General features: G+C 33.5%; 10 protein-coding genes and 1 long non-coding RNA gene across 16 annotated transcripts; 5 read left to right on the plus strand and 6 right to left on the minus strand.

The window, feature by feature from the left end:
• Nucleotides 1–6065: 6065 nt before the first annotated feature.
• LOC106399720 (protein indeterminate-domain 12-like) lies at nucleotides 6066–9616 on the minus strand. Its single transcript, XM_013840172.3, has 3 exons — nucleotides 8441–9616; nucleotides 7679–8078; nucleotides 6066–6826 (listed from the first exon to the last, which is right to left on the minus strand). Exons 1-3 carry the CDS (start codon nucleotides 8631–8633, stop codon nucleotides 6205–6207), a joined length of 1215 nt encoding a protein of 404 aa, XP_013695626.2. The 5' UTR covers nucleotides 8634–9616; the 3' UTR covers nucleotides 6066–6204.
• Nucleotides 9617–12888: 3272 nt separating this feature from the next.
• On the plus strand, nucleotides 12889–14456 carry LOC106397093 (protein LIFEGUARD 3-like). The gene is made up of 4 exons (XM_013837649.3): nucleotides 12889–13422; nucleotides 13508–13621; nucleotides 13695–13852; nucleotides 14071–14456. The coding sequence occupies exons 1-4, from the start codon at nucleotides 13155–13157 to the stop codon at nucleotides 14275–14277; spliced, it is 747 nt and encodes a 248-aa protein (XP_013693103.1). The 5' UTR covers nucleotides 12889–13154; the 3' UTR covers nucleotides 14278–14456.
• An 80-nt stretch (nucleotides 14457–14536) lies between these two features.
• LOC106397094 lies at nucleotides 14537–16548 on the minus strand. Of its 2 annotated transcripts, XM_048756547.1 has the most exons (4): nucleotides 16332–16537; nucleotides 16226–16250; nucleotides 14878–16174; nucleotides 14537–14793 (listed from the first exon to the last, which is right to left on the minus strand). In XM_048756547.1, the coding sequence occupies exon 3, from the start codon at nucleotides 16166–16168 to the stop codon at nucleotides 15698–15700; it is 471 nt and encodes a 156-aa protein (XP_048612504.1). In that variant the 5' UTR covers nucleotides 16169–16174; nucleotides 16226–16250; nucleotides 16332–16537; the 3' UTR covers nucleotides 14537–14793; nucleotides 14878–15697. The 2 variants fall into 2 exon arrangements, with proteins under 2 accessions (XP_048612504.1, XP_022555132.2); XM_022699411.2 differs by having other exon boundaries at nucleotides 14878–16250; nucleotides 16332–16548.
• A 2043-nt stretch (nucleotides 16549–18591) lies between these two features.
• LOC111215611 (dormancy-associated protein homolog 3-like) lies at nucleotides 18592–22224 on the minus strand. Of its 4 annotated transcripts, none has more exons than XM_022719372.2 (3): nucleotides 22013–22224; nucleotides 21727–21863; nucleotides 20881–21290 (listed from the first exon to the last, which is right to left on the minus strand). In XM_022719372.2, exons 1-3 carry the CDS (start codon nucleotides 22125–22127, stop codon nucleotides 21174–21176), a joined length of 369 nt encoding a protein of 122 aa, XP_022575093.1. In that variant the 5' UTR covers nucleotides 22128–22224; the 3' UTR covers nucleotides 20881–21173. The 4 variants fall into 4 exon arrangements, with proteins under 4 accessions (XP_048612505.1, XP_022575093.1, XP_022575092.1 ...); XM_022719371.2 differs by having other exon boundaries at nucleotides 21705–21863; XM_022719373.2 differs by having other exon boundaries at nucleotides 21638–21863.
• A 2815-nt stretch (nucleotides 22225–25039) lies between these two features.
• On the plus strand, nucleotides 25040–26266 carry LOC106397300. The gene is made up of 3 exons (XM_013837884.3): nucleotides 25040–25405; nucleotides 25767–25908; nucleotides 26075–26266. Exons 1-3 carry the CDS (start codon nucleotides 25134–25136, stop codon nucleotides 26159–26161), a joined length of 501 nt encoding a protein of 166 aa, XP_013693338.1. The 5' UTR covers nucleotides 25040–25133; the 3' UTR covers nucleotides 26162–26266.
• On the minus strand, nucleotides 26050–29245 carry LOC106397299 (B3 domain-containing protein At4g34400-like). The gene is made up of 8 exons (XM_022719370.2): nucleotides 28493–29245; nucleotides 27840–28227; nucleotides 27626–27769; nucleotides 27431–27553; nucleotides 27174–27341; nucleotides 26993–27085; nucleotides 26822–26913; nucleotides 26050–26718 (listed from the first exon to the last, which is right to left on the minus strand). The coding sequence occupies exons 1-8, from the start codon at nucleotides 28559–28561 to the stop codon at nucleotides 26458–26460; spliced, it is 1338 nt and encodes a 445-aa protein (XP_022575091.2). The 5' UTR covers nucleotides 28562–29245; the 3' UTR covers nucleotides 26050–26457.
• Nucleotides 29246–31405: 2160 nt separating this feature from the next.
• Nucleotides 31406–32758, plus strand: LOC106402126 (COMPASS-like H3K4 histone methylase component WDR5B). Its single transcript, XM_013842799.3, has 2 exons — nucleotides 31406–32177; nucleotides 32266–32758. Exons 1-2 carry the CDS (start codon nucleotides 31491–31493, stop codon nucleotides 32557–32559), a joined length of 981 nt encoding a protein of 326 aa, XP_013698253.2. The 5' UTR covers nucleotides 31406–31490; the 3' UTR covers nucleotides 32560–32758.
• Nucleotides 32759–35770: 3012 nt separating this feature from the next.
• LOC125586832 lies at nucleotides 35771–39447 on the minus strand. Its single transcript, XR_007323357.1, has 4 exons — nucleotides 37115–39447; nucleotides 36927–37040; nucleotides 36304–36440; nucleotides 35771–36220 (listed from the first exon to the last, which is right to left on the minus strand). It is a non-coding gene; the product is annotated as an uncharacterized LOC125586832 (long non-coding RNA).
• A 37-nt stretch (nucleotides 39448–39484) lies between these two features.
• Nucleotides 39485–41507, plus strand: LOC106397190 (pentatricopeptide repeat-containing protein At4g02820, mitochondrial-like). Its single transcript, XM_013837763.3, has 2 exons — nucleotides 39485–39813; nucleotides 39882–41507. The coding sequence occupies exons 1-2, from the start codon at nucleotides 39535–39537 to the stop codon at nucleotides 41145–41147; spliced, it is 1545 nt and encodes a 514-aa protein (XP_013693217.2). The 5' UTR covers nucleotides 39485–39534; the 3' UTR covers nucleotides 41148–41507.
• Nucleotides 41508–46761: 5254 nt separating this feature from the next.
• On the plus strand, nucleotides 46762–50754 carry LOC106400316. Its single transcript, XM_013840690.3, has 5 exons — nucleotides 46762–47381; nucleotides 47489–47584; nucleotides 47777–47924; nucleotides 48323–48412; nucleotides 48535–50754. Exons 1-5 carry the CDS (start codon nucleotides 47289–47291, stop codon nucleotides 48651–48653), a joined length of 546 nt encoding a protein of 181 aa, XP_013696144.2. The 5' UTR covers nucleotides 46762–47288; the 3' UTR covers nucleotides 48654–50754.
• A 5551-nt stretch (nucleotides 50755–56305) lies between these two features.
• On the minus strand, nucleotides 56306–58242 carry LOC106402185 (uncharacterized isomerase BH0283-like). Of its 2 annotated transcripts, none has more exons than XM_048756550.1 (6): nucleotides 57831–58242; nucleotides 57568–57759; nucleotides 57202–57486; nucleotides 56927–57088; nucleotides 56685–56768; nucleotides 56306–56594 (listed from the first exon to the last, which is right to left on the minus strand). In XM_048756550.1, the coding sequence occupies exons 1-6, from the start codon at nucleotides 57864–57866 to the stop codon at nucleotides 56487–56489; spliced, it is 867 nt and encodes a 288-aa protein (XP_048612507.1). In that variant the 5' UTR covers nucleotides 57867–58242; the 3' UTR covers nucleotides 56306–56486. The 2 variants fall into 2 exon arrangements, with proteins under 2 accessions (XP_048612507.1, XP_048612508.1); XM_048756551.1 differs by having other exon boundaries at nucleotides 57834–58053.
• Nucleotides 58243–60948: the final 2706 nt, after the last annotated feature.

The raw sequence follows: 60948 nt of genomic DNA on the forward strand, positions 1-60948 counted from the left end.
TTCACCCTAACAAAAATCTATAAATATCATTCCAAAATCATCAAATCTACTTAAAAACCATACAAATCTAACCTAAGAGAATGTGATAGGGTTCATACATGAGGATTAGGGTGTAATCGCCCGAAATCGCGAGGGAGAAGAGAGAGAGCACCGGAAATCGCAAGGGAGAAGAGAGATCCCGACGGAAATCGCAAGGGAGAGAGAGTGCGGCGGAGAGAAATGGGGAAGAAGATCTGGCTCGACCTAATAAAATGAGGCGTCCGACGGAAAATATCCGTCGGAATTTCCTCGGAATGATTAAATATTTCCGTCGGAATTTCCTCGGAAATCATTTATTCAATTTTCGCGAAATATTTGGCGGCTTGGTTTACCGGGTTAAATGAAAATATTCCGAGGAAACAGGGTTTGGGGTTTCAAAACATCGATTTTTTTTTGTCGTATTTCGTTTCTTATACAATTGTAATGCATACCATTGAGGATTCTTTGTATAGATGATCGTAAACCATGAAATAACGAAATTTCAAAAATAATTGTAAGTATTCCCTTTAACGTTTATTAAAGTGTATAAGTGTTTCTCTTATGTTGTGTGGTTTTCGTTCATGCAATCGTAAAAGTGTTTGTTATTGGGTAAAACACCAAAGTTTGACTTCATAATCTGGTTAAGACACTTAATGAAGGATATATATGTGTAATTCAATCCGCAAAACGTTGTTTTCAGTTAAAAACCCCTAGTTCCTCGGAATTTCCTCGGAATATTCCGAGGAAATAATGAAATTTCCGAGGAAACCTTTATCTTCCTCGGAATTCCGTCGGAATATTCTGAGGAAATTCCGAGGAAAAATACTCTATAATCAAATCCCTTAATCGACAAGGTCTATTCCGAGGAAATTCCGAGGAAAACCTTTCTTCCCTCGGATTTTCCTCGGTATTTCTATTAAAAAAAAAAAAAGTCGACGCTAGTCTGTTTCCGAGTCATCATCACCAGATAAAGCTGAATCTGGATCTTGGTGAAACTCTCCAATCACTGGTTCATCATCTACGTGACCGGCCGCTTCCTCTCCGAAGTCGGTTAAATCGACTAAAAGGCCAACTCCAGCTAAATCTTCTGCTGCACTTAAGTTGCCGGATGTGCTTGGTTGTAGTGGGTCTTCCAGCTCAGAACTTCCCTGAACTCGGCCTCTCGGGTTGAGTCTTGTAACAGTAATCCATGGATCATCTCTGTTCCTTATCCGGGGGTACTTGATATAACAAACTTGTAACATTTAAAAAATTATTAGTAAAATTATAAATTAATACACATGATGATGAATCCTTCTGAATAATTAACATTTAATTATCTGATCGGCCTAAGAAGCAAGAATGAAAAGATCATAATATTGCAGCTTTCGCCTCGAATTTACTGATGTAACACCAAATGCATCTGTTCTCACACCTCGATCTAGAGTGTTGTCGTGCCAATCACAATAGAAAACAGTACAATGCAATCCAACCATGCCCAAATACTTGATTTCCAAAATCTCAAGCCAGTAAATTTTTCTTCCTTTCTGTCGATACAGTTACGCAAATTAGATGCGTAACCGTCTGGAAATTCCACATCGTTTGAAATCCAATCAAAGAACGTATCTTTTTCCGCTGCATCAAGTCGGTATATGGGAAAAGGAGCCCTACCATTCTCATCAACATGAAGTTCTGAACGAGCACATATAACGACTAAATCTAGTCTTGACTTCAAATTATCCTTTGTTTTACCTTGAACATTAAGGATCGTGTTCATGAGATTGTCAAAAAAGTTGTTCTCAATATGCATGACATCTAAATTATGCCTTAGTAGATGATCCTCCCAGTATGGCAGATCCCAGAAAATACTTTTTTGTGCCAGTTATGTAGGTCTCCAACACCATCTACCGGAAAACGCTCATGTCCACCGACGTCTGGCGTCCTTTCTGCAGCAAAATCTCTAAGTTGTGTCTTCAAATCTTTCCCACAAATTTCCGGAGGTGGACTGTCAAACACCCTCTTGTTCTTCGTAAACAAATTCCTACTTCTACGATATGGATGATCTGGTGGTAGGAATCTCCTGTGACAGTCAAACCAACACGTTTTCCTTCCGTGTTTTAGTTGGAAAGCATCAGTGTTATCTTGACAATATGGACATGATAGCCTTCCATGCGTTGTCCATCCAGATAACATACCATATGCTGGAAAATCACTTATTGTCCACATTAGTACTGCCCGCATTTGAAAGTTTTCTTTACACGAAACATCGTATGTTTCAGCACCTTGAGCCCATAGTTGTTGCAACTCATATATTAGTGGCTGAAGAAACACATCAAGTGATCTCTTAGGATGCTCTGGTCCGGGAACGAGAATCGAGAGAAACAAAAACTCTCGTCGCAAGCACAAGTTTGGGGGTAGGTTGTATGGTGTAAGTATGACTGGCCATAGAGAATATTGTCTTCCACTCTTGCCAAACGGGCTGAAACCATCAGTACATAATCCAAGGTAGACATTTCTTCTCTCATACGCAAAGTCGGGATACTTTGATTGGAAATGCTTCCAAGCTTTTGCATCTGAAGGATGTCTGATCTCACCATCTGTTGAGTGCTCCGCATGCCATCTCATTGGTTGCTCTGTGCGTTCAGACATATACAACCTCTGCAACCTTTCCGTCAAAGGCAAATACCACATCCTTTTATATGGCACTGGAACTCTTCCACTCGTATCTTTATGATGAGGCTTCCCACAAAATTTGCATGTAACCCGCTGTTCATCCGCCCTCCAATAAATCATGCAGTTGTCGCTGCATACATCTATTACCTGATACGATAAACCAAGACCAGCTACGAGTTTCTAAACCTCGTAGTATGAACCAGGAGCTACATTATCCTCGGGTAGAATACCTTTTACAAAATCAGCAATCGCATCCACACAGTATTCAGCCAAATTATAATCTGTTTTAATGCCCATCAATCTTGTAGCAGATGATAAAGTTGAATGGCCATCTCTGCAACCTATGTACAATGGTTGCTTTCCAGCATCCAACATATCATAAAATCTCCTAACTTCTGCATTGGGTAAATCTTCCCCTCTAAAATGATCATTTACCATCTGCTCAGTACCTATACCATAATCTACATCCGTTCTAATTGGTTCTCCTAATCTAACCGCTGGCTGAGGTTCGCTAGTACTACCATGTTCATAATCAGTTTCTCCATGATGATATCAAATTTTGTAACTTCGTGTAAACCCACTCAAATATAGATGAGTCCAAACATCCCACTCTTTAATAACCTTTTTATTTTTACAATTAGAGCAATGACATCTTAACATACCTGTTTTTGCTTCCGGTTGTCGGTGAACTAACCCCATGAATTCGGTTATACCTCGTTGGTATTCTTCCGTAAGCAATCTCGTGTTCGGATCCAAATGAGGTCGATCGATCCAAGAACGAAAATAATTTGAAGAAGACATGTTTTTAATGAATCAAATTCGTGTGTAAAGAGAGTAAGAGGGAGGATGAAGATATGGAGTGAATGAAGAGGAAGAGGGGTGCTTGTATTTATAGTTGAAATCCTGCCGACAGACCGAGAAAATTCCGACGGAATTCCGACGCCAACGGCTAGTTCGTCAGAATTTCCTCGGAATTTTTAAAATCCCCCAACGGCTCTCTAACGACTATAATATATCCTCGGAATTCATCGGTTTTTTCCGAGGAATACAATTTTCCTCGGTATTCCATAAGAATATTCCGACGGATTGATATTTTCTCGGAATTCCGTCGGTATAATCCGAGGAAATTCCGAGGAAACCAAATTTTGTGTTTCCTCGGAAATTCCTCGGGATATTCCGAGGATTTTATTTTCCGTTGGAATGTCCCTCAGAATACCGCTGTTTTCTTGTAGTGTGTATTGGAAATGTATTGAAACCTTAATATTTTAATTTTAAAAATTGTATTAAAAAATCGTACATTAGAAATTTTGTGTTTATCACAAGAATATGAATTCTCAATAATAAATATATATATTAAAATACACTATATATCTATGTCCATGTCATTGAAATTTAGTTATTTACCATATAAAATAAATAAAATGATTTTTTTGATTTATTTTTTTTAAATATCTTAAATAAATAAGATGTATTGTTTGATTTATGTGTCTACTCTAACTTAATTATATACATAATAATACGTAAATGAATACAAATAAATAATAAAAAAATATATATATATAACATTCATACTATAATATTCGAGCTAAATAGCCCTTTTTACTGTATATATATAGTTCATATAGTAATTTAAGACTAAAATATATTACATGAATATCTGATCATTACATGCTACAATTATCTGACTCCAGAAATGGACAGTCAATAACCTTTGGTTGGATAAAGAATCCGAGGTCGTGGACAAGGATAAATTTTCAGAATGGGATATATATTTGAGTTATTTGAGTTCAGTTTCAAAAAAAAAGATATATATTTGAGTAGTGCAAATGGTTTGTATTATGAGGATAAGGAGTGCATGCATGTCACTATGTAAAAGAGCATGAACAGCCAACCCAAAGAACAGTCTAGAGCTATGGTCCTATGGATTTATACGTGTGTCGAGATATATATAAGCCCAAAGCTCCAAAGCAAAGGAAAGGGAATCGTGTATAATCATATATCATATGTTATATGAATTATTTGTACCTAGTATTAATTTTACATCACCTACAAATTTCAATCACAAGCAATGGAAAAGAAGTTGGTATATAATGGGGACTATAAGAGCTCGTAAAAACATAAGGAAATTATATTTTTTTTTTGGTGTAAATGTTAAGATAAAGGAAATTATATTGATCCTATTAACAATGTTCTTTAATGTTTCTTTTGACTTTTAGTGGTCGCATTTTCTCTTTATTTTTTTGCTTAAAGTGTTCGCAACTTCGCATGTTCATGCATGCGTGTCCTCGTCTACAAACACTTTGACCTTCATTTTTAATCTCTTTAAATCTTTTCCACGTTATATTATTCCTCGTAGTTTTCTGCATCTTTTTAAATTGATTCCTTATCACCCTCCTCTTTATGTGTTTCTGGTTCCTTTTGATTTTATATTCCTTTTTTACTAGTTTTTTTAAATAAATTTTGTTTTCATACCAGTTTTCTTTTTTGAATTTACATGTTAATATTACATGTTAATATATTACAAGATTTTGTATATTTTTTTCATAGGAATAACCTTTTCAGTGATGTGTGATTATCCGTCGTTATTAAATAGAGAATATAGTTTCGTCGATTTGGTTCACTATCTGATTAGTAAACTAGCGACCATCATCGCAGTATGCTATACATACAATACTCTTGTGTTGCTTATGTTTTTTTTTCTTTCTGAACTATTGCTTTGAGTTTCATTTGCTAAAGTTATCTTTGTAAGACAAATGACCATCAATAAATATACGACTTATTAATTAGTGTGATTACGATAGAAATCCGTTAACAGTGATCAGAAAAACATATGGGCTCCCAAAATCTAATTTCTCTTTTTTTTTTGGTTATTGAGCAAAAAAGCCCTTTGTGTACTACCACTAACCATAAAAAAGGGGAAATTGGTTTTCTAGAGAGAAGGAAGAGAGAATTGGAGAGAAATTGTGTTTTTGGTTATTTAACAAATTTGGGTTTTTTTTTGTAGTTATAGGGGCAAATTTCCCAAAACATATTTTGTGGTATATTGCAAAACATATAATATGCTGTCTATCACTATGTTACATATATCTTCAATAATTGCATATAATATGATGTCTATCGCAATCAAAGAAACTAGCTTTGAGAGGACACATTCGTCAATCCCTAGAGGTGCAGTTTGTGGGTCCGCCACTGATCCTATTATTTTTGATGTCGTGATCTCGCTATACATATTTCTTTTTTTAACTCAAAGATGTAATTTGTATGTAAAACTTAATTAAAAGGACACTAATTCTTTTAACCGACGTTTTTATTTTTAGAAAGGGAATTCTTTATTTTGACAAGAAAATCTAACGTTAAAATTGAGGAATTTGTAAGCTGTAACAATTAGAAAATTAAAAGAAATAAACAAACCCTAGAAAAGTAACCAGAAAGAAATGCTCATATGCTCTTTGTCTTTGTGTTTATGTTCCCGATGGTAATTAATTTCATTAAAGAGCAACAAAACAATGGAAGTAGGTTCCAGTGTAACCCTTTTTACATATTATGGGGCCCAGTGAATCCCAGATCGTAAGCCTTCTGAAACGACGAGGACGACTCGTGATCATGAGATTCGGTAAGGTACGTTGACATAGGAAGCGACACTCCACCTGCGTACTCTAGCAGATCTCCGGGTGTGACGCTAACGTGCACTCCATGACCCGTGAGTCCAAGAAAGTCTCTGGTCAAATGGTCAGCTTTCTGCCACGTTGAAGTCAAACCGTCAACAACAAGCTGGTCGTACTCAGACGAAGACGAGGACGTCATCATAACTCGGTCAGCACCAAGAAACTCGTTAACCGTCGTCAAAGGTCGGTGATGACCAACTGACCGAGTTTGTCCTCCGCCGCCGAAAGGACCGGAGCTGAGAGCGGTCGCTTTTTGGAGGAGAGCTGTCGCGGAAAGAGCTGCCGCGGTGGAGGGATGTGGTGCAGGGTTCACGTAAGGAGGTGGTGACGTGAAGAGCAAGGAAGAAGAGGAAGACTTGTTGAGCATAAAGTGACGATCTTGGAAACTAGGGCTTAGGTTTGTGAGATTGGTGGAAGGAGTTGAGATGATTCTTGCACTTTCTTCTGCTAATGCATCACAGAACGCTCTATGCGTTATGAAACTGTCTTTCCTGTTTATAGAAAAATATCCACCCAAAACAAATTAGATATGGAATATGTATGAACGAGACTTGCATATATATAATCGATGATGATGACGATGAAAGTGCAACAAGTGAAATAATTTAAGGTGGAACAGAGTTGGAGAAGTTTCAAGATAAAAGCTTTCGAAGCCTCAGTGTAATAATGGACCTATGCAAGGTAGATATAACAAGTCAAATTATAGATTGATAAAAACAATTCAGGATTCTTTTTCAGTATCATGATGAATAAGAAGATTCACATGCAGGCTTTTTATTATCTCCTTTAATAATGCAACACATAATACATATACAAAAAGAAACTAAAAAGTCATTTTCAATTGAACTATACTTATATACACACTCAGTAACTCTAATTTAAGAACCGTGAAATTGATTTATGTCTATCTCAGTACATGAAGTTTGGTTACAAATAACATTTCTCTAAACTATATATTTTTCAATGTGTATATTTCATGTTTTCTTCGGTGTATAAGCGATAATGAATTATGCCACTGCATTTAATTTGCACTCAAACTATATTCCATGGACAGAACGCTAGCAGTTTTGTCAAATATATAACCAAAAGGAGGCAGCTGAAATTAGTCACAGGAAAGCATTAAATTGACATATGCAAATACAACTACAATAGATTTCAAGAATATTTATATAGATTCACATATAACATGTGGACTGCCATATCTCTCTAAGTAAAGAAAATAATCTAAATTTCTCACAGAAAACATCAGTAAGAATATCAAGAAATCAATATTAACAAGGAAGAAAGAAAGATCTTCATATAAGAACAGCATACATAAATAAGAATTAAAATAAAAAGCGTACCTCGAAAAAAGAGTGCCACAGTCACATCTATACTCTCTTGTACCACAGACCTTAGTGTGAGCTTTCCAGTCAGATTGAACAGCATAGAACTTTGAACACTTCTCACATTTCCATTTCTTCTCTCCATGTTTCCTGCAAAAGTGTTTCTTGATCCCCGTGAGATCACCAAGCGCCCTAGATGGGTGATGATGAACACACTTTGTATCTGGGCACACATAGACTTTCTTCTTTTGTTGTTCTTTGGTGTTTTTCTGCTTCAGTTTCCATGGAAGATTGTGACCTCTCCTATGAAGCTGTAGATTCTGATCTCTTTGAAACCCTTTGTTGCATATCTCACAGACGAATCTGTTTGTTGCAAGAAGTGTCTTTGGTGATAATGCAACTACCTCTGCATCTGGATCTGCCACATAAACCAGTTTCACATGAGAAAAAGAAAACACAAAGTAAGTCTCCGTAAAGAGATTACTTTCAGAGAAACCCTAATTGTAAAAAAAAACTTTTCACAAAACCCATATGAAAAAAATAAAGTTCCCAGATTCTACTTGTAATAAAATAACAAATATGAATAAAGTCATCATATTCTATTAGCTAACCTAGTAATTGAACACCCATATGAAAAAAAATCAAATGAAATACAAAACATATGAAAAAGTTTCCAAGATTCTACCAAGAATCAATGCCCAGATGAAAAAAACTACCAGATTCAACATTTATTCAAAGCCCAATTGAAATGGTTAAAGCCATATATCATATTTGTATTACCAGGATTTCCAGGAACGCCTCTTCTTTTCTTAGTCTTCTGAGTCTCTGTGTGTGTACATAGACGACTAGAGATGACATTGTTCAAGCCATTAAAATCTTGGATGGCACTGACAGTATTACCAGAAGAAGCACTTGCTTCAGCAGACAAAGAGCTTGGTCTATAGGACCAGTTGCGAGATGAAAACATATCCATAGCTATATGAAGAAGAAAACTCCAACTAGAGAAAAAACAAAGGTGAAAGGAAACTATCCAAACTTTGGTTTCTTGTGATCTCTTAAAACAAGTACCTAAAGAGTAAGAAGTCTACACAGAAAGACAGCATTCTTTGGCTATATATGTAAGAAAAAAAAATCAATAATATTTAATTTGATTTTTTTTTAATTTCTTGGGTGTATATAATACACACATTTGTATGTACATATTTCAAAAGAAAGAGGACGACCATGATGGATTATTATTCTCCAAAGTCACTATCAATATAATGTACAATAAATATATGTGTGTGCTTACAATAAATGCAAAGACTGTTTTGATTCCATTTTTGTACTAGTATTTCTAGGTGCAGATAAGTATAACAGAGGAGAGAGTGTGTTTGAAAGTGAGACTTTGACTTAGTGTCAAATACTCTTAGGAGTTTTAAGTCTGAACCATATATTTTTCAAATATTATCGCCTGTTTAAAAAAAATTATGTTGTTTTGGAAACTCTACAGCATGTCAGTGAAGAGTGATGATTACAGGACCAGTTTATCAGCATTTACTTGAAATTGGCTACTAAAAAGAAGAGTAGACCACAGAAAGAAAAGAAAGCAAGTTAATCAATTGGTCCAAAATAATGAGAAATATTGTGAGATAAGACTTAGCAGGCCTAATTGCCTTAAATAGAAGTAATAATTACTTATATACCAAAAACAAAGAATGCTTTTTGTTTATTAGGAAAGTATAAAGGAAACGCTTTTGTTGTATTTAATTTGTAAGAGAATCTAAACACACAATTACTTAGCCAAAGAAAAAACATTGTTCTTATGAAGAAGAACTACATTTAATCATAGAAACATTGAGCAACACACTAAATATTACTTTTTATTCAGTCCAATATAGGAAAATATATTTTCTCTAAGAAGATAGGTAACTTTTGTATATATGAATTGAAAATTCAAGCTCAGTGGAGTACTGGATCTCAGCTTCTTTTACATATGCAATGCATCGTGCCAGACTGCCAGTGAGAAAAAATCGAACATGTTGATATTTTTCTCCAATAGACTGTTTGAACTATCATCAGTAGTTAAGAAATCTAACTTTGTTCAAAGGCTGTCAATTAATAGTAGTTGCGTATTATAGATGTTCCAAGATTATTTTATTCTCACTTCAAAAATTCGATTTATCACCGAGAATAAAAAAGTATACATGTTAAATGTACTATAACTTTTTGAATTATTCTTTAAAAAAACTTTGGGGATTTTAATTCCATCTTTTCATGTATAATGCTATTTTATCTTTACTTTTTTTTTTTACTTTATGTTTGGTGTTTACTGTTTATTATGAATTTGATGTTATTTTCTACGAAGGTTGCTGGAACTTTATCTTATTTTTCCTCCTAGACAATTTCTCTCATATAATACCCAAATTTCTTGAAAAGGCATACTGATTCGAGTGAAACTTATCATAAGCTATGCAATAAATCAAAACAAGTAGTGAAAGCTAGGAAAAAAGGAACAAGTGATTTAATTGTCAAAAAACTTAATTACATGCAAGATTCATATTAAAATAGTTTTTTTTTTTTGCTAAAATCATATTAAAATAGTTAAAAAAAGATTCTTATTATTATATAAATTTTCTTTTCATTTTCAATTTTCCATATACAAGCGTCTCTATCTAAAAAATCAAATAACTTAAGATATTATCAGTTATCGTATTTATTTCCAAATCAAACAATTTATATTAAAAAAAAACTTATTTCACCTAAAGTTTACGAATTATGGGTTAATTTTGTCTATTTCTCAGCTTAAAGTTCAAACTTGGAACACAAAAATTCAACATCGTCCATTCATCATAGCCAAATTTTAGTTTAAATCACTCACCAAGATACAATTGTAGAGAAAGGAAACAACACTCACAAAAGATATACTACTAATTAAGCAACAAATGCTCTAAAATCATTTTGGCTTTGAATATCAAAATAGAATATTTACTTTGTTGAATTTTTTTCTGTGTCTTCCTATGATATTTATTCTTGTGTATGACTTTGTGTTATCTTCCTTTTTCAGTTTACCCTTTATAGATTTTTAATTAATATTCTCATTTTTTTGTTCACAATATTCTCATATATCCTTTGAAAAGTCTTCATGCCCAAAAACAAAAGACTTACACCACCAACAAGACATTTTCCACACTTACATGATACATCCACTCTTTAACTTTTTTTTTTCTATAAAGAATATTCCACACCAAAAGTCTCTTAAGTCTACTTTACCCCTAGACGTATCTTATTGTTCATAAGATTCATGATAACCCATGTCTATTTTAGTAAACCGATGGGTACCTTGTAAGATTTTCAATAGAATCCCTTTAGGTCGAAAACATGTGACCGATGACCATCATGAGACACGAGTGTGACTAAACCATGCAGAACCGAATATTTATTTTTATTTTTAAAAGGCTTTTGAATTGTGAAATTCTGTTATATGTGCTGCCTAGTGCCTATATGTAGGAAATAAACAAATAAATATACATGACTATTAACAATCTTGTAACGGTTGACAAAAAAAAACATTCTTGTAACGAATTAAGGGGATGAGAAGAAATAACACTATATCGAATTTTAAGATGATTTTTTATAAAATAAAAGTATGCATAAAACATACTTGTTTACCCTCTCTGGTAAGGATATATAGACCCGGAGAGGGTCTAACCGGGTGACCATTTTGAGTGTGGCAGCACTCTGCTCGTAAGCAGATGCGTTGTTCGATTAGTCTGGTCATCTCTTCATAAGCTGCAGCTTTGTCGTTCCTAAGGAAATGGACTCGAGCCAAGCCTTGGTGCGCACGTGTGTGCCTCACTTTCAAAGCATTTATGTAACAATCCGCAGCTATGTCTAGTTTCTCACAATCCACTTACACACTCCCAAGATTGTTTAGAGCCTAGACACAAAACAAACAATATAAAACAACTCTGAATCCGTACTAAATGCAGGGCCGATCCTGAAAAAAATTGGCTTATAAATTTTTTTTTTAAACAGTATTAAACTACTTTTTAGTCTCTAAAATCTCAGGATCGGGCCCTATGACGACGAGAGGTGAAAGAGGCGTACCTGACCTTTACGCGAGGAACACTTAAGAGCGTCTTGAAGAAGAGACACAACAGTGGAAGAACTCGAGGCTAGACTCTGCTAAGGCATAAGCTTGGAGGAAGTAAGCTTCAAATGATCTCTTTATTGTAATGGATTCTTTAGCAACCCACATTATTTCAATCGCACGAATGTACAAGATATCTTAATTTTAAAACATTTAATTTAAACTCTTGACTTTTGAAAATTTGATTGAAAATATATCAAATTTTATATATGTTAGTTTAGTTATACCAATATCCTTTAATATTTCTACATTATATCAAAGGAGAAAAAATGTTTCGAAACATAGGGTTCATGTTTGAATATGTGGGTTTGGGTTCTTCGGATCATAAACGTTTGACTTAACTAAATATTTTAAAAGTTATAGTTTAAGTTAGGATTGCTTCTTTTTGGTTCCGGATTGGTTCGGACTCATAATTTCAAATATCTGTAAAATAAATTTAATTTTTGAATACATAACAGGTTGGGATTGGTTTGGATATTAGAATCCAAAAAAAAAAACACGAAGTACCCAAACACACAAAAAAGACTTGAACACAATATATCCGAAATCCAAAAAAAATGCTTGAAAAGTATTCATATACTCAAAAGATTCAAAATTTTACCCGTAAACCTAATCCATAGAACCGAAAACACCAATATATTTTTTAAAAATTAAAATTTTACCCAGAATTTCAAACTATAGCCGAAAACCCAAACCAGAAACTTAAAAGCATCTATAATGCGAAAACATATATGAAATACCCAAACATACCTAATATACACAAATCATTCCAAGTAGGTTTGGTACTCGATCGAGTCTCGGATAAGATCCAAACTGGAGCAGAGATTTGCCGGTCCAAAAAGATATTGAATAGGTAATTTGACCAGGACTCAGACCCGAACTGCACCTATATTTTTGGGTTGGTTTCAGATTTAGTTTTTCGGATCCGAAAAATTGTCGAAACGTATAAAAAAGTTAAATAAATATGTACAGATAAAACCTGAAATAATAACGTATAACAATCACAAAATATTAATTCATATAAAACTTTTATATAATAAAAAATCCGCGCTGGTTAAAATCTAATCTTAATTAAGTGTTACCTAAACAGAATCTATTTTTAATTAGTACAAACTTAAAATTAGTAACTTTTTAAATTGTCATCCCAGAAGTGTAGAAACCATCCTTGTCATGGTTTATGCGTATTCTCCGGTCACCACATGTCACCTCCTACTGAACCAGAATACTTGGTCTTCACGCACCGCTTTACTAAGAAAATCCAAAAACGAAGAATCCAAAGCAAACCATCACTGATTCAACTTCCAAGGATTTGAACTTTCACGCGTGTTCCTTCCCTTTTGTCGTAAAGATTTGACACCCATAATGTATCAGTGGAACTTACCGTACCGGAAAGATGACTTGGAAGCTGGCGGTGGCTCAAGGTCGAGACCTTTATACCCAACCATGCATGAAACTCCGGAGCTCCGGTGGGGATTCATACGCAAGGTTTACTCTATAATCGCCTTTCAGCTTCTAGCCACCATCGCCGTCTCCGCCACCGTCGTCACCGTCCGTCCAATCGCTCTGTTTTTCGCCACCACAGGCGCAGGACTAGGTCTCTACATAGTCATCATCATCACCCCCTTCATAGGTAAACAAATATTACATTAATAAGACATCAAAAAAGTTTGGATTCATTTACACGTTTCTGTGTATTAATTGTTCTGTCGGTTTAGTGTTGTGCCCGTTGTACTATTACCACCAGAAACATCCTGTGAACTACTTACTCTTGGGGGTGTTCACTTTGGCTCTGGCTTTTGTCGTTGGACTGACATGTGCCTTTACCAATGGTAAGATCGATCATTCGCTTTGATTCTGTTTCTATTGTGTATGTTTGAAGTCTTGTTCTGTGTGTTGGAACAGGGAAAGTGATTCTTGAGTCAGCAATCCTGACGACAGTTGTGGTGCTTTCCCTCACCGTCTACACCTTCTGGGCTGCTAAGAGAGGATATGACTTCAACTTCCTTGGACCATTCTTGTTTGGTGCTCTCATCGTGCTCGTTGTCTTTGCCATGATACAAGTAACGCCACTTGTTCCAAACTCGCATTAGAGTTTTAGGCTTAGCTAGTGAAATGTAGTAGCGTTTTCAGCTACAAGTAAGAAACTTGCACCTCACGCATTAGCCTATTGAATGTCGTACCATTCTTTTTAGGCGAACAAGTTAGAAACTTGAGAGAATGGGAGTTTTAACCTATGAAATGTGGTAGCCTAACTGTGTTTTTGATTAATGTCGTGCAGGTTTTTTTCCCGTTAGGGAGGACATCGGTGATGATTTATGGTTTCTTGGCATCGGTAATATTCTGCGGGTACATAGTCTATGATACAGACAATCTGATCAAACGTTACACATATGATGAGTATATTTGGGCAGCGGTTTCTCTCTACCTGGACATCATCAATCTCTTCTTGTCTCTTCTTACTATATTTAGAGCTTTACAGAGATAGACGATTGTGAGAATGTGGTAGCTAGTTAAAAATGTTCTTCATCTCTCGAAACTGTTATAATAAGGAACGTGTGGATTTTTGTATATATTTTGGTTACTGGTCCCACGTTCATGTGATTGTAGAGAGGACACAGAAAACAGAAAATAGATTCTCTGAGAGTGAACCAAATATTTCTACAACTTCTCTCGTGTTTACTTCTATGTTCAGATCATTAACCATATAAAATCTCCAGTTTATCGACAATCTTTGATAATAATACTTATAGGGAACAAGGGATACAGCTCCTTCACCATTAAAACTCAGTACCAGATACCAAAATGCCTACAACACTGCCACAAACTTTACACAAAGACAAGGAGAAACATATGTGTTTTTGGAAAGCAGAGGTCCAAACACTGAGACAATACTTGTCACTGCGTAACTAAAACAAGAAAACCAAAAGATAGTAGAGACAAAGGAACTATGATCAAAAGCATCAACAACGGAGCAGAGCGGAGTAGCAGCTTCTATAAGCCCCTGTTACAAAGTCATGACACTTGTATAAAGTCTACACATTCAGATTCATGAGATGGAAGAGTTAAGAGAGCTGCTAAAATTTACCTGGTGAGCAGAGTAGGCAGGATCACGAAACTCCAAGGAAACTTTTAAAGTAGTCTAGGTAACACTATTATCAAGAAGAGCCTGAGGAATGTCTTTTGTCTTCAGAAGAAGTATCGCCAGAAACATTTGGATGAATATTTACCAGTAGACTAGAGACAGTTCAAGAGGGTTGGTCACAAGAAAAAGTTTCCTATTCCCTTCTTCCTTTTACAAAAAAAAAAATCAGGAAAGGGTTGAAGAGGAAGACCACTAAACACAAGTAGCAAGGATTTAAGGCTGGACATAAACGAAAGAAAAGAAGACTCAGAAGGATGAAAAGAAAAGATATGAACAAGGAGAGAGACAAAGCAGGAAGGGTAAGATTAAGACCACCAAAAGATGTTGCAACTTGGAAGAATAGAGACAGGAACCTAGTTGCTAACTAACCCACTTAAGAAAAGAAGCCAAGACTCTAAAAGAGAAACCTATACAAAGGGAAAAGAGGAAATGCCCTAAGAACTTAGCAGTCACCAACCCAGGGTATATATGTTAGATAGAGACTGGTGATTTCTAGCTAGCCATCCTAAATGCTAAACCAAGAATCCGCTTCCTGAGTGTTTCTACTCACTATAGCAATCTGCTCCACCTAGGATAGGATAGGATAGGAGATCCAGTAACAACTGACCAACTCTGCTGTGAAGACTGACTGCTTCCACGTTGTTCCTTTACCACCACCATCAGACGCTACTAAAGAAAATCAAACCAGCTACTTATTTATGTATTGCAGAAAACTAAAACTAAAACTAACCCCTGTTGCCCCACCTAAAGACTCGTGATATTCTCATTCATGGTCAAGGTTGAGCATGCGACGCAGTGTCACAGTGGCAGAGACAGTAGTGTGAAAAGGGTTATCAGCAGAAGAGGTTGGAGAAACAGGCGCAGACTTGGCAGCTTGGGGAGGTGGGAAGCTCAAAGAAACGGTCCTCTTTTGCCTGAGAGAGAACTTAGGAATGGGGAGAGAAGTAGGTGGAGGAGAGTTGGAGTAAGTAGGACCTGCCCAAAGCTCAGAGTAAGAAAGGCTTCTCCTTTTCTCAACAAACTCACAACGGCTCTGAGAGCCTCTACCGCAAGGAGCCTGAGGAAGAGGTCCTTTGGTTAAAGAGGTTCTCTTTGGCCTTGGAAGCAAACCCACTCCATATCCATAATGGAATGTTCTGCAATTGATTTGCCTTAACGTTTTCGATCTAAAACCATCACTATGTCGTCCAACAGTTTTCTTCCCATGTTCTGCAGCTAAGATTAGCGTTTCCATTTTCAAGATCAATCCTAGTCGCTTTTAATCTCATCAAAAATCAAACGTCTTTGGAGATCACAGGATCAGCTCGTCTCTAAAGCTGAAAGCAAACAGTTTATACAAAGTAAGCTCATCATCATCACATCCTAAAAAGGTAACAGATTCTATTAGAGAAATTCACCTGGAGTAAGAAAAGGCTATTGATCGATTTCTTCTCGTTAGAAGAAGATACAGAGATGATTGCTTCTTTACTAGTGGATCAATGATCTCCGTTTGGAAGAAAATCTGTTAGGGTTTTTAAGCAGCCTCCATGGACACGAAGAGAAATGAGGTTGGAGAGAGAGAGAGAAGAGGAACAGAGCACTTCCTTTTTAGTGGCACAGTCATTCCCCTCATGTTATATTACATTAACACCCTTCCATATATTCATTTACGATTTTGCATTTCTCCATTTACACTAATCTCTGCCTTACTTATTTACACACACATATCCTTGAAACTTGAAAGCCACTTTAGTCCATTTTCACAATTGCAGTATTAATTTTATGTTAGTTCTGCAGGTGAATAAGTTTCTTAGTTTAATAAGACAACAATAATGCTTTCATATTAATTTGAACGCGCTAACATCGCTTTCTCGTCCATAGTTAACCAAAGATCAGTTTATATTTTCGTGAGTTATTTTCATCTAGGGTCACTTTATGAGTTTATATTACATTTGAAGACAGTTTCAGCTATTAGGGTAGTTTTTCAGTGTGGGGTGACCATTCTGTCCTGGACACCAATTTTTTTTTTCTTTTTTTTTGTTACAATTTCAATTCTCTATTCTTTCTCCCAACGAAGAAAAAGCTAACTTTTTACCCATTAAAATCACTTAAATCAGAGGAACCTCTGTCCAGTCTACTTCCATTGTCTGGAAATTAAGAATTCCAAGCCTCGTATTTACCACAATCTCAAGTGGTTAGTTTCGATTTGATAATGAATCCCATGAATTCAGATGAAACCCTATACTCCTAAAAATTGGGAGAAATCATTTTCGGTAGTGAAGATTGACTAGTGCTTGTCGGACATACCATAACCTCACCGGAAATCACCACTCAGCCGGAATACGGAGTACTAGATCGAGGCTTCTCTCTTCCATCGTATCTAAGAGGAAAAGTGATATGAAGAAAGAGGTGAACTTTTTGTCATTTTGAATGTTGATCCCAAAATTTCTGTAATTTCAGTGGATTTAAATCTGGTAATTTCTGTTTTTTGACCCATTGGTTTGTGATTTTAGTCAGGAGTTGTAACTAAAATAAAAAAGAAAATAGAGAATGAACATATTTTTTGTTGTACGTCTTATTTACTGCTCTAGATTGGAAGAATGATATCAAAATTTGATTCAATACGATTCATGATTACATATTTAAAACATAACTCATGTTCATGTTCTAGATTTCAAGGTTTACATGGTGTACACGTAGTGTGATCTTGTGTACATGTAGATAGAATTTCGAAGATGTGCATGTGGATTACATGTGTACATAGTAATTATGGGATTGATACTTACTATGTCTTTGTTTTTTTCAGTGATGAAGATGAGAAGAAGATGAATAGAAAAAAAAATGAGAGAGGAGAAGAGAAAGCAAAAAGGAAACGGAGTCTCAAAGTGATTTAACAAATGGAACCTACTCATTCTGGTTAGGGTAATTTAGGAATTTTGTAATCTGAAAAGACACCATAACCATAAAGTATGTTTTTTTTTTTTTGCAGCAAACGGCTATTCTATTACTCAAACTTGAGGTGGTCTGGGTAACCATACCGGAATAGAACAACCAATAAAACATAGAGATCTATGAAAAGAACGTGCATTCCTAGCTAACGAATCTGCAGTCTCATTTTGCGTCCTTGGTAGATAGATGATCTTGAAGTCCGAAAAACATAAACGGATGGTTTGAATGATTTCCAGCTCAGTTGAGAAGTTGGGCCACAGTTGTGGTTCTTGTATCAATGCAATCAGGTCTTTGCAGTCCGTCCCAAATCTCTGACAGGTCGAATGTTGTATCATGCTCTCCATTGCCCATCTTAGCGCTTCTAGCTCTGAGTGTAAAGGTGTTTCGCGCCGTGTTAAGTTCCTGGATCCCATAAGTTGATTTTTTCCGGTGCTATCCTTCCAGACCCATCCCATTCCACTAAACTGAGCTGTGGAGGTCCACGAACCATCCACCATACAGATATCACCCAAGCTTAAGACCATCTCCAATGGCTTACTCTATTTTTTACTCTAAAATAGAGTAACTCTATAATAGAGTTTGAGTTTGCTCCAATGGTACTCTAAAATAGAGTAGAAAATAGAGTGATGAACAAAAAAAAAACAAATTACTCTATATTTGGAGTAAACTTATTTTTTACTCTATTATAGAGTGAGAAATAGAGTACCATTGGAGCATTTTTTACTCTAAACTCTATTTTAGAGTGAAAAATAGAGTGGGGTTGGAGATGCTCTAAGGCATGTGTTTCTTCTTCAGGTTGTCCCTGTAGAGGAGCAGATATAATTTCCTTCGCATTGTGCCAAGCTTGGCACTCACTCTCTGCATACCTGACTAATTCCAATGGGTCTCTATCTATGCCTCTGAACAACTTATCATTCCTGGCTTTCCATATGTACCAAATTATCCAAGGATAAGGATCCTTATCATCTTCCGGCTTCATTATGTTATTCTTCCTCCAGAATAGGTAATCCATGTTAGCGTAAACACTTGATACATGAAAGATTTGAGAGCTCGATGGTGTAGATGATAATGTCCATGCTTGTAGGGCTGGTGGGCATTCAAAGATCGCATGAGTAACAGTTTCCTCTGGCTCTCCACATCTCGGGCAGTAGTTATCACATCGCATGTTACGACGTATCAGATTCCTTGTTACCGCTACTTGTCCAGAGATTAATTGCCATATAAGGTGGCAAATTTTTTGTGGCACATTCACTGTCCAAGCAAAGGCTCGGAGTTTAGTTATACTGGGTTGTATAAATTCAAAAGCCTCCTCTGTTCTCATCACATTTGTAGCAACCCAATATCCAGACTTAACCGTATACTGACCATTTTTGGTATAGCTCCAACAAAAAGTATCCCGTCGGTGAGTATGACTTATGGCCATGCTTCGAATCATTGGAATGTCTTCTTGATCCACATATTGTTCCAGCAAACCTACATCCTAATTCTTTGACTCAAAATCAATAAGACTACAGACAGTCATTTTAGGGTTTACAACTGGGACTCTTGCTCGAGCTGGCCTTGCTGGCGTTGAAGGAATCCAAGGGTCCTCCCACACATTAATTTCATATCCTGAATGCACCTTGCTCCTAATACCCAAAAGTAGTAGCTTCCTCGCCGCTATAATACTCGTCCAAATATACGATGGTGTATCCACAGCGCCAGTTCGCAAAGGCGAACTTAGACGGTAATACTTCCCCCGAAGAACTCCCGCCACTAATGAATCTGGAAATTGAACAAGCCGCCAGAGCTGTTTAGCCAGAAGAGCTAGATTGAATTCATGGATCAAACGAAAACCAATTCCTCCCTCCTCTCTAGGCGCACATATTTTCTCCCATTTTGCCCAGTGAATTCCTCTCTTTGGCGGATTCGAACTCCACCAGAACTGTGCAATGGCACTTGCTAGGTTTACACATATTTCCAAGAGAAGTAGGAAACTGGACATGACATAAGTCGGAAGAGCTAGCAATATAGATTTGATGAAGACTTCTTTTCCTCCTTTTGACAGCCATCTACCAGTCCAACCTTTTACTCTGTGTAGTAACTTTTCTTTTAAGAAAGCAAATAGCTTACACTTTGATCCACTAATATCCTCTGGGATTCCTAAGTAGGAACCCATTCCTCCTTCATTCTGAATACCAAGTGTATCTTTGATCTGCTGTCGATCGTTCGCTGGAATCCTTTTACCAAAGAGTAAAGAGGATTTATCAAAATTGTTGCATTGACTTGATGCTTTCCCGTATGTCCTGACTACTTTCATAACTTCTTCACATTCACGGGGCTCCGTCTTATAGAAGAAAAGAGTATCATCAGCAAAAAGAACGTGAGATACCGAGGGGCTAGCGTGTATGTTACAGAAGAAAAGGCTATCATCATAAAGTATGTTAGAGTGTTAAAAGAAAAGTGAAAAGTATGTTACAATGTAATTTTTTCAAAAATCAAATCACATCAATTTTAGATTGAATACACCCCCCCACCCCTAATCTCATATGAGTATATGTAAACCTTATTTCTTTAAATCACATGTTGGGCCACAACATGCCGACCTATTAGTTTATTAGAATTCATTGTAGAGGAAGGGACTCAGATGGTCGTACTGAACTGCGGTCCCTTCTCTATAACCTCCCTCTAGAACTACTGAAACACAATGTGCATCATATATCGCATCTTTGCAACCCTCTCTCTAACCTTATTGAACACTATATGCATCATATATGACGCCTTGCAAGCTTCCTAACTAAACCCATTTATCCATCCTTTTCTTTTTAACTTTTAGATAAGAGGTCATTTATTAATTCAGGATAAGTTTAGAAACGCTTTTGTAGTCATTGTCAAATCAATTTAGTTTCTAATATATACTTCACTATGTTTAGAAAATGAAAATGGCCCATGTGATGTCCAAAAAGCAGAAAGCAGAGCGAAGGATGTAGTGGATGGATCACTAGATAAAAAAAAGAACGAATTTTATAAGAATCTCTCTACATAACTTCATTATCATTGCAGCAAAACTGTACAGAAGCGTAGAAGCATTACGAAAACGAGATGACATATAAATACAAAAAGAGAAGATACACGTAATCACATACACGCAAACAAACTCAATACACTGATTGATACACGCATAAACAAAAGAGAACCTCTATGTCCTACCAAAGGAAGAAACACGAACTCTGCATGGAAGGACCACTTGATGTGTCAAAACGAAAGCGTCTCGGGGGCTACTCTGTTCTTTCTTCTTCTCTCTCTCTCTTTAGAGATTTGGGGTTAGGAGATTAGAGATCACACGCCGTAAGTAGGAGGAGAGTTCCTTGGTCCATTCTCTGATCCTGCTGCCTTATCGAACACGTCCGATGCCGACCTTCTCCTAAACCGAAAGGGTTTCTTTCCTCCTGTGTTTGCTCCGTTAACATCCCAAAGGATTCACTTTTCGTTAGTAACTTCTCATACATCACTCAAAACCATACATATATATCTTTTAAAAACTATACATCATAAAGACTTTAAGGGGATATATGAACAACCATAAAACAATACGTTAGGTATGTGACCAAACGGCGTACCTAATTCAACCATTATTATACAAATCAAACGACAATAATATCAAAGATAACCAAACAAAGAGACCACTATGCAGACAACACTTACATGTCATCCTATCAATGTTTAATAACAAATTGACGAAACTACCCCTAAACGAATTAAGTTAGGGTACTGTACTAGTAACTGTATCACCTACCAACTGACTTTTTTTTTGTCATCCCTACCAAAATGGAAGCAAAGCGGGGTAAAAGTTAAGAACTCGCCAGAGAAAGGACTGGGGGATACCGGTGTAGTTGAACTGGCCGGCGACACCGGAGCGGAACCGCTTTGGTAACCTGGTGGTTTTATTATCATGATGCTTCGTGTTACTTTCACTGCCTCTTCCGGTGAATCTCCGCCGTACGACCTCACCTCCGATTGATCTAAATCACGACCAAATAATCCGAACAAGGAAAAAAACAAACAAACATGAGATGGACAATCATGCCATGCAATATTATCGGTTTTGATGTTACTTTTTTTTCATTTTAATGATCTAATTTTAGTTTCTGTTTGATCAGCGATGGCGTACCATTGGCGGAGCTTGGCCGGAAACTGAAAGTATGGTGTTTCCGAAGCTTGCCAAGGCCGTTCTCTGGCAGAGGACCAGCGACGGTATCATCCCAAAGATGATCTAGTAACCCCATGGTATCAACCCTAATAGTTTCAAGATCGTAGAGTTAATTGTTAATTATTCCACAAATGTTGTAGAGAGTGATCGATATAATTGACGAAGGTGTTGATGATTTTAAAGGCGATCTGGGAGATCTAAACCGTTGATCTTAGTTTTACGTGTCGCTCGGATCATAGCTCACGTAAGGTGGATAAGGGCGATTGAAGTGGGACCAGAATCGATAAGATCCAGATATTTAGATCGGAGGGTCAGAAATCCATCATCTCACGTGCCTCATCTCTCGCTTCCATTTTATTTACGATAGGACACTTACCTTTATCTAGTTTGAGATCGAAGACCCTCTCGATTTCAATTTATTTACATTACCACTCGCGTCCTTAGCCGCCAGCAATGTCTTCGACCTTGACTAGCAGCAGGGCTTTTATTATTTGGGTCATAATAAAAAACTAGACCAGGATACGCGCAACCGCGTGGGTATTTATTTTCAATTTTAAATTTTAGTTATACAAAAGATTTTTTGGGGTAAATTATACTAAATGAGTAAATGTTATACTTGTGTTACATAGTTATTGTAATGTGTTTTGAAATTCGACCCCGATTCGAGATCGAACCGGTAAATCTGGTGACCTATATGTAATCATCCGGTTTGGGTTTAAAAAAACTATTATATAAAAACCCGATAAAAATTGTAAAAATCGTTAAAATCTGGAATCTGACTACCTGATCAACCATTGCTTGACCGAGTAGATAACTCCCAATTATTTTTTTCTTTAGATTTTTTTTAATTATATTATTAAAATATGTTTTATATTCTAAGTAAGAAGTTAGTTTTTTACCATCATCTAGACTTTGATTGCCAAAACCGCACGTATATTTTTTTTTTTGGTTATACTAAATGATTCATTTGTAAAATATAATCTTCATAGATTTTTTAATTTTTTAAATAAAAATATGAAGAAAATAGAGAACTTGTATCATGGATTAACGATTTTTTGGTTATACTTAACGATTTTACATATTTTATCAGATTTTTATATAATAGATTAAGATTTTTAAAAATGAATGTATAAATTAAATTAAAATAATTACAAATTAATTATGGGCTTAAGTTTGTATAAAGATGCATAATATTTTGGGTCCTCTTAACGTAGTTGAGACCCATAATTTTAGCTAATTATTTAATTATTCTATGAAAAAGTTAACAGTAGAAAAAACAATTTGAGATGGAAAATATTTACAAACATATATTTACACACGCTAATTATTTAGTTAATTATTTTGAATTAATTGTTATTAGATATGAAAACCTATTGTATTGTTACCAAAGCTGGTTGGAAGAATAATTCAAAATAGGAAATCCCTATAAATATGCATTTACACTTGCATTTACATGATTCAAAATAGAAATTTCTATAAATATGCATTATAGTCATTTTTTTCAAAGTTAAATTTAGGATATGCATTAATTAAATTGTAAAAGACAAGAATTTTTGAAGGTAAGTAAATTTATTATTTCAGTGGCATATGACTGTAAATAAAATGAAAAATTAAGGGGTAATTTATATGGGTACTTCTCTTTTAATAATATAAACTAGATTTTGATCCGTGCAACTGCACGGGTGTTTGTTTTCACTTTTCTATACATAAATTATTGTTTTAGAACATAAGTGGTATATATTTTTAATGTTAATCATATACTTAAATATTTATATAACTATTTCAAATATAATAATTTTATAATTTACATGTTATAATTAATTAATTGCTTAAACCTTATGTATTTGCCACTTCTTATTATATATTTATCTTATTGTATTTGCATTTAGTTATTAAGCAAATTAATATATTCATGAGAAAAAATATTTAAAAAATATTTTGTATTTAATTTATGCTAAATTCTGACCCGTATTTCAAAACTGGATTTCTTTTTACCAATATTTTTATGCTTATTCATTTTAGATAATTTATTATTGTATATATAAAAGTGTAAGATATGTTAATATTTAGACATGTATTATATAGTTTGTTAATTTTAAGTTGATCTATCATCATATTATATTTATGAAAATAAAATTTATAAATTTATCAATTGAATATAATTTTATCATATTTATTTTAGTATATTAATTATATTTTAACATGATCATGACTATAAAAATAGATAAAATAGGATATAATTTATTTATTTTCATTTCTCATAGATAACTTAAAATACATTAAGTTATTGTTTAAATATTACACAGATTTATTAGAATTTTTAAAATATAATATATAAATATATTTTATATTTAAAATGAAAATATATTATGATTAAAGTAGTTACAAAGATTTTTTATTATTAACTTTAAAGAAATACATGTTAATTTTTATACATGAATTATATAGTTTGATAATGTTAACCCATCTTACCAACATATTAGATTTTATTTTTGAACATAAATATTTTATAATTACGAAAATAAAATATATAAATTTAATACAATTTTATTATATTTAGCTCAATATAATAATTTTAATTTAATATGATTGATTATGATTATATAATAACTAAAATATTATAGATTTTTTTATTTTTCATTTTATATAACTGAAAATATTAATGTATAATAATATTTTAAACTAATTTTTGAAATTAGTGAAAATATTTAAATATAATTTCAAAAAATGAAGATCTTGTAAAAATCTTTTTAAACAGATTTGTTAGAATTTTAAAATAAATATATTTATATTTAAAATGAAAAGATATAAAAAGATATTATAATTAAAATATTTTAAAAATTATATTTATTATTAGTCTGAATTAAAATATAGTATGAATATCTATAAATAGGTCTATTAGGTCCATTTTTTAAAAAATCACACATGAATCAAGGTTGTGACTTCTGTTTTAATATATAAGATAAAGCCCATAAAAAGCCCAAATTAAATTATCGGACGTTATTTTGATACTCATTACAAAACGGCCCCAAATGTTTTGAATAGAGCCAATTGAGTCCTCTGATCCTTTTATCTTCTTCAAATGGGGAGTCTCTTCATCTCCACCGTGCCTCTGTTGCCGTTCCGGATTCAGACGCAGACCCGACTTGCTGTAATCAGTACGCGAGCGAATAACCGATCATTCAATCACAAGCCGACAAGGATTTGCACGAAAGTTAGAGGTTTGGGAGGAAATGGAAGAGGGCAGAATGATTCGAGGTTTGTCGATGAAAATGGCGGAGTTGAGGACATGGAAGGTTACTTGGATCATCTCTCACTCGAATACGACTCCGTATGGGACACAAAGCCCTCCTGGTATGTCTCAGTTACAGTTCTCTCATCTTCAGACAACAAAGCTTAGTTTCTTGTCAATCCAAAGTCGTTCGACTTCGAAATAATTACTGGTCTGAACTCAAATTACGGGGTTCTAGCATCTTCAGACAAAGCTGGTTTCAAAGTCGTTGACTTTCGGACAAATATTGGTCTGAACTCAATTACAAATCCTAACATATTCAGACAACAAAGCTGGTTTCTTCTCGTCACCCGAAATCGTTGACTTTCAAACAAATATTGGTCTGAATAAGTCAGTTATTGAGTTTACTAATATGTGTATGTTTGGTTCTTTCGCTCTCTAGTAGATGATCAGACAGATGTTACTATATGTTTTTTTTTTCAGGTGTCAGCCATGGACGATAGTGGTGACGGGTTTATCAATAGTGGCATGTAGCTGGGTGATTTTACATTCGGTTTTAGTTTCATCGCTTGCCGTTGCTTTAATTGGCGCTTGGTGGTACATTTTCCTTTACAGCTACCCAAAGGTATGCTTTTTCTTATTCATCACAGGGCAATGAATCCGAGTTACACTACTACTACTACTTGTTATAACATCTTTGGACAATGCTGGTTCGGTTCTTTTGAACAAATCTTTGGTCTTGCGTCTGATGGGTTTATGTTCTGTCTGGTTGTTGAATTTGGGTATTTCAGTCTTACTCAGAAATGATTGCTGAAAGAAGGGCAAGAGTAGCTGATGGCTTTGAAGATATTTACGGCAAAGACAAGAAGACTCTGTAGACAAATCCCCGCTCCTTATGTTGGAAATAACACATTCGTTTGCTTGTCGCTTAAACCATGTATCTATCGGTTCATCTTAGTTTCAATTCACATATATGTTTGGATTGAATTTTGAAGATCATATCAAACCAAAACAACATAAGTTTATAATACGGAAGTGAAAACAAAACAGAGAAGCGAGTGAAAGTTGATTCCGAGGTCTTGTAGATGATGGAAACGAAACTCATTACATAAGCAGAGAGTCTAATTTGATTTACTAGAAACCATAAAAGATGAGTAGTAAGTAACCTTTCTTCTCAAACTGACACCAAATGTTTCCCACGGATGATGTGGATCTTAACTGCGTAAACCAAATCTTTGTTACGCAAGAGCTCGCACACGACGCGGTCTTGTTTCTTCAGTTTGTTCCTATCGCAGATCTTTACCCATTTTTTGATGCACACACGTTGGTCCTTCCACTTGGCTGTTTTGGCCTCTAGTTTCCCCTTTGGGTCCAAGTAGTAAATGTAGTCTTTAAACCTTAGGCAGTAGTCTTTCACCAGCTGTGCATGAACCAACTTTGGTGTTGAGAAAGCAAAACAAAACAAACGTCAAGTTGTTGTTATTATATAACAATAATAATAATAGCATTGAAAGAGAGAGATTCTAATAGGTCTTTACCAGCTCGTATTTCCTGTTCTTCACGCCTGTCTCAAAATGTATATTCGTTGGATCATCCAGATACACCTCCGGGTTTTCGATTATGGCCTTTACTGTAAAGGAGAAAACATGTCTCAGTATTATTAGGGTTTATTATAAGCATCCATCACACAGATTAGTAAGCTAATTTACCTTTCTCCCTTGTCTTTGGGACTCGTTCCACAGCACAAGAAGTATCCCCAACTTCAGACACATCTTTTATCACTTTGGACTTTCCTTGAGAACCTCAATAAGACGAAATAAAAATAAAAATAAACAAGCGTTACACAAAATTATCAAAGTGGTGGGTGAATGTATGTATATATTTTTGTACCTTTCGTCACTGCTTTTCGTTTGACATGAGTGGCTGTGTCTTCATCACTATCTGGAGCATAAGAACTGTCACTGCTGGTGGAGTCCTCTTCCAAATCCAAATCCAAGCGACCAAACTCTTCAGCATAATCACTGTCAGAACTCTCCACAACTTCCTTTTTCTTCTTTCCTGGAAGATAGATTCTCAATGTCTATACATAATAAACACAACAACTCAAGCCATGTACAAAAAAGAAAAAAGAAGAAGATGAGCTAAACCTTTGTTCTTGGGTATCTTGTATTCAGAACCAGTGTCTGTCTCTTTGACTTCACTGTTTAGAGAATGATCACTGTCCTCTTTGCCATCAGATTCCTCCTTAATCACTTCCTCTTTCGACTTCCCTGTTCAAGAGAACACTTTGTTAGTCTTATATCACATCTAACGAACTAGTGAATGAAGAAAAAAAGCTAAACCTTTGGTCTTGCTTCTCAAGATTGTATTGGCCATTTCGAATTCAGAAGAAGTGCCTGTGTCTGTGTCTTTGCTGTTGCTGAGAGAGTAAACACTGTCTTCTTCTTCTTCTTCTTCTTCATCATCAGCTTCCACTTTTGCCTTTCCTGGAAGAAAAAAAACAACAAGTCTATATAAGAAAAACCACATAAAAAGACGTCTGAAGAAGGAGGTAACCTTTGTCATTGCTTCTCTGAACTGTATTGGCGCTCTCAGACTCAGCATTAGTATCTTCTGTGTCATCGCTGCTTAGAGCACAGATACTGTCTTCTCCTTCTCCTTCTTCTTCTTCTTCTTCAGCCATTGCTCTAGCCTGTTTACATCCATCAAGGCCATAGATGCTGACCTCGAAGATGTTGTCTCCGTTATAGACAAAGGTCATAAAATCTCCATCGACGAGAGCATTATCCTTAACGAATTTGGGCCACCCTTGTTCCAAGTACACTTCCTCTTCCTCTTGCTTCAGCCTCATGGCTACCTTCCAAAGGCATCCACCAGTGCCCTGGAGAATCACCGTCTTGGGCAGATGACGTGGAAGTTCATCGTAGTAGGAGATGGGGATAAGCTGCAGCCAACAATAAAAATGTATGTTAACTTGAAGGCCAAGACTCGTGAGACAAAAAAACCACAAATCTAAGTTATCAACATATTCTTGTGTAAAACAACTATATTCAAACTGATTTTTTCGTGTAAAGGTATAGAGACTTTACATTCAATCTCAAGGAAAAAAAAAACATCTTTCTACAACACAAACCATCCTATCCTATCAAAGAGAGGTGAAACAGAAGAGCAAGAGGCTTTCGCAATTAGCTAGAAAGTATGTTAGTTACCATAGAGTCTGAGCTAAAATGGGAGATGAACACTTTGAAGAAACGAGGAAGACTATCAGTGGAAGCCATTGCAAGAGGAACTCTGTCTGAGGGAATGAGAGAGACAGAGAGTGACAAGGAGAAGACAGGATTTCTTGAGGGTAAAATAAATAGGGGACAGAGAGAGAATGAGAAAGACAAATTTCAAAAGGAACGGAACTCTTTCTTTGGGTCAAAGGAAAAGTACTTCTTTCTATCTCTTCTCGTCATTGATTCGTTGTTATAACTGAAACGTACATCAACCTCTGCGACCCGATGAAAGGACGGTTCAACCTTTGTGTTATTTGACTATTGACTTAAAGAGTACACAAAGACAGGACAGTGTCACACAGATTTGGCTCTAAAACGGTGAAAGTCTCGTCTCATTTGTGTAACGTAAACATCAGCCAACCCGGTTTAGTAATTAGTAGGATGCAAAAGCAAGAACAATTCGGTTTCACCACCATCCGGTCTCACTCAAGATCTTCTTATACCTAACCGAACTGTCAATTTAAAAAAAAAAAAAAGTTATCCTATTTGAATTGAAACTAAACCGAGCTCTATCAAAGTTGACATATATATATATAAAGAAAAAATAACATTTAATTAGATTTCTGAACATAAATAAATAGTCTCCAAAACCGGAGAACCCAAAATTTACAACTGATTAAGGGTCTGACATGTTTCCCCGCTACCACCCGCAAACGCAGCTTTTACGGTTGCTAGCGGTTGACAGCGTTTCGAAACAATTATACAAACCGCTACAAATCGCTTTAAACCGCTCCGAACCTCTTAAAATCAAAAGCTGGTTTCAGCTAGCGTTTGCGGTTGCGTACGGTTGTGGAAGGATAATTTTTTTTTCTTTTTTTTTCAAAAACCATATAAATACAAAAATAAAAATATTCAATAAAAATTTTAAATTGGAATTTTAATAATACTAAAATATCTATCATATTTTAATTAATATTATAAAATTAAAAAAAAAATCTATAATATTAAAAATTTAAAACTATAACTTTCTAAATATAATTTCATATTTATTATAATATTATATTTTTTTATATTTTTTATATTTATATAAAATGTAAATATTATTAATTTATTATTTAACTGCTGTTGTATTTGGTAATTAACCAGTCATAAGTATCCCGTAAACGCACCAATTTCTAACCGTAGAACCAGTCGTATAAATCTCTTAAAACCGCTAGAAACCGCAACCATCCGCATCCGCAAACTTTCGCAATCGCAACCGCAATCGCTGAGTTTGAACCAGTCAGACCCTAAATATGTTAAGGGACCCTCCTTTACTTTTAGTTAACCGAACCAATTAACGAGAGGAAAGAAGAGGATAAGAAAAGTAATTCAACAATAATGCAGAAATAAGAACAATCGGGTTTCAATATCTTTAACCAAACCCAAACCGTCAATTTCAAAAAAGAAAAGTGAACATTGACGAATATGAAACTAAACCAAACTCTAATAAAATTTGACATTAATCTGAATTCATAATTTAAAATAGAGAAATTTCATGGGATAACATTTTTTAAGTTTTTGTCACAAAAATAACATTCAATGAAGAAAATGATCAAAATAAATTTTATTAAAAATAATTACTTTAAAGTTAATTAATCAAGATTTAGGGTTTATAGTTAAGGGGTGGGTTTTTGAGATAGGGTTTAAATTTTTTAAAAAAAAAATTAAAAAAAAAAGATTATTTTAGTTATTTTCTTTTTTTTTTGAAAATTATTTTTGTGACAAAAACATAGAAATGACTATTTGAGAGAATTGTCTTTAAAATACAACTAATAATTAGATTAATGAACAAGGTTGAGAGAAAAAAGATAGATAAAAGTTGCAAGAGGGAAATTTATAAAAGCCAAAAATTTTGGTCGGTTTTAATTCGGTAAACCTGGAAGCAATTTCTCTAAGGGTTTTTAGTAATTAAACCCCTCAACTAAAGATGAATCGTAAAACAAACCCTCAACTAAAAATCCTGTGAAATAAACCCTCAATTTTAGTTCCGTTAACATATGTTACCCTCCGTCTAAAAAACCGTGACGGAGGGTGACATATGTTAACGGTTTATAAGTTGAGGGTTTATAATGTTGAAAACTTAGTTGAGGGTTTTTTTTATGATTCAAAAATAGTTGAGGGGTTTTATCACTAAAAGTCATTAAAAGGGTTTTAAGTTATTTATTATCCATTTATACATTGTTTTAGATTGATTTGTAAGCCTTTAAAACTAATTTATATTTTTAATACATTAAAATAGGAAAAAGTGTGTCATACTCTAAATAGAAAGATTGACTTCATAGATGAATTATCTCGACACTACTTAAGACTTAATATAACTTAGAAACTATAAATTATTTCATATTTAACAATGACGATATAAACACACAATTTTTTTTATATCACTATTGCCAAATATCAAATAATTTAATATTTCAAACTCATAATAAGTTGTAAGTAGTGTTAAAAATTATTAATTTAAGATGTATAAATTAATATACAAATATATTAATGTATTAAAATTTATAAATTAGTTTTAAAGGCTTATAAATCTTAAAACAATGTATAAATGATAATAAATAATTTAATAACATTTAATGGCTTTTAGTGATAAAACATCTCAACTAAAGATGAATCGTAAAAAAAACCCTCAACTAAAAATCCAGTGAAATAAACCCTCAACTTATAAACCGTTAACATATGTCACCCTCCGTCACGGTTTTTTAGACGGAGGGTAACATATGTTAACGGAACTAAAGTTGAGGGTTTATTTCATAAGATTTTTAGTTGGGGGTTTTTTTTACGATTCATCTTTAGTTGAGGGGTTTAATTACTAAAAACCCTTTCTCTAATAATAATCGATACCACCGAACCGAGAGGGTAAAAATGTAATTGAAGAAAGAGAATATGTATAGACGGAGAATTTGGTTAATGAATTTTGTCCACAAAGATAGATCGATCGAAAGCGATGCCAAGCGGTGGAAACGGAGTCGGTAACGGCGCAGGCACAAGCGGAGGTAGTCAGACGTTCAAGCCTTACCGTCACCTGAAAACCCTAGAAGGGCACACGGCGGCGATCTCGTGCGTGAAATACTCCAACGACGGAAACCTTCTGGCCTCCGCCTCCCTGGACAAGAGCATGATCCTATGGTCGGCAACGAACTACTCCCTGATCCATCGATACGAAGGACACTCGAGTGGTGTCTCGGATCTAGCATGGTCCTCCGATTCGCACTACACGTGCTCGGCCTCGGACGACTGCACGCTTCGGATCTGGGACGCACGGGCTCCCTACGAGTGTCTCAAGGTGCTGAGAGGCCACACCAACTTCGTCTTCTGCGTTAACTTCAACCCTCCCTCGAATCTGATCGTGTCCGGTTCGTTCGATGAGACGATTCGGATCTGGGAGGTGAAGACGGGGAGGTGCGTGCGCGTCATTAAGGAGGCTCACTCGATGCCTATTACGAGCGTGCATTTCAATCGCGACGGGTCCTTGATTGTGTCGGGGAGTCACGATGGGTCCTGTAAGATATGGGATGCCAAGGAAGGGACTTGCTTGAAGACTTTGATTGATGACAAGTCTCCTGCTGTTTCTTTCGCCAAGTTCTCCCCTAATGGCAAGTTCATCCTCGTTGCCACTCTTGATAGTACTCTCGTAACTCTCCCTCCCTCCCTCCTTCCATTCAAACTTTACTAATCTTCTTTCATTAATTATTACTCTCTCTCTTTTCCTGTGACCACAGAAGCTCTCTAACTATGCTTCTGGCAAGTTTATAAAGGTATACACAGGACATACCAACAAAGTATTCTGCATCACTTCCGCCTTTTCTGTGACCAACGGCAAGTACATTGTCAGCGGATCTGAAGACAACTGTGTCTATCTCTGGGATCTTCAGCATAAAACTATACTGCAGAGACTACAAGGCCACACTGACGCTGTCATCTCTGTCACTTGCCATCCTCTTCACAACCAGATTGCTTCTTCCGCAAATCATTTAGATAGAACCATCAGGATTTGGAAACAGGAAGATGCTTAGAACAACATGAGTTTGATTATTAAAAAAAAAAACATACCAACAATGTTATTTCCCTTGTCAGATTTGATTATACACCTTCAGGTGTGAGTGATTGCAATGTAAAATCTGCTGCATGGTGGTCATGAAACCATACTATCACATGTTATTAATATCCACACTTTCTATCTTATTTTATCAAACTTACAATGTACTGAATCAATATCAAGTCCCCTGCGATTAGTGAATTCATAAACTCTATAATTTCTCTCTCGGATTCAACATTCAACAGTAAGGAAGGCAGCATCAAGAATGAGTTGTACAACTTGTTACGCTCAATCCTTTACCTTCTCTACAGAGCAGTCTCCAGCTGACTGTCTTTGCAAGTATGCCCCATCACAAGTTTCCTTCATGAGAAACTTTTGCTAATAGAGACCAATGTGACATATAATTTCATTTCTACTATTAGACCAAACCAAAAACTAACCACAAAAAAAACTTCCATAGATTCTGGATGTGCTAGACAGTTCCATATAAGTTTACGAAAGCCTTGTAAAACATTTCCAATATTATTATTTTTGGTTTTGTCAAGCACATGCACTACCAAATGAAGACATAAAGATATATGACAATAAAACTTATGGAGCCATACCCTAACAATAAATTGGGCCATTGCATCATCTAGGTTTAAAGTTTTAACCTTAGACAAGTTAAGTTGGGTTGGGAGAGTTGGTCACAAAGGCTTTGATGGCAGAGTCCCTTGTATATTAATTGAGAAGTGTTACAACATTTTTTTTTTGTATCCATGTGTCATCACTAAAATGATTCTAAAAATCTTTAGAGAAATATGCTGGTCTATTTAAATATATAATAAAGTTTTTATTAAACTAACTATAAATTTATTATTATTTTTTTCATTATTTCCTTAAATAAAAATTTACGGAATTTCCTAATGTAACTAAAGTATATATATATATATATATCAATTAATTATTTTGAATGGTAAAGATCCGATAAAAATTAGTGTATCTTCTATCATATTTGTCTAATTTAAAATTATTAAAATAAATTAAATAACCACATTAGCCATATAATAAAAATTTCAATTTTTCTGTATATGTTATATTTTGAATTTTTTAAAACGACTATAAATTATTAAAACTGTTAAAAGTATCACATTCAAATTTTGTGATCCATGATTTAATTTTTTTATAATAAAAAGATACAAATGATTACAAAATCATATAAGCAGAAAGTCTCATTTAATAAATATTAAGATTAAGATATATATATATCATTTTAAATTTAAATAGATACCATATAAAAAAACATAAATATTTCAATTTTCAAATTTACTTTCAACAACTTTTTTGAACAAATATTGACAACTTATTTTTTTTTTAAATTTAAAAATTACTAAACTATTAATCCCCCTCCCCCCCCCCCCCCCCCCCCCCCCCCCCCCCCACAAATTGTTTTTGTTATTAGTCATTTAATGTTTTTGCTATAAAAGAAACAAGTGATAAAAAAATGGAGAATTTCATGTTTATCACTTTCATGGTATTATTATTCATCTTTACCATCACAAAATAGACATTTTGAAAAATATATTCTTCATTAAGTGGCAAAAGACTCTAATACCATTGTTCTCTATAAATATAACAAATAATTATTTAAATAAAAACTAAAAATAAAAAAATATTTTTTTTCGAATTATACTTTTTCTAATTTAAACTTTTTTTTATAGTTTTTTTTTTATTTTTTCAGATTTGTTTTGGAGAAATTTCATGTTTACCACTTTCATGGTACCACTTTTCATCTTTACCACCATTAAAGAGACATTTTCAAAAATACATTTTTCACTAAGTGGCAAAAGACTCTTATACCCTTGTTCTCTATATATATAATAAATTATTATTTAAATAAATAAAAAATAAAAGAAAATAAAAAAAATATTTTTTTATGTTTTCGAAATATACTTTTTTCAAATTCCATTTTTTTATAATTTGTTTTTTGAATTTTTTTATTCGAATTTTTTATTTTATTTTTTTCAAAATTTCTTTTTGAAAATCGAAAATTATGTTTGAATCTATTTATATTTTTATTAGAATCCTAAATTTTATATTTCAAAAACTCTATCCCACCTCACAATTCTAAACCCTAGGGGTATAAGTATCTTTTATCCTTCATTAAAAATTAGGGTAAAAGTGATTAGTATAGACATGAAAAGTTGTATTATGAATGTGGTATTTGCGGCAATTTTCCATAATGTTTATAACATGTGGAAACCTTTACCTCCGAAAGAAATTTCTAAGAATAGATGCTCTACCAAGTCGTGAATAACTCTAGCACCAGATCTAATGAATCATAGTTGTCAAGAAAGAAGAAGCTATGGATATCCTAAAGTATTTAGTAGGAGACTGATATTGAAAGAAAAAATTGAGGTAAGTAAATTATTCTCTAATATTTGAGAGTAGACTATTTTTTTTTTATGTTTACTAGGGGTGTTTCCGGCGCTACGCGCCGGTTTTTCAACGTTATATTTTTTATGTAACAGTTTAAATATATATTTAATTTGACTGTTAATATATATTTAATGTGATTCTATAAATGTAAAATTATTTTCTTGGCATATTAAAGAAAAAAATATTTTCTAAAAATATATTAATTTTGCTTTATTCCATATCAACTGACTTTAGCATTATTGGCTCAATAGGTTATTTAAATAAATTAGTGGATAATATATTTTATTTTAAATAATAGTATGTTGTAGCCTTCTGTACTTTTCAATGCTTATAAAATGTTTAATAATAATTGGATATATATATAGTATATATATATTTATTTATATATGGGTAATATATAGTCACATCGCTTGTAACTCATAAGTGTCTTTTGAAATATTAAAAGTGGATTTGTTTTGTTAATTTGAATCTCCAGTGACGTAGAAACAAAAATGAATATTATTGAACAAATTATAATGACATACATAATTGATATAATATACTATACATTTTCTCACGGGGTCAAAGTCTTGAGTATATCATTCTATCGTTAATCATTTATCCCCTCACATTCATCCCTCTTCTCAAATACGTTTTCGCTGTATGCAACGCTAATGACAACATATGATTAAATTTTCACGTGTTCTTATATATCTCTCACTTCATATTTATCTAAATGGTCTCTTGTTTGGTGTATTAGGTGGAGCATTTTCTTTCTATTCTTTGCTCTGTAGACACGCAGAAGTGAACACTATCCCAAACCAACACTGTACAGTGAAGAGCTAATAACGTACTACATTTTATGAGCTTACTTTTGCAACATAGACCATGCGATGGTTAGAAAAAGGTTCCTCTAGAAAAAAAAAATCATTCTTATTCTCGTTCTTGTGAAAACCTATATCATATAAACAATGGTATTAGCCACTACGTTAAAGTTCTCTTTTAAACAGTGAGTGTTGGCGCATTATGACTTAACTCGTACAAAATGTTGTTCATGTCCTCAAAATGTGACCAGCTCTTCTTGCTTCTTTCATCATCCTCGAACTTCTTTAAAGAAAAAAAAACATAATAGAACAATCTGTCACATACATCTACATATATAGGGAAGCTTTAAAGGTTTTCACCGTCTTATGTATGCTTTATGATTTCTCATATCTTGTTATTGAGACTTTTGTTATCACCTGCAGATAGAGTAACATTTATGCTTTACACATATTTCAAAATGCTATACAATCAATCATACAGAAAAAGAAGCTTTACATACCGTGGAGGCTGTTGGAAGAGTTTTTTATTGTACCATTGCTTCCTAGATTAAAACTCTATTCAGCAATATTGAATGATCAGTGAGAACCCAAGCATGCACCTTTCTTCTGTGAACCACATTCTGAAGAAACGACATACCTACAAAAAAGGTGGTTATGGTTGATGACAATGTCTTATTCAGCATATTTAACCAAGCAGTGTAAACTGCATATATAAAGACGCTTCTCCTAACAAACCATAGAGTTTTAGAACTGTATTAAGTGTAAAACCATAATGATTTTCAGACTGAGAATAGAAGTTCAATAAAAAGAGTTTTACATTTAGGAAAGTTATGCTACGTATAATATCCTCCCAAGATTAAGATGGTTTGGAGTATATACTGATTGGTTAGCACCTGAAGTCCAAATACAAACTGTTCAAGCTACGATTTAGCTTTACTCAAAAACAATTGATGAATTAAATATATACAAATAGCAGATATAGAACTTCAATTGGTTTCACATGTTGCACAGTACCATTGGATCTAACAATTAGAGATCTACAACATAATCTGGATAATCTTTTTGAGAAGACACGTAAGAATACGCAAGAGCCCGGACTTTGTTGCTTTTCAGAACAAAATACCTGACTTGGATTCACCCATGGAGGAAACAATATTATTGATTCAATCTAACGCATCTCTGGTAAGATTTCCACGAACTCAGAAATTCAATTTCATCCTCTCGTGCACCTCATATCCTTCAATGAAACCACAGAGTAAGTTACTTCGGACTGAAACCGAACAGAACCAGAGAGAAAGACATAATCAATACCTGTAGATCTTCCAACCATGGCCTCAAAACAAAAATCACCGAGCCAAAGTCCTTTCCAATCATGGAAGCCGAAGATGTCTCCAAATAGGATTGTGCAAAGGATTTTTATACATTCTCGGAGACTGGAGAGAAATCATCAATAAATGAGAGGATTAGTGGTAAAAATCTGAAACGTTGAAGATGCGTTTCCGGAGACGGGGTGATCTGAAGAGGCATGGCCATCTCCAACATCGAGAAGGAATAACATGATGATGTGGCACTATAGTTTATTTTTATTGGCTGATTTTTTAATCTGAGGTGGCATGCCTTTCCATTGAGTATATTAGCCTTTTAGTATTGTTAGATAACTGTGCGGAGGATTATTTTTTTTATAACTTTTTTTTGGTTTGGTGTTGGATCTTAAAATCCACTCAGACATAGGGTACATGTTTATGATGGCGAGTATTAGAAGCAATTTAAAAGAAGAAAGCTTGGACTACTATAAACTATGGAAAATGTATGTCTTATTAATAGGAAGGTCTAACTCGCCGATCAATACAGGGGTGTCTAATTAACAAGGAATATTGCCCTCCTCAAAAATATTTTTTTCTTGTAGTGAAAATAATTTAGTTTTAGAAAAGGTAAAATAATATTAAAGAAAATGAAGAAAATAAAATCATTTTTATTAGATAGAAAAAAAAGAAAAGAGAAATTTTATTTTATGAAAAGATACTAAAATATAGTAATAATAAAGTGTTATGAAAACATCTATATTTTACGTGATCAATACTGTAATTTCTTATAAAAAAAAGCAAAGTGTTAAAACAATCTGAAAAACAAATGTAAGTTGAAGAGTTTGAACTTGAGTTACATGGGGCACTTTGAGCCTTTTAAGCCAAAAGAGCTAGGAGCTTTTACCTTATAAACTTAAGTACGGGGAATTTTTATAAGTAGTCTGTGGCACGTGCCACACCTCCTTAGGGTGTAGCTCCGCCCCTGATTACGTTTTTTTGTGTCTAATCTTATAAATAAACTTCAAAACAAATATATCAAACCAATCACCTCAATTAAAACTCAGCGACACATACATTGAATCAGCTAAACAAATACAAACTACACGGCTAGCTATTTAACAATTTACAAACTTACTTTCGCAAATGCTTACGAAGAAGACGAAGACGACAACCAAGATCACTGAAATCATCTAAACAAAATAGCAGAATCAGTTACGAACTCTGATAAATACAACTAACAACGATTTTTGTTTACATATTACCCATCAAATAAAAGAGAAACAAACACATGCACACCAAGAGATATAAGAGACAATCCTGACAGACACAAAGGCGGTAAGAACATCTCCACCTGATCACTCCCCTTGTCTTATGAAAATAGCTTACATGCCCAATGTTAACATGCCAATGCTATAGTCTTCTTATGAGAAATACATAAATTTATTTAAAACCCATTAAGGCACAAATACTCAGAACTGTCACTCATTTTATAGTTATTTCTACAATTCTTCATTTTAAATGTCCGGTAAAAGCAACAATTTAAAAACAAAACATATAACAAACATAAAAAGGATAATAAAAATTCTTACTTAATACACACAACTTACACAACTAAAGTAGAAAAAAAATATCCAGAAACAAAAAGTATTATCAACAACCTTAATATAATTTATGTACTCTCAATAGTATAAGAAACAAATTAAAAAGACAAACAAACAATAAGTTTCAGTAACACATCAAACAACACCACGAACTATATCAATCACATTACTAACCCAGTTTAGTCATTCATAAGTGGAGAACAATACCTGCACAGTTCATCATCACAACTCTAACCCTATAACAATAAAAAAAACTTGAAAAACGATGATCAACCCAAAACGCAAAATTCACAACTACAATAACCCTAGCAAATATTGAGATGAAACAAAAACTCTCTTCATAACTTCGCGTTTGCGCGGAGACAATGCCCCTAGTAAATTTAACATTTCATCTAAAAAAACATGAAAGTGGTACTATGAATGTGGCATTTATGACAATTTTCCAACCTTTTTGGGCTGATGTCAAATTAATATTATTTAAAATGTAATTGGGCTTAGAGCATCTCCAACGTAAAATCCTATTTTTTGCTCCGGAATGGTGTAAAAGTGAAAATAAAGTAAAATTGTTCTAACTTTACTCTATTTCTTGCTCCATAATAGAGTGGTGAACAAAAAAAAAATAGATTACTCCATGGAGTGAATTTCATTATAGAATAAAATATGAAGTTGGATTGTTTCATATTTACTTTTAATCAATTTTAGAGAAAAAGATAGGGCGGGGGTGCTTAACATTGGGCTAATAAAAAACTAAACATTATATAATAGGCCCGATAATAATTGGTATTTACATACACATTAACCTAATAAAAAAACTTGGACTGAAAACATGAATCTAAGCATATTTCTCCGCCGTACCCGGGCAACCGTAGCGTCCCTTTGCCGCGTTTTCTCGGCCGCAACGGCGGAGACGACGGAGAGTGGAGCTCTGGTAGGAGGAGGGAGAGACACTCTAGGAGGGAGGCTATTAAGGCTTACGTATACCAAACGCAGCGCGGTGGTTAGTATACGGAAATGGAAAGAAGAAGGGCATACCGTTGGCAAGTACGAGCTTAATCGGATCGTTAGGGAGCTTCGTAAGATTAAGCGATACAAACACGCTCTTGAGGTTGAGTTTCGTTTACTCCGATTACTAAGTGGATTGATGATAAAAGTGTTCTTCTTCTTCTTCTGTAGATATGTGAGTGGATGGTTGTGCAGGAAGATATAAAGCTGCAACCTGGTGATTATGCTCTACATTTGGATTTGATTTCTAAGATCCGTGGCTTGAACAGCGCTGAGAAGTTCTTCCAAGACATGCCAGATCAAATGCGAGACCATGCTGCTTGCACATCTCTTCTCCATACCTATGTCAAGAACAAGCTCTCTGATAAAGCCGAAGCCTTGTTTGAGAGGATGGCCGAATGTGGTTTCTTGAAGTCTTCTTGTCTGCCTTACAATCACATGTTGTCCATGTACATCTCCAATGGGCAGTTTGAGAAAGTCCCCGAGATTATTAAGGAGCTCAAGAGCAAGACTTCGCCTGACATTGTTACCTATAATCTCTGGATGACTGCTTTTGCCTCCCGGAATGATGTGGAAGCCGCCGAGAAAGTTTATCTTAAGGTAAAGAAGGAAGCAAACTTGAGTCCTGACTGGGTGACTTACAGCGTCCTCACCAATCTCTATGCTAAGACGGGTAATCTCGATAAGGCTAAACTTGCTTTGAAGGAGATGGAGAAGTTAGTCTCTAAGAGACACAGGGTTGCTTATGCATCTCTCATTAGTCTGCACGGGAACTTGGGGGACAAAGATGGAGTTGACTCTACCTGGAAGATGATTAAGTCATCTTTCAACAAGATGAATGATGCAGAGTATCTCAGCATGATATCTTCACTGCTCAAGCTTGGAGACTTCGAGCAAGCCAAAGGTTTGTACGATGAGTGGGAGTCTGTTTCTGGGACAAGAGATGCTAGAATCCCCAATCTAATCCTTGCGGAGTACATGAACAGAGCGGAGGAGACTCACCTGGGAGACAAGTTTTACGAACGAATGGTGGAGAAAGGGATAAACCCTAGCTATTCTACATTCGAGATTCTCACATGGGGGTATCTCAAGCGTAAAGACATGGACAAAGTGTTGGATTGTTTCGGGAAAGCCATTGATGCTGTGAAGAAATGGACTGTGAATGTAAGGTTGCTTAAAGCGGTGTGCAAGGAACTCGAGGAACAAGGACATGTTAAAGGAGCAGAGAAGCTTATGACTATCCTCCAAAAGGTTGGTCATGTGAACACTCAGCTCTACAATTCTTTGTTGCGTACCTACGCCAAAGCCGGTGAAATGGCACTCATAGTTGAAGAGAGGATGGCAAAGGACAACGTAGAGATGGATGAAGAGACTAAGGAGCTTATAAGACTAACTAGTCTAATGCGTGTGACTGAATTCTCGACCACCATTTCTTGAGCCTCAAAGCTGCAGAGTTAGTATCGGTTGGAAAACTTAACTCGTTTTGGAGTGCAGAGTCAGTATCGGTTGGAAAACTGAACTCGTTTTGGAGTGAATCCTGGAAGCTTTTTGCTATATTTAGAGAGGAGATATGATGAATCAGTAATTTGCTCGGACAGTTAGAGCTGATGGAGAGTGATGTGTCCAAGGCTGCAAAGGATTGCTCTTTTTTTGTCAAAAATTTTATATTGCTAGAACTTTTTGTTTGGTGCCAATTTTTATTTGTTGGTTTCTTTTCTCTATAGTTAGTTCTCTATAGGGTGATGATGTCAAATGATCTTTGAGAGGTTGACTAACTGAAAAAAACCTACTTCGACTCTTCTTGTTGGGTGGTTATGACTTTGTGTAAGCTTCTGGATTTGTTCGCTTAGTCTACTATTTTAAAGTTTAACCATTAACCAATATATTTTGGTATATCGATTAAGCAAGTAGGTGTCTAAATTTTCATCAAAAGTGTTAATAGAAAATTATAGCTTTTTATGCTGGTTGGCAAACTACATTTGGTTAATTGTTCGAATCTTATTCTTTATTTTATTTTAAATTTGAATTACATGGTTGGTTGTAATTGTAAAACTATAATTGGCAGGCTTAAGAATTTGTGGAAATATAAGTTAAACTAGATTAAGATCCGCACTCTTGCGCGGAATGAATATCTAGTATACAATTTTTCAAATATACTATTATTTATTTTGCATTTTTATGAATTATAAAATAAATAAATAATAAATATATATTGAATAATTGAGAGGTAAGTAACAATTACAAATATAATTAAATTGACACGAATACATAAATCAAAATAAATACTATTTCTATTTAACAACTATATTTACCTATTTACTATGCTATATAGTTAAATTTAAATGAAATTAACATACACATATAGTATACTTTTTAATATGGTTTTCTTTTAAATAAAATATCATACTCATATGATTTTATGATCATTTTTATTTTTATAACAAAAAAAATTAAACTGCTGAAAACAAAAATTTCAATGTGAGCTTTTAATAATTTTAGTAATATTTATAATCATATTTAAAAATACAGTGCATATTGTAATATTAAAATATCAAGTTCTGTTCAATGCAAATTTAAGAACTAAAATATCTATTTTTTATGGCATATAATTTGATTTAAATAGTATTAAAATTTATATACTTTTAATATGAATATCTAATAAAAGAGAATTTCTATTCATATAATTTATGATCATTTGTATCTTGTTACATCAAAAAATTAAACCATTGATCACAATTTTTTAATGTAAGACGTTTATCAATTTTAGTAATTTAAAATCAATTTTAGTAATTTAAAATCTTTTTTAAAAATTCAAAATATAACATATACGAAAATATAAGTTTTAAAAATAATGATAAAAGTTTTTAAAAAATCTTTATTATTCAATATCATTAATTGCAATATATATTTTGATTATATTAGATAATTTTGTAATTTTTATTTAAGGAAATAATGAAAATCCTTTTTACATCAATAATTAATTTATGATTAGTTTTATAAAAAATATAGTATATGTTTAGACGGACCAGCTTAATTTTCTAGTGATTCAAAAATCATTTTAATGATGACACGTGTCATAGATAAAAAAATTGCAATATTTTTCCTTTAATATATAAGGGATTAAAATTATGGTTGGTATTTAAATACGAAAACTTGTAGGTTTAGTAGTTTGCTTATTGAATATCATATGCATCCAAGTTTTTGGGTTTTGATCTTTTATACAAATTTACGGTTTCTCAGTTGAATTACGTTATAGTAAAAAATTAAAACCCCATAAACACATTATAAAATTATAATTTGAAGTTTAGGTAACGCCCTGCTTTACTTGTAGAAGTTATGGTCATTTTGAGGAACGACTTAAAGCATAGCATTAAACTAAACAACGTAATTAAATATTAGAGGATGCGTTTACCCAATACAACTCAACCCACTCCCTCGACATGATCTCCTTAATCTTTCATTAGAAACCATAAAAATATTCTAATTTTATTTATTTTGCCAACAACTATAATATTTTAATTTGTCAACAGAATATCTATACTATACTAAAAGGGGATATAAGCTCCTCCTAGAGTGTCCACGTAGGCACAAAAAATCGTCCAATCAGAGAGTCCGAAGTTGTCACGTCATCTCATTTATTTTTTCGTAAAAAATGAAAAAAACAATGCAAAGGAAATGATCGAACCCGGGTTAGTATGACATAAATATATGACATATACCACTAAGCCATTGAAACTTCCTTGGACACATATACAAGAATCACTAAATATGTAATCACAAACTCTTATATACATTTACAATAATATGGATTCAACTTTCAAGACTCCGATACTTAGTAAGTGACTAAGCTAATATATTCTTTGAAAGTGTGTGAACATTGACAAATATGAAAAAGCATAGATTTTTGTTTTCGTGACAAAGTTAAGAATTTTGTAAAAGTAAGTTTAACATATAAATTTTCGTGACAAATATGAAAAAGCATAGATTTTTGTACAATTTTGACAAAACAACTCAAAACATAGTTCTCTAATGTCTTAATAAAATATTATTTAAGGGTGCAATAATTAAATATATCAATTCAATAAATTTTGTAATTTATAGACAAAACAATAACACAACAAATTTTGAAACATTTGTTTAACCTATCGATTTCTTTTCATGAGAATCCAACTAAACAAGATAAGAAAACAATTAGATTTATTTAATTACCATTTTATTCCATTTTAATTAATTTTAAATTGTAATAATGTATCTTTTTGAAGTTACAAAAAAATAATGTTCTTTCTTTATACATTAGCATTATATATAGATTCCATATACACAAATAAATATTATATAACAACATAAGCTTGCTTTCTCCGATTCATATGAAACTTTTTAAGTTATGCACCAAAGCAAATTAATTAAATCAATCAAATTGTTAGAATAAAACAAATTAATATATAATTTTATTTTAAATTAAATTATTTAAAAAATGTATTTTCATTAAAAAAATAATAATAAATAAGTAAAACTGATTTGATGGTAATTTTTATAACATATATATATTATGTGAAAGAAATATAAGCTTAATATGGAAAAAAATCTTAAATACAAAAAACTCTAAAATTAACAAAAAAAACTAATAAAAATTAAACTATGATATCAATTGAAAGCTTCTTAGACAATATTAATAAACTATTTAAACGTTAATTACACAAATTTGATTTTTTTTGCCAGCCAAAAGTTTATTATTAATTAGCATCAATTATTTCAAGATATTTAAGAAATGATGGACTTAAATGATATATGAACTATGAATAGTAGTACTTTGTAAAGCTGACTTAGATAACACATTTGCACATCATTTCCAGTCCTTTTTGATTCAGTTTTCATATTCAGATTTGTTTTTTGACTGTTAAGAAGATTGATAACTGTAAAAATGTCTCCTTCAAATATTATATGTCTATAACCAAATCCCCAACATGATACAACTTTGTTTAAAAAGTAAATAATTTCACTTTTCTTATATTATATAATAAATATATATTATTTACTGATAATAAAAATATAGTTATTCATCTATCACAAATATCTATGCAAATATGTGAATCAAGTACAACAATCAAACAACACAATGATTTCCATAAAGAAAATTCTAAAAATATATTTATATTAGGCAGTCTTATTTTATATTCTTTAAATAATGTAATACAATATTATACATTATTTTTTTAGAATTGAGAAATACATATATATCAGTTAGACAAATTAAGCGATAATTAGACAAATTTGATTTTTTTTGCCAGCCAAAGGTTTATTATTAATTAGTATCAGTTATTTCAAGATGTTTAAGAAATGATGGACAAAAAAATAAAATGAACAAAAATGATATATGAACTATGAATAGTATTTTGTAAAGCTCACTTAGATAACACATCTCCACATCCATTTCCAGTCCTTTTTGATGCCTAAATTCAATTTCTTCAGAGAAGTTATTCCACAAAGAGATCGTATGAGATATTGTTCTGATATTCAGATTTGTTTCTTGACTGTTAAGAAGATTGATAACTGTAAAAATGTCTCATTCAAATATGATATGTGTATAACCGAGTCTCCAACATGAGACAAGTTTGTTTTAAAAGTAAATAATTTTATTTTTCTTATATTATATAATAAATATATATTATTTACTGATAATAAAAATATAGTTATTCATCTATCATAAATAACTATGCAAATATGTGAATCAAGTATAACAATCAAACAACATAATGATTTCCATATAGAAAATTTTAAAAATATATTTATGTTATGTAGTCTTATTTATATTCTTTAAATAATGTAATACAATATTATATATTATTTTTTTAGAATTAAGAAATACATATAATATCTTATCCGCGCGTAGCGCGGTTAAAAAATCTAGTTAATTTAATAATTCTGAATACTCTTGAAAGGGAAAAATAAAATTTAAGATGATAATTGTTTTTACTAATATTGATGTTGCACGTATTATATCGAAAAGAAAACTTTTCATGAGCAAAATTATATGAAAACAAAGTTATAGTCTAGTAACTTTCATTAATGCTGGCGTTGTCCCCACAAATACCAAGCTGCTTGTTATGTGAATATGACAAAAAAAACTATATACTTCTTCCGTTTCAAATTAAGTGTCATTGTACATAAATTTTTTCGTTACAAAATAAATATCGTTTTCGACTTTTAATAAAAAATTTATTAATTTTATTCAGCAACTTATTTTTCTATTAGTTAAAATATGGTTAAGTGTATAGGTAATTGTGTTTTTATTTAGAAAATATACAAAATTAATTGTTTCTTTAATATATGTGCACAAAATCAAAACGACACTGAAAATGAAACATATGGAGTATAATGTAAAATGATTGTTTTGTTTTGAAAATTTGACATGAAAGGGTGTTTAACTCTTGTTTCATCCTCTAAGAACATCTTGAGAAGAAACTTCAAATATATAGCTATTTGCTCTCCAAGAAAGAACTCCAAAACTTCAAATTTAGAGCAAAACTCTAAATTTAAAGTTTCATTTTTTATTTGTATCTTGGTCCTTATAATTAATTACACACCATATTTATGATTTATTTATTTTCTCATTTATCGTTTAATCTTTAAAATTTTTGTATATTTTAAATATTTCAAATTAATTTTTATAAATTTAAATTTAACACTTAAAATTAAATAAAATGTTAAAATAAGAATTTATAATACTTTAAAACTAGAATTAGACAACAAAAATCTTACAAAAGAAACTTAATTAAAAACTTTAAACAGATACATGAAGACATAAATATTACACAAATTAAAATATTACAACAACACTAATAGTCTAATAAATTTGTTCCAGGACTTCTAAAATATTTTCCAAACATATTTTGTGTAACCGAAGATAGAGCATTATGGAAATAATTTTATGTAATAATGTGATATTTTGCTTTTAGTTTAATATTTAATTAAGTATTTCTATTTATAATTTTATATTTTAATGTAATATTTTATTAATTAATATTACTACGATATTTCTACATATGTGTGCTGGCTATTTATAAAAAAATATGGATTTAAATTAATTATGGTGGATATAAGTAATATAGTGTAAATCACAAATAATTTTTAAAGTTAAATTTGAAGTTTTGCTTTTGGAAAAAAAAACACTTTGAAACTTTAAATATAGAGTTTTGCAAACTCAAACTCTAAAATAGATAGTATTTTTAGAGATGCTCTATGATGAAGCCAAATTCAAATTATAAATCATTAATTTCCTTTCTCTGTTGTCAACGGATAATTAAATTTTCTTTTAACTAAAACAAAAAAAAAACAACTTAAATGGCGGCACTGAAAACTTTATAATATTACCTAAAATAAATAATAATTAGCATTCCAAACAATTTGTCGTCAACGTCTCCCTCTACTTTCCAAATACATCGTGGGTAATATTTATAGTTGAGGTTCAGGTTAGAAGTTGGGCAAGATCAAACCTCTTCTCCTCTTTCTTTTTTCTTCGCCTTCTAATCTTCTTGGAAGATTAATTCAAAGTTCGTTTAACTTTTATATCAGTTTAAAATGGGTGACATTATCGGTCACAAAGATAGGCAAATATGGTTATCCTCTCATGTCCTCCAAGATCCCTTGTTTGATCATTCCAAGAAACATCAGGTTTATATCCTCATATATACAAGTTTTTATAACTGATTATTATCATATTAGTTTGATCTTGTTTTATATCATTAAAATCGTTCTTAACTTCTTTGTTTCTCGTACAGTTGCATAAATCCCTCAAGAACCACAACTACCACCATCATGGCAGCGGTGGATTCCGTCGACCCGGTGCACCTCCTCTCAGAGAAAATTTTTCTATGGTAAATTTTGACTGACTTTTTTGAGAAAGAGTAATTTTTGACTGACTTTTGTCAATATTTTGTAAACTAAATTTAAAGAGTCTTTTTCGATACTGGAAGAAATATTTGTTTAATTAATATTTACATATTTTATTGTGTGTTTTAAAACCTCAAAACTAAAAATATGCCAATATATTTTTATGAGTTGTGCAGAAGTATAATACAAGGCAAAATAATTGGCAAAGGAGTAAGGGAGAGGACCAAATGCAAGCATTTTTCTTGGTTTCGCCGGGCCGTACAACACCTGGCACTGGCGTTTTTCTCCCGGCCAACGCTTCTCATCCGCCAACCAATAAACCAGGTAACTATTAATGAATTTTATACTTAATTAGTATGAAGAAAAATGTTTCTAATTGGATAATCATATATTTTCCAACTGCTTATACTAAAATCTTTGTAACTTTCGGTTCAAAACCACTACCGGTAGATGAACAACTTCAGGGGTTATCTTTACTTTCAACTTCCATTTAACGTTAACACTTCTTTTTATAAAAAGAGAAATTTTGTTTTTGTTTTGTATTAAAGCATAAAACCTTTAAAATCCGTTTTCATGTTTTTTATAAATTAGTTTCTGTTGCGAATGATTAATACTTCCGAAATCACGTTTAGTTATTCCATTACATATTGTTACCAATCACAACTTTGATGTTATGATTTTTATTACTTGTATTGTAACAAACAAAAACTATATGGCCGCAGCTTACTCGCCGGTGCTTCTCCCGACGCGTGTTGTTCAAGCGCTCAATCTTAATGTTCACAACAACGGAATTCACATTTCCCCCCGTTCAGGTTTTTCCGGCGGCCATCATTCTCTTCTTAAAGAAAAAAACATATGCAGACTGTATTTAAAACCATCATGTCAAATAGAAAAAGAACAATTTTAAATGTAATTTATTTTGTTTTGAATGTAGAAATTCGAGAAACTGATTCTAAGTTGAAGAGCGAAATGGGGCAAACACCTATGGACGTTGAAGTCAAAACTCCGATTGATTCGCCGGAGAAACTTCTCCCGGATGAATGGATTTATTAATGATCCGACCAGGGTGCCACTGACCAATTTTTACATATATTAATGTGGAGAAGTAGAGTCAAATAAAAAGAAATATTATAATGAAAAATTCTTGTGTCGTGTATGCTTCGTTGCCTTTGGATTAGTAGTCATTATACCCCAAAATAAGATCAACCCATTTGTCACTACTGTATATATTCATGTTGTGATATAAGTTATAACCAATTTGCAAGTTTGTCTCTCCTTCTCTCTCTTTGTTTTGTTCTTTTTAAAGTTTGCATAGCTTAGTTGTTGTCACAATGTCTAAGTTAATCACTAATATTAGGCTAAAAGGAGAATCAAGTATGCAGTAAAACCCTTTAAAAAAAAGTATGCAGTAAACCTTTTACAATCGGTGCAAGAGTTAAAATCAATCAACATTTTGCTGCTTTCTGCAAAACTTATATAGCATCTCCAGTATATTATTGCATTGGAATTCAAGTAACACTATACTAGAATTGAGTTTCTCTACAATCATACTCTATTCAGAATAAAAAAAAATTAACAAATATAAATAAATAAATGAATTACCCTATTTTAAGTAACATATTTAACTCTATTGTGAAATAAAAAATAAATCAGATTTGAAAAGATTTTACTATAAAAATCTATTTACAGTAAAAACAGAGAAAGGTTGAAAATATCATCGAAACTATATATATAATAGAATAACAAAATAATTTAAAAACATTTGTTTCAAATTGTCACTAGAATGATATAGTTTTAAAATAATCTAATATATCAAATGACTACAAAAAAATGGGCTTTTGTCAAAATTAACCTATAATTTCAAGTCAGCCCTAAAACCAACCTCTTTTTTTCCATTATTATTCACCCATAAAATCTCCAAACCCTCCTTAAAGAAATATTTTAAGTTTTCAATCACTTTAACAAATATTTAAAGTGACGGTCACAGTTTATAAAACTAAAATCTCTGCAACTAAGAAAAAGAAAAAATAAATAGAAGCCAAAATCCTTAAGGAAGTCATTAATAGTATTTTGTTTTAGTTAATAAATTGTAATCTTATTTAAAATTTAATAAAATAATTATTTTGGTTTCAATTTATATTAAGGTTTAGGTGAAAGCGTTAGCGTCGTGAAAATTAGCGTTTTTATTTTTTGTAGCTATTTTTTATTTAATTTAATATTTTTTAATTAATAATCTATGTGGAAATTTGATTGGTTTTAAAGGGTGGGGTGAATTTAAAGGTTCTGTCCTTTATTAAATACTCTGATAGTTAAAGGCAGCCAATTAAATTAAGACAGAGCCATTCATTACTAGTGAGCAGGACCCTCTGCTTCTCCTTATCGTAATGAACCTTCAGTAAGAAAATCACATTTGTTTATCTTGAGGCTCCAGTAATGTGCTAATGAACAATGTGCACTTCCACATGCAGAGTCCTGAATAGAAAAGGCTTAGAGATGTAAGTAAGAAGGTGAGAGTTGATCAAAGCTGCTGCCATGTAAATCCATGTTAGTTTCTTAACCTCAGTGACCCCTATTTTAGGAAAAAAGAGTCTACTGCAGAAATCATTAAGGAGATCCTACAGGAGCAGCAGCGGTAACATTCATCACTTTTACAGGGCATTTCATGATATCATCAGTTTTTGGTTGTAAGGAATTTATTTTTGTTTGTGTGAAATGGGTGATAACCATGATTCTATCTGTTGTAGTTCCTCTAACATCGACAATGGTAGCTCCGTTCAAGGCTTTAGAGAACGTGGAGAAATCATTTGAGCTGTACTCGCAAGTTGTAATCACAGGGAATTTCAGTTCGATGAAGAAAGATCCTTAATTTGGCTTCACAATCATCAGTTAGAATCCCTGAGTGAGTTGAAAACTCAACCGTGTCAGAAGAACCAACCAGTCCGTTTGAGAAGACAGTGTGAGCAGAAGCTAATGTTGAGCTTGAGTCACAAGGTCATGATCATGAAGATCCCAACAACTAGACAGCATTGGAGCGAGCTTTTGTTTATTTAAAACCAGGATATCTAATTCATAAAATATTTTAGTGTTAACACATTCAAATGTGGTTAGAAAGTTAAGTTGGACTCAATCTTAGATATATGGTTTTGGATGGTTATCTTGTAAGAGGCAAAAACTCTGTAAAACCTCTACAGTTGGAGTGAACCACCGGAGCAAGAAGTGTGGTGGATGAGAGCCAGTGATGGGAATAACAAAACAAGTCAAGGGAATGTTAAACTCAGTGGCAAGAGACTGAAGCCAAGAGTCGTCTCTCTCATTTTTTTCCATCAAGAATGCACACTACTGCTGGGTTTCCCGGTGAAGGCTGAGTCAGTGAATGCATCAATCTGTATATCAACAACACTCATCGATCATAATACTTAGGCAAGGAAGAAGGAAATGAAGTCACAACAGTATATTGTCAGAAACGAAACAAAAAAAAAGGGAAGAAAATATAGTTACCATGTAGAAATTTAGAGGCTTCTTCATATCATGACTATACATGCCTCTTCTTCTGTTTGAAATCTGCATTTTTCAACTTGGATTTATATTCAGCAAAACACACAACTCTAGAAATATGATTAACAAAGATGTGTTTTAGCCATACATCTTCAAGACAAAGACGTAACATTGCTACAAGATTTGCTCGAAACTCAAGACAGTGGAAACTTATTAGGACTGTTTTACGGTTGAGTAGCATTTCAGATAGGTTCATACGGTCTGTTGCTGAATGAGACTCCAGTAACGTGCCATACATCTTCAAGACAAAGACGTAACATTGCTACAAGATTTGTCTCGAAACTCAAGAAAATGGAAATTTATTAGGACTGTTTTACGGTTGAGTAGCATTTCAGATAGGTTCATACGGTCTGTTGCTGAATGAGACTCCAGTAACGTGCTTAGAGAGATCTAAATGAATAAACTATAGAATCACAAAGCTTTAAAAGAAACTCAAGACAATAATAAGAAGTCCTTCTCTTATTCAATCAATCAAGCAAAGCTTAATAACAATTCAATCAAGCTCTCTAGCTTTCACAACTCACAAGTTCTTATCATCGACATCAGCATATATATATAGAGAGCTATATTTCCTAATCCTATAAGTTAACATATATGTTAACTTCCAATTCCTCAACATGATAGGATTAGGTTAATTGCTTGTTTCCTAAGTTTCCTTTTTCTTCAAGCTTAACTCAACATTCTCCCCCTTAAGCTTGAACTCCTCATCGCACACATCTTGTACTCCAATCAAACTTCTCATTTCCTTGAATTTAATTCTTCCAAGTGACTTTGTAAGGATGTCCGCTTTCTGTTCATTCCCCGGAACGTGCTCAACCTCTACTTGCTCGTTTTCAACACATTCTCTAATAAAATGGAACCTTCGATGTATATGCTTACTACGGCCATGAAACACAGGATTTCTAGTAAGCGCGATCGCAGATTTATTGTCAACTCGTATGACCACACGTCCACATGCCTTGCCAAGAACTTCACTCAATAGTTCTTGTAACCAAATTGCTTGTTTTGCAGCCTCGGTCGCGGCCATAAACTCTGCCTCACAGCTTGATAAAGCCACTATCTCTTGTTTAGTTGAACACCAAGATATAGGGCTATCACCAAGGTAAAACACATGACCCGTTGTACTCTTTCCATCATCATCATCCACATTATGTGAGGCATCGCTATAACCTTCAAGTTTTAGACCTTTACCACGCGCAAAGAACAGTCCAAGAGAACACGTGCCTCGCAAGTATCTTAAGACTTGTTTTAGTGCAGCACCATGCGGTTCTTTAGGCTCTTGCATATATCTACTGAGCAATCCAACAGAGAAAGACAAGTCTGGTCGAGTATGTAACAGGTAACGAAGACAGCCAATGCTCCGACGGTACCTCGTCTCATCGATCCTCTTCTCATTAGTCGCCTTAGACATCTTTGCATTCATCTCCAACGGTGTATGTGTAAGGTTACACGTGTTCATCTCGGTTTCTTCAAGGATCTTCTTTGCATATCTCTCTTGTACTAAGATAATGCCATCCTCTCTTTGATGAAATTCGATTCCTAAGTAATAGGTTAGCTTACCAAGATCACTCATCTCAAATTGTCTTGCCATTCCATTTTTAAACATTAATATCATATCGAGGGAAGAGCCGGTGACAAGTAGGTCATCTACATACACGACCACCACAAGAAGATTTCCACTTTCTTCCTTCCGGTAAAGTGACGGCTCCTTCGAGCATCTTTTGAAGTTAAGCCCACGCAGTATTTGATTCAGTTTGATGTTCCAAGCCCTAGGTGCTTGGCGTAGTCCGTATAGAGCCTTCCTTAGTTTATAAACTTTAGTCTCTTCTCCTTTTACAATAAACCCTTCTGGTTGCACAACATACACATCTTCCTTTAGTTCTTTATGGAGAAATGCGGTCTTTACGTCTAGGTGATGAACCTCCCATCCATTTGAAGCCGCGAGAGCAATGATCAAGCGTATAGTCTCGACACGAGCCACTGGTGCAAACACCTCGTCATAATCAATTCCATGTTTTTGTACATATCCTTTTGCCACCAACCGAGCTTTGTACTTGCTAATGCTTCCATTGGCATTGCGTTTGATCTTGAACACCCATTTAAGCCCGATTGGCTTTACTCCAACCGGTAGCTCAACAAGGTCCCATGTGTTATTCTTTTCTATAGAGAAGATCTCATCTTTACACGCATCAATCCATACTTTTATCTCTTTTGCTTCCTTAAAGTCCCATGGCTCATCATTTATTATCATCAACAAACGTTCTCCGTCTACTTGAGCCAACAAGACGTAATCATCGAGATAAGAAGGCTTTGTAGTCAACCTTTGAGATCGTCTAGGTTGCACTTCATCCTCTTCATCCTCGTGCTCTTCTTCTTCTTCTTCTTCATCGATAGCCTCAACAACTTCGTTTTCTTCCTCAGCCGTGATGTCCCCTTTATCACCTATCTTCTTCATTGAAACAATAAATTCTCCTTCTCCATTATGTTCTGTTTTCTCTGTTTTGTTCCAGCTCCACTCCTTTCTTTCATCGAAGATAACATCCCTACTCACGATGATTCTCTTGCTCGATGGATCATAAAGGCGATAAGCCTTTGATCCTGGTTCCGTTCCCAAGTGCACAAGTACCCTTGACCTATCATCAAGTTTCTTTCTACCAGCTCTCTCTGTTCGTGCATAACACACACATCCAAACACTCGCAGATGAGTAAGGTTTGGTTTGTAGGAACGTAGGGCCTCGTATGGTGTCTTCCCGTCCAGAGCCCTTGTCGCAACACGGTTAATAAGGTAAGTAGAGTGTCTTACTGCCTCTCCCCAATACATATTTGGCACATGCATGTGCTTTAGAATACTCCTCGTCATCTCCAAAAGGGTTCGGTTACGTCTTTCGACTACTCCGTTTTGTTGAGGAGAATAGGGTGCCGTTAGGTGTCGCATAATACCATTCTTTTCACAATAGTCTTGAAATTTAAGAGACAAGAATTCTCCTCCTCTGTCTGACCGAAAAGTTTTTACTTTGTGTTGTGTTTCTTGTTCCACAAGTTTCTTGAATTTCTTGAATTTGTCGAAGGCTTCCCCTTTCTCTTTCATTAAGATTGTCCACATATACCTCGTATGATCATCGATAATCACAAAAACATATCGCTTTTGTGCAGGAGTTGGAGGTGAGATTGTTCCGCAAAGGTCTCCGTGTATTAGTTCCAACGGTTTCGAAGCTCTAAATCGTGTTTCTTTTGGAAACGGCTTTCTTGTTTGCTTTCCAAGTAAGCAGGAGAAACAGGTTTCCTCATCGTTGGTGAGCTTTGGTACGCCAACAACAAGCTCCATGTTTATCATTAATTTTAACTTCTCGCCGTTTATGTGGCCTAACCGGGCATGCCATATCGATGCTTCATTAGTTGATGCTATTTGCAGACAATGCAATTGATCAGCTTGTAAAACTACTTTGTATAGTCTATTATTCGATCGTGTAGTCTTCACCATAACTCTACCATTACGATCAAGCAATGTTAATGTCTCATCCTTCATTCGTACTTCACAGCCAACCTCGGTGGCTTGCCCTAGGCTAACTATATTGCTTCTCAGTCCAGGAATGTAGTATACATTCTTCAACACCTTCTTCTCGCCATTATTGAAGATAAAGCGAACAGAACCTTTGCCCTTTATATCAATTCGGGAGTCATCTCCAAATCTCACCTTTCCTAAGATGGTTTCATCAAGTTCATAGAAGAATAAACGGTTTCCACTCATGTGGTTACTCGCGCCATTGTCGAGATACCATACGTTCATTGTATCCAAGTCAGCTTCGAATACATTTGGATTCACTTTGTTTTCATTGAGATAGACGACCTCGTTCATCATTAGTTCATCAGCTTCATGAGTGTCTTCCTCCTTCTTCTCAACTGCTTCTTGGAGTTTTAGTTGCTTGTCAGGACAGTCCGAAGCGTAGTGGCCAAGTTTATCGCAGCAGAAGCAGGTGATATGTGAGATATCTCCGGCCAGACGTCGCTTATAAGCCTCTTTCTGGCTTGCAAACGTTCCTTGACGTCCTCGGCCTCTTCCTCTCCAGGCACCGCGACCGCTCCTTCCTCGACCTCTTCCATAGCCTCCAATACTTTCTTGTCCAGAATCTGTGTACATAAGTTTGTTTTGATCCTCATGTTCTTCTTCCTCGTCTTCAGCGATTCTCTCTTCATAGGCTTTTAGCCTTCCAACGATGTCCTCAAAGCTTGTAGTATTTAGGTCAAGAAGTTGTTCGATCGAAGAAACAATCTGAATGTACTTCTTCCTAGGTAAGATTTTGAGAAACTTCTTAACTATCTTAGACTCTTCTATAACTTCTCCCAAAGCTGTGGCTTTAGAAGAGATCTCAGATAGTTTTCCTACAAAAGTATCAATCGTATCTCCATCTTTCATCTTGAGTCTATCAAACTCCGCCATTAACGTTTGCAGTCTAGCTTCTCTAACTCTTTCTGCTCCAAGATTTCGTGCTTTGATTGCATCCCACACGCCTTTCGCCGTGTCCAAGTCGCCAACTTGGAGAATCAATGCTTCAGGTATAGATTGAAACAAGAATGCGATCGCCATGTTATTTTTCTTTTCATCCTTTACTCCATGATCAATCGTTTCCCAAACCTCGCTAACCTTGAGTGCTATCTTCATCCTCATACACCAAACAGTATAATTTGATGTAGTTAACATTGGAAACTTTATTGAGGTTCGTGCAGCCTCTTTGTTTCCCGTAGGTTCTTCTTTAACTTCCGCCATTGTTGTATGTGATTTCCCTTAAGCTCTGATACCAAATATAGAATCACAAAGCTTTAAAAGAAACTCAAGACAATAATAAGAAGTCCTTCTCTTATTCAATCAATCAAGCAAAGCTTAATAACAATTCAATCAAGCTCTCTAGCTTTCACAACTCACAAGTTCTTATCATCGACATCAGCATATATATATAGAGAGATATATTTCCTAATCCTATAAGTTAACATATATGTTAACTTCCAATTCCTCAACATGATAGGATTAGGTTAATTGCTTGTTTCCTAAGTTTCCTTTTTCTTCAAGCTTAACTCAACATAAACAACATGCAACAAAAGGTGCAATAAGGTTTATGGCTTATGTTTAAACGAGTTTTAAAATCTAATTGTAATGACAATTGTAATACATATGTTTTACTTACCACAAAAAAAAGGGTCCCAAACAAATAATTGTAATGACAACACTAGCCCCACAAATATGGTCAGAAAACATAAACATTTCATATCAGTGGTTTTCTGTCTTTATTAATTAATTGAAGGAGCTTGTTTTGTAGCAATACATGAGATCTCAGATTAGACCAAGACATGGCCTTCCATTACAGTAACTGCTTTGCCTCTCAGGAGAACCCTCTGCTTCTCCTTGTCCAAATGAATCTCAAGTGTTCCACTCCTACGCGAAGCCTAACCAGATTTCCCATAATAGAGAATCATTCTCTGTGCTCTAAGACACTACTTGAAAAAGAAAAAAAAAGAGAGAGAGAGAGAGAGTACTTGGTGGGCTAAGAAGTCACACTTGTTCATCTTGAGGCTCCAGTAATGTGCCAATGCACAATGTGCACTTCCACAAACAGGGTCCTGAAACAAAGGGGTGAAACCAATGGATGATAATGATACGAAGAAGAAACACATGAATATATGAATTTGACATAAGATAGCAAAATAACATTAAGAGACATATAATAATAAGCATAAGAAATGTTTAGTTCACTCCAACGATGCAGCTACTATTTTACCTCATTAACTCCAAGTTTAGGAGCAAAGTAACGACTGTGAAAATCATAAGCCGATCCTGGAGAAGCAGCAGCTGTCACAATGATGCCATCGCAAGGGCAGTTCAAGATATCATCCATTACTGGTTGCAACTCAGTGACAGATTCCAAAGATGGAAGCACAACCTTGGCAAACAAGAGAGTCAGTCAAAAAAAAAAAAAAAAAAAAAAAAAACAAGAGAGTCAGTCAAATTATGTGAACAAACAAACAAGACACATAACAGGAAACTATATATTACGAGGATGTTGTTGGTCGCAGTAGCTTTAATATCAAGAATGGTAGCACCGTTCAAGGCCTTGGTGATCATGGAGGAGGATGCATCACTGAGATTGATATCACAAGTTGGAACCACAGGGAAATTCAACTCGATCAAAAAGGATCCTCCTTTGGCTTCACCATCATCAACTCGCTTGGCTGTAAGAACCCCTGACCTTGTGACAAACTCGACATTGTCTGAATAAACCAAACCATTGGAGAAGAGACAGTGAGCAGATGCCAAAGTTGCATGACCACATAGATCCACCTAACAAGTTAAAAAACAATTTTAAATGGAAATGGATCAAAATTGTTTTCTCTTCAAAAAAAAAAAGAAAAGAAAAGTAACCTCGGCTAGAGGGGTAAACCAACGGAGACCGAAGCGAGCTTCGAAACCAGTGATGGGAGTAAGGAAAGAAGATTGGGAGATGTTGAATTCGGCGGCGAGAGACTGAAGCCACGCGTCGTCTCTGATCTCGTTGTTGAGGAAGCAAACCGCTGCTGGGTTCCCTTTGAAAGCGGAATCCGTGAAAGCATCCACCTGTCAAACACCAAACTCATCCTCTGTCAATAATAAATAAATACAAAAGAGAAAGTAAGATGATGATTTACCACCAAGTACTTGACGCCTTTCTTCTTCTTCTCCATGATTTGAACAGAAAGAGGAAGAAGAAGAAGAAGAAGAAGAAGAAGAAGAAATCTCTTTGTTAACTGTTTTCTTGGTTCAAGCTTAAAAGATAACACGACATCCCAATAAGGAAATAACAGATTGGTCAAGATTAATTCTACCAACCATAAAAAAAATATATAAAACAAAAATACACTACCAAATCATTATACAAATTTCCAACAACCACACATATTCATCTTTAAACAAAAAGATATGGAATATGAATATGCTTCCAGACAGATAAGAAAAAAAGAGGCAATTAAATTTAGCTGAAAGTACATAGAATTATAGGTAATTTAGGTATCATGCAAGATTCAAAAACATTTGCAAAATCGGTAAACTGATGTAAGTGAATTTACGCTTTTTTGTCAAACTCGTAGGAAAATAGTGTTTGTCAGCCCTGTGTCAGATAAAAATACAGTTGAAAATATTGTAGAGAATATATGAAATATTTTGTAGAGTTGTAACAGTTAAATATAAAAGTTAACATGGATATATAATATCCAGAAATGATCATGTTAACAAAAGAAAGTGCAAATTAAATAGATATTGTGAAGTTCAAATGTTCACTAATCCAATTTCAGTGGCACCTATGTAGATTTAATAATAACATGACGATAATCCGCACGCATGCGTGGAGTGAATTTTTTATCTTATTGTTTATTCATTAAATGATTTTAACATTTTGCAACACTACAATCTTTATCGATTATAAAATGACGAATATAAATGTTGGTATCTTAAGTGTATCATCGTTGTTGAAGAGTTAACGTATTAAAACTCATTTTAAATTATTTTTATAACTTCATATGTACAAAAGAAAATTAAGTTTTGCAGCTAACACAAATCACCAAAACCACATAGGCAACATCGATTGTAAAATGAAGAAAGGGGATTAGGTTTTATGCTCTCAATTTATTTAACTCTATAAAATTGTGTTTTTGTTTCTGTTTCACCGATATGTTTTTTTTTTTTCTTTTTTAACTTCTTCTATGAATTCGGTGAATTACATAAGTATCAATTTAAAAAGATGGACATCTGTAAAAATTAGTTCCACTCCAGATACATATCTAAAAATCAAAATTTTAAAGAAAATCACTGGCAAACTCTATTCACACGTTAGTGTTCAATCTAATATATCAAACTGTTATAGAATATAAGTGAAGACTCGAAATATAAATATATGTCTAGCATATATTCACCGATTCTTACAATTATAATAGCTAGATAGAGTATTAGGGATAAACAAGTATTAGACGAGAATGATCAAATCTCTCATTCTTTGAACAAACTCAAAAGGAGTTAACTGGAATTCCTTCTTGCCTATCCAATCTAACGGCTTTCCCTCCCCCGAGCCCAATTTTTAGCAACATGATAGTATGAACTCTTCCCCAATGTAAACATTTTGAAAGCAAAAATCTCTATTTGAAAGGGCTTCTTCCTATACCTATGAATTCCTTTGGACCCATAAATGATACATCGGACTTGTCATAATATTTCATAAAAAAAATTTAAGAATAAAAATCAAGACAAAATTATTTAATATGAATGAAATACTATATATATATATATATATATATATATATATATATATATATATATATATATATATAGTGCTTCCAATATTAAAAATCACTTCTATTTGAAGAAGCGTATTTTTGGGATTGTGAGGATCAAATAAAATATTAGAAACCACATATTTAAAAAATAATTTGTATACATAAAAATATATACATTTCAGTAAGCACATAAATCAAAACTAATACATTTTGTTTATTTACAATCAATTTTTGGTAAATAAATACTTTTATTTACTTTATATGGTATATAATTAAACTTTAGTGATATTGACATATATATATATATATATATTGTATATTTTAATAAAAATATTTATTATTGACACTTCATACTCATATGATTTTATTAACATCTGTATATTTGTTGTAACAAAAATCTAAACCGTTAATCACAAAACTTTTAATTTGAGAATTTTCAATACAAATATCAGAATTAAAATATTAAGATCTCAATAGTTTTCACTACAAATTTTGAAATTAAAATATTTTTTATATTTTTATATAGTATATAATTTAATTTAAAATATATTAATATATATATATATACTATGAATATCTATTAATGAGATTTCATATTTATACAATTTATGATCATTTGTATCTTGTTTGAACAAAAAAATTAAACCATTTATCACAAATTTTCAATGTGGGACTTTACCATTTTTAGTAATTTATTGTCATTTAAAAAAATTCAAAATATAACATATAAGAAAAATCCAATTTTTTTTATTATATGCTTAATGTGATTTTTAATTTCTTTTGAAAATATAAAATTAAAAAAAAACAAGAGATGATACAAAAATTATTATCACATATGTATTATTCATAATCATTAATTTTCATATATATGTTAATTGTATTACGTAATTTCGGAGCTTTTATTTAAGAAAAGAATTGAGAATATTCATTTCTACACTAATAATGTATATTTATATTACAGTTTGATAATTAATTTCTATTCTGATAGTTAGTTTAATAATAAGTATAATATATATTTATATGGACCAACTTAATTTTCTAAGGATTCTAATAATCATCCTAGTGATGACACGTGTCAACGAAAACTTGTTGTAATGGTCCAAAATTAATATATAGGGGATCATTTTAGCGATGTGTGAAGTTAATTCATATTCTGATACCAGGTTAAGATACTTTATAGTGTTGGATTTCATATAATATATATATATATATATATATATATATATATATATATATATATATATATATATATATATATATATTTGTGTGTGTGTGTAAATACATAATTTAGAATTTATATATTATAAGTGTTGCATGTGGTGAATATATAAGAATTAAGCTGAATTTCATAACTATTTTAGGAAATAAAAATAGGGGGGGTTTTGCAAATATGACTCAAAACTAACTCATGACTTTTTTGAAATTTTTGTTTGACTTATTCATCCAAGAAGTTCGGATTATTCACGAAAATGCTATTACTTTTTTTCGAAAATGAGTGTTA

The sequence above is a fragment of the Brassica napus genome, chromosome A2 (assembly GCF_020379485.1).
Source record: "Brassica napus cultivar Da-Ae chromosome A2, Da-Ae, whole genome shotgun sequence".
In the NCBI taxonomy this organism is placed as follows: Eukaryota; Viridiplantae; Streptophyta; class Magnoliopsida; order Brassicales; family Brassicaceae; genus Brassica; species Brassica napus.

Coding starts and splice junctions, on each gene's coding strand:
- LOC106397190 (XM_013837763.3), top strand. CDS start 39,535: ATGAATCTAAGCATATTTCTCCGCCGTACCCGGGCAACCGTAGCGTCC. Junction 39,814..39,881: donor GATACAAACACGCTCTTGAG/GTTGAGTTTCGT, acceptor CTTCTTCTGTAG/ATATGTGAGTGGATGGTTGT.
- LOC106400316 (XM_013840690.3), top strand. CDS start 47,289: ATGGGTGACATTATCGGTCACAAAGATAGGCAAATATGGTTATCCTCT. Junction 47,382..47,488: donor ATCATTCCAAGAAACATCAG/GTTTATATCCTC, acceptor TTTCTCGTACAG/TTGCATAAATCCCTCAAGAA. Junction 47,585..47,776: donor TCAGAGAAAATTTTTCTATG/GTAAATTTTGAC, acceptor TGAGTTGTGCAG/AAGTATAATACAAGGCAAAA.
- LOC106397299 (XM_022719370.2), bottom strand. CDS start 28,561: ATGGCTTCCACTGATAGTCTTCCTCGTTTCTTCAAAGTGTTCATCTCC. Junction 27,086..27,173: donor ACGAAAAGCAGTGACGAAAG/GTACAAAAATAT, acceptor CGTCTTATTGAG/GTTCTCAAGGAAAGTCCAAA. Junction 26,719..26,821: donor AGAACAGGAAATACGAGCTG/GTAAAGACCTAT, acceptor TCAACACCAAAG/TTGGTTCATGCACAGCTGGT.
- LOC106402185 (XM_048756550.1), bottom strand. CDS start 57,866: ATGGAGAAGAAGAAGAAAGGCGTCAAGTACTTGGTG. Junction 57,089..57,201: donor CTGCGACCAACAACATCCTC/GTAATATATAGT, acceptor TTGTTTGCCAAG/GTTGTGCTTCCATCTTTGGA. Junction 56,595..56,684: donor GTGACTTCTTAGCCCACCAA/GTACTCTCTCTC, acceptor AAATCTGGTTAG/GCTTCGCGTAGGAGTGGAAC.
- LOC106402126 (XM_013842799.3), top strand. CDS start 31,491: ATGCCAAGCGGTGGAAACGGAGTCGGTAACGGCGCAGGCACAAGCGGA. Junction 32,178..32,265: donor CCACTCTTGATAGTACTCTC/GTAACTCTCCCT, acceptor CTGTGACCACAG/AAGCTCTCTAACTATGCTTC.
- LOC106397300 (XM_013837884.3), top strand. CDS start 25,134: ATGGGGAGTCTCTTCATCTCCACCGTGCCTCTGTTGCCGTTCCGGATT. Junction 25,406..25,766: donor TGGGACACAAAGCCCTCCTG/GTATGTCTCAGT, acceptor TTTTTTTTTCAG/GTGTCAGCCATGGACGATAG. Junction 25,909..26,074: donor TCCTTTACAGCTACCCAAAG/GTATGCTTTTTC, acceptor TGGGTATTTCAG/TCTTACTCAGAAATGATTGC.
- LOC106397094 (XM_022699411.2), bottom strand. CDS start 16,168: ATGGAAACGCTAATCTTAGCTGCAGAACATGGGAAGAAAACTGTTGGA.
- LOC106397093 (XM_013837649.3), top strand. CDS start 13,155: ATGTATCAGTGGAACTTACCGTACCGGAAAGATGACTTGGAAGCTGGC. Junction 13,423..13,507: donor CATCATCACCCCCTTCATAG/GTAAACAAATAT, acceptor CTGTCGGTTTAG/TGTTGTGCCCGTTGTACTAT. Junction 13,622..13,694: donor GACATGTGCCTTTACCAATG/GTAAGATCGATC, acceptor GTGTTGGAACAG/GGAAAGTGATTCTTGAGTCA.
- LOC111215611 (XM_048756548.1), bottom strand. CDS start 20,161: ATGAAAGTAGTCAGGACATACGGGAAAGCATCAAGTCAATGCAACAAT.
- LOC106399720 (XM_013840172.3), bottom strand. CDS start 8,633: ATGGATATGTTTTCATCTCGCAACTGGTCCTATAGACCAAGCTCTTTG. Junction 8,079..8,440: donor AGGCGTTCCTGGAAATCCTG/GTAATACAAATA, acceptor TTTATGTGGCAG/ATCCAGATGCAGAGGTAGTT. Junction 6,827..7,678: donor TGTGGCACTCTTTTTTCGAG/GTACGCTTTTTA, acceptor TTCTATAAACAG/GAAAGACAGTTTCATAACGC.